Source organism: Mirounga angustirostris, unplaced genomic scaffold, assembly GCF_029215605.1.
Source record: "Mirounga angustirostris isolate CCGP_5_RB_7025 unplaced genomic scaffold, mMirAng1.0.hap1 SCAF_6, whole genome shotgun sequence".
NCBI classification, from domain to species: Eukaryota; Metazoa; Chordata; class Mammalia; order Carnivora; family Phocidae; genus Mirounga; species Mirounga angustirostris.
The window spans coordinates 82,730,533-82,802,061 of record NW_026991714.1 but is presented as its reverse complement, the minus strand read 5'-3'; the positions used below and the strand labels follow the sequence as shown (position 1 = coordinate 82,802,061).

General features: G+C 47.7%; 2 long non-coding RNA genes and 1 other non-coding gene across 4 annotated transcripts; 1 reads left to right on the top strand and 2 right to left on the bottom strand.

The window, feature by feature from the left end:
* The first annotated feature begins 15,848 nt into the window (after positions 1 to 15,848).
* On the top strand, positions 15,849 to 20,782 carry LOC123846410 (uncharacterized). The gene is made up of 3 exons (XR_006791286.2): positions 15,849 to 16,718; positions 17,914 to 18,049; positions 19,794 to 20,782. It is a non-coding gene; the product is annotated as an uncharacterized LOC123846410 (long non-coding RNA).
* An 8,265-nt stretch (positions 20,783 to 29,047) lies between these two features.
* LOC123846409 (uncharacterized) lies at positions 29,048 to 58,325 on the bottom strand. Of its 2 annotated transcripts, XR_006791285.3 has the most exons (5): positions 58,011 to 58,325; positions 57,252 to 57,342; positions 56,193 to 56,498; positions 45,543 to 45,657; positions 29,048 to 31,790 (listed from the first exon to the last, which is right to left on the bottom strand). It is a non-coding gene; the product is annotated as an uncharacterized LOC123846409 (long non-coding RNA). The 2 variants fall into 2 exon arrangements; XR_006791284.2 differs by lacking the exons at positions 29,048 to 31,790; positions 45,543 to 45,657 and adding an exon at positions 52,231 to 53,215.
* On the bottom strand, positions 54,543 to 54,615 carry TRNAV-UAC (transfer RNA valine (anticodon UAC)). Its single transcript has one exon. It is a non-coding gene; the product is annotated as a tRNA-Val (tRNA).
* Positions 58,326 to 71,529: the final 13,204 nt, after the last annotated feature.

Genomic DNA, 71,529 nt, shown 5'->3' with positions numbered 1-71,529 from the left:
TTGAAGATTTTATTTATTCATTTGAGAGAGAGAGAGAGAGAACGAGTGCATGAGTGGAGGGGGGAGGGGTAGAGGGAGAAAGAGAAGCAGACACCCAGCTGAGCAGGGAGCCTGACCGTGGGGCTTGTTCCCAGGACCCCGGGATCATGACCTGAGCTGAAGGCAGATGCCCAACCGACTGAGCCACCCAGGCGCCCCTAAGAATGTGTTTTTTATTTTATTTATTTATTTATTTATTTATTTATTTATTTATTTTTAAAGATTTTATTTATTTATTTGACAGAGACACAGCGAGAGAGGGAACACAAGCAGGGGGAGTAGGAGAGGGAGAAGCAGGCTTCCCACCGAGCAGGGAGCCCGATGTGGGGCTCGATCCCAGGACCCTGAGATCATGACGTGAGCCGAAGGCAGATGCTTAACGACTGAGCCACCCAGGCGCCCCAGAATGTGTTTTTTAATTTGCATAAAGGATAATAGTTTAAAACTCTCTGTCGTCTACAGAGATTAAAACCCTCCCTACACTGCAGCGTGCCGATGCTAACCATTGGTCCTTTTGCGCTTCTTTTATCTCTTTTTCCCACAGTCATGTCCAGTAGTTAGACTGCATGGCAGAACCAGGTCCCATAAGCCAGTAAGGCTAGAATTTGGGGCTCCCTGGCAAGTGCAAGCTGGCTCTAACCCTTTATGTGGGATGTGTGTTGCTATGCAGCTTGGTCAAGGTCAAGGTCTAGGTAACTTGCGTTGTTCCCACCAACCTGTCTCCTTGTCTATAGCTGCCCACCCCCGCCCCCCGCCCCATTCAGCAGGCTGATACACTGATTACCAGTGCATTCCCACCTGATAACGGAGAAGATGTGTGTTTATAAATTGCCTTGAGAATTCTCTCCAAGAGTTCTTGAAGTGATGTGAATAGCATCACGTGAGGCATTCTGATCGCTTTTGTGCTGGTATTCATTAAACTAGTGTTTTGTCCATTTCCCAGATGAGGAAACTGAGCATAAAATCTTGCCCAAGATCGCACAGCTGTCAAGTGGCCAAGCGTGGACTGAAACACAGGAGGTTGGACCCCCCAAAGTCCTCCCTCTGAATCATGGTCACCAAGCTCAGTGCACCATCCCAGCCATGGAGGATGCATGGATTTTGGGGAAAGAGAAGTGAAGGGTGAGGAAATCTTATTCTGGATATGCAAGCCTTATGTGAGGGTTAAAAGTCCTCCTTCCACTTTCTCATATGTATCTGTATGATTTTTTTCCTCCTGGGATCCCAAGGGAAAGGAAGCAAGAGTTTCATTAGATGCTGTCCTCAGCACCGTCCAGGTTCTGTGCCTCTGGCCCCGCAGCTTGCTGCCTGCTGCCTGCTGGGCTCACTCTTGCTGCCAGGGATGGCTTGCCCTGGCTGGTGTAAGTGGAGTGCATACAGGAAAGCTCTCCTGTGGGCCCCCAGCTAAGTGAGGAGAAATAGAGATTGTTCAGGTGACACCCTGCTGGAGTTGAACCCTACTCTTATTGCTCATTTCCACACTGCACGTAGCCTTAATGCACTTCAAGCCTCTAACTCCTCTAACAAACTGGGGAGAAGAGTACCCCAGTCTGCCCCAGGCCAGCCCTGCCCCTGAACAAGAGCTGCTGTGCTAAGAAGGGCAAAGGCCAGTGCAGAAAGACCGGTCCTCCTCCCAGACCTGACACCAACTGGGCCATACCAGCAAACTTTGGATTTCTCATTCTTAAAATGAACGTCGAGCTTTGAGTTTCACTAAATCTCTAAAAATCCCTTTCGATGCAAAAATCCAGTGATCCTAAATCTCTCCCCTTCTGGGCAGCTCTGTTTCCATTCTCCTCCAGTGAACCACAGGGACCCTCTTCAGTGGGGATGATCAAGGGGCTTCCAGGAGGCTGGGGGCTGGGGGCATAGGACTTGCGGAACAGAAACCCGATTGCTACATCAGCTGGCAGAATGAGGAAGCAGGCCTCTCAGGAGACCTAGCCCAGAGGCAGATTCCACGACCACAGAGCTCTCAGGGCTCTTCAAGTGTTTCCAAAAGGACAAGACGTGCACCCGCTGGGTGGCTGGTGGTGAGAGGCGCCCCTCTGACAGTGCGGACTGAGGCTCACACGGGGAAGCAGCTTTTCCCCCAATTATGTACTCCATTAAGTGGATTTAATAACACCCCCACACTAACCCTCCACAAACCAAATGACTTCTTTCCAAATTGAAGTTGCTCAAACTATTGACCGTAATGAACTGTTACAGCAACTGCGTAATGATCTGGAGGGTTACTTGGGCAGGGGGAAGTAACCCAGTTTCAGTGAGCTATGTTTACTTGCAGGGAGAGAGGGAAAGAAGGTACGTGAGTGCGAGGCTTTTCCCCCTCGGATATGGTACTTCTCAGCCGTAAAATTTTCCAAGATGGAAGTGGCGATCGAGTTGCCAGGACAGCAAGAAAAGACATCGGGAAAATGAGGAAATAGATTTCACGTGGGCAATGGTTGACAAATCTTTCTTGTTTGTGGTTCTCGGTACGCAGGGGACAACACTCAAGGTCGCTGCCCACACCTTTTCCTGTCTCTCGGAGGTTCTTAGAGCAAGGTCAGAGAGCAAATCATAAATGGGGGCAAATTCCAGCCGGGTCTTTCAACCAGCTGTTTTGTTCGATGCAATGTCATACTGTAACAGGATAATTGGAGGGTTTGGATAAGCTGGTGAGGGAATAAGGGGTTTCCTAAGGAAGATAAAAGCCAAGCAGCTCTCAGCACTAAGCTGGCTGCCCTGTTTCCTCAAAAATAGGTCCTCTAACATGGAGAAGCAGAAATCTAAACCTTCTTAAATCCCCTCAAATGTTTTGAATAGAACAAACACCTATCTCCTGAAAGAACTACATTTCAAAAGATCGTAGCAATAGGATGCACCAGCTGCTTGGTCACCTAAGTGTTTTTGGAAGAGGAAAAGAGCTCTCCAGCATTAAAGATTCAGGAATGTCTGTTGACATATTAAGGAAACAACCTCAGGGGACAGCCGACAAGGCTCCAAGAAGCATTACCAAGGGAACGGTGACGCAAACACGGTCCGTTTTTTACAGGCTGGCAGGCTGCCAGGCTTCCTCGCCTGACAGCTGATGTAATGCTAATCCCTATCTGGGTTAGCGTTGCTTAGATATCAACTCAAACGACTCAGTCAGCTGCAATCAATAGCGGACTCCATTTATAGAAGATAGTAAAAAGAAAAAAAAATATAGATATACACACATATCTCTCAGAGAGGGAGCGAGCTGCAGATTCTGCTGTGCTGAAAACCTATCCATGGTGCCAAGAGTGGGAAAAGAAAAGGCAGGAGGGTCCAGTGTAAACCCTAGAGGCACCTTAACGCACACAAGTGTCTTTTTCTGAAGGAGGTCCAGTTGTCTACGAAAGATATTGCTCTTTCACAATACCAGTTTTTTTTTTTTCAGTGTAACTAGGGAATATGCCTAATTTCCAACTGAGCTAAATAATGATGGGAGAAAACAGAAGACATTAAGTGGCAATGTGAAAATAATGCTTTTTTTCATTATTGAATAAATGGGCTGGTTCCTTTGGAGCCAATGCATGAAATATTGGGTTTTTTTAATTCTTTCTTCAAGACCACTGCTTTTCGATTATTTTAGAATAAATAATAAGTATAATAAGTATGCAAATTTTAATCAGTCTCGGATTGAATGCATGTGTCAAGTATCCTCTGTAACATGTTGAGAGGCCACTTTCCATTTTCTCTCAGTCATTGTAATTTTAACTGTCCAAGAGTGATAAACAAGAGCCCATTTTAACAACTCACTTTATACATATTCTTATTTATTTACTCAATTATACTTAGATGGAAGAGACCTATTTTATCTTACACACAGGACCAGCAGCAAAGCATTCTTGGTTCCAAGGCCCTTAGAGTGTAAACAATAATCATAAAAAAATCAGGTGCTGGGGGTCAGGGGGAAGGACAAACACCAATAGAGATGGTAGTGTATTTTTAATAATAATGAAATGAGGATAGTGGTGATAACATAGCACATGAGATTCACAAACGAAGTCCATGGGATGGCAGTGACATGATGAAAATGACCCATGATTTATGTTTTACATTTACAACACTTCTCTTTTAAGGCAGGTGTTTGTTTGTTTGTTTCTAACTTAAAGGAAGTTTAAGCTTCAGGGAATCTATGAACCATATGAGTTTATATGCAAGTTGATGGTTATGTACATATTGTTCTGGGTGGAAGGCTCCTAGCTCTTACTGGATTGTCAGAAGGTTCCAAGGGCCCTCCTCCCCAAAGGTTAAAACTGAAGCATTCTAAGGAGCTAAAAATCCTTCAGGAATTTGATCTCAATTATCACTCAACGCCCAGTGAGATCATTTATTTACAGGTAGAGAAAGTGGGAAATTGAGAGGCTAAGTTGCTTCGCCCAAGGTCAAGGAAGCAGTCTGGTCTGTTCTTATCTATGACACTAGATCAGATGGCCTCCTGGCATGAATTTCTGTGGCGTGTCCATGAGTGAGGAAGGTCCCGTTAGAGCGACGCCCACAAGGGAAGGACCAGAGGAGTTCAGGATGCCTGTCAATGACTTCCCCTTCAACTCAACTAACACATCTCCCTCTCCACCATCTCCCATGCCCACCCACCCTTCCCTCCCCATACTCCTGCTACCTAAAGTCTCCTTTTAATGAGGCCAAGGCCAAGCAGAAAACTCAACTGCAGTATTTCAACATTTTAGCAACGTCTCCCATAACAATGTAATCTTAGCATCACCTTTCTTTGATAAGGCACTGTTTGCTTCGGAATCTTGAAACACTCCATAGCTGACCAAAAGGATACAGAACAGGAAACTAGGGCACACAGATATGAGGGAACTTCCCAGCATTGTAGAAAATTGGATGCAAATTCAGTCTTCTAGACTCACAGTCTGGTCTGTTCTACATTGGCTAACACCAGCTCTGCCTGCGAATAGAACCCTGCATTCTCTGAACCCGATTCCTCCTGCCTGGGGGCAGAGGCCAGCAATGAATGGCCCAGCAAGGTCCAGTCCAGCTTCAAGTAGGGAGTGGAGACAAAGGAGTTACCTAGAAGGAACGAGGACGGGGATTTTGTTCCTTGTTTACAGTGATAATATTTAATGTCATTTTATAGTTCTAAAATAATATTTTCTCATTGCAGAAAATTTGGAAAAAAGCACAAGTCAAAAGAAGAGGAAGAAAAAAATGCTTGTAACTCCCTCTCTCCCAGGTAGCATCTTTTTTTTTTTTTTAAGATTTAATTTATTTGAGAGAGAGATACAGAGAGAGAGAGCACAAGTCGGGTGAAGGGCAGAGGGAGAAGCAGACTCCCTGGTGAGCAGGAGCCCAACGCGGAACTCGATTATGGGACTATGGGATCATGACCCCAGATCATGAAATCAAGAGTCAGACGCTTATCCGACTGAGCCACCCAGGTGCCCCCCAGGGGGCATCTTAAACAAACAAATAGCCCTGTTGTTTGGTTTGGCACCTCCTCTTTCTAAGTGTGACCCTGAAGTCACAAACTCTTGGTTTCTTTGTGAGGACATTATGAATGATGAAACCTTTCTTGCAGGCCTCACAGGGCTGTTCCATAGCTTGAATAAGATTATGGATTTGAAGATGAGAAAACTCATTTGTAAATCATAAATGTCTATATCATAAATATAAGGAATTCTTATTACTGTCCTTAGAGGTTGCTTTGCTACCACTTTACTCATAGGTGCTAACACTCTCTCCTTAAAAACACCGCTTCTCAGGGTAAGTCCCTGCTTTAGAACATAGCATGGATCTCTATTCAAATCCAAGAGTCTCTGGTCAGATTTTTCTCAGTTCAGAACCCAGTCTTGTCTTTGATGCCACAAACCATGATCGGCACCAATTCGAGTCCATCTAAGTGAATATTCACGTCACTGGCACACATATTGGTTGTTTTATATCCTGAAATTTTCTATACGTTTTCCCTTATATGTGACATTTTAGCCCACCCTAAAATGCAAATCACGTCTAATGCTTCATTTACTATCATTTCCATCAAAAGGCAGCATGCTGGGGAAAATGGGGTAACCTCTCCAGAACTAGTGTTCTACATGCTAATTACATGACATGTCACTTAAATTTACATCCGTCTTGTTGTTTTTTCTTTTGCAAACTTTTGTTTTCATTCCCTACATCCTTTTCTAAAATGCTTGAAAAATAGATTTTGCAAAACATGGGACACGAATGTCATTTGTTGTGTATGAATTTGCTACGAAATAGGGTGTAGCACAGCTGTTATTTTTCCACATATCCTACTCAATCTGTCATGCGTTTACTGTGTTTTATAAATACGTGTCATATTTGGAAATATATTGTTCACATATCTTGCATGCTTTCCATTCGCAGCATGCTAAAAATACAGTATCAGTTTGTCAACATGGCTTTCAAAAACAACAAGATCCCCTCGTTTGAAAATTCCAACCAAGTCCATAGTCCAGACCAGGCAGTTATTATAAGACATTTTGTTTCCTGTTTCTTACTTGGCCCTCATCTGGCTCCGTTTTTGCGTCCCGTCTAAGTTGTGCTTTAAGCATCTCCGATACGAAAATATCTTAGGTGTGTGACTCACAATCAAGGTGGTGTATTCAAATTGCTTCATGTTCTAGAATGCAAGCTTAAGTTGGTGCAGGAATACAAGAGAAGTCACAATCCGGCTTCCTTCATCACGGGACTGTTCCTTCTGATGAGTCAGGAACAACGCATTGAGATAGCGCCATTGGGGTGTTTCCACTAACTGAAAGCCCTAAGGTGTGCGAATCATAAACCGAGCTGGCTTCCAGATCACGAAAAACGCTTGTTTTCTTTTCATGCAAACGACCACAGCCCTGGGTTGAGGGTGAAGTCACGTAGCTTCCTGGAGAATTTAGAACCTGGGCATAGCAGTGTGGGGAAACTGAGGACAGGGTGGGAGATGTGGAGGGTAGAATCTAAATATCGGTTCTTTCAGAAAACCAAAACTTCCTTGTCCTTTCTAAGCCAAAAGAACAAGGCGACGGCTAAACAAGGAAAATGAGTAGGTGTTCTTCCATTCTTTCCTTTTTAAATTATCTTCCACGTTATAAAGTACATCTGTCAGTTTCTTTTAAATAAGGGCAAAATTAGCCTAGGAAATCCACACTCTGGATCTCATATTTTCAACAGACAGAACCATCACAGTGACAACCACTATTATTACACTATTATTATTACATGTTTATTTCCGACATTAATCTGATCTTAACACATTATCAGCTGACTGTTTCCTTGCAGGAGGGAAGCTTGCTCCGTGGCGGGCGCCGTGCAGAGCGGGCTCCCCAGCCTGGACTGTATCTGTGCTCGTTCTGTGCAGCTACTCCGCTCTGGCCAACTGAGCAGCAATCCTCACGTGACCAGGAATGGCCCCAGACTCCCCACTATCTCACTTCCTTTGTGTGCCTTGTGGAGACGGGGCGGCGGGGGGCGGGGGGGAACTGTGGAGGCCGGCTGTAGATGCTGCACGGGAGGATCTGGACCTAGAACTCAACTTGGGGGTAGAACTCCGGAGGAAGTTTGGACGGGGCTCTTTCTCCCTAGTGTGGGCTCAGAAAATGCATTCCCCAGTTTATGGGAGAGAATTGGCTGCCTCTCAAGAAGGCCCCACTGGTTATCATTGGGAAAAAAAAAAAAAAAAAAACAAGCCCAGCTCCTGGCGATGTGATCACCCGCCCACCTTTTGAGCTAGCAGCATATTATTAACCGCCTGCTCCTCAGCAATCCCGGTCAGGACAATCAGACCTTTGTCCCCGCAGCTTGCTGCTCGCTTTTTGCCTGTTCAGCAGCCCTGCAAGGGAACGCAGGTATGATTCCCCCGCTCCCCAGATAGGGGAAGCTCACACAGCTTTCAGAGGAACAACTGGAATGGACCCTAGATTTCCCAGCTCATGTACTTTCTGAATTGTCACCTGCCCACGCTTCCCTCCACCCCAACACAGTCAGACCTACTGGCGGAAAAAAATGACCTTTTTCAGGGTGTGCTCTGGAGGAAACCTTGTGTCTTCAAAAACATTAATTCATTTCCAATCACTAAATTCTCAGTACCCCTTCATTATTTTTCCATCGTGTGCCTGTTGTTCTGCTAAATATAAATAGATCGAAAAGTATGCAGATAACCTTCCTATCCACAGATTATAAGGTGACCCCCAACATCCCCTGCCCTTGTATAACCTCCTCCCCTTGGGTGTGAGAACGGCCTTAATTTGCTTCTAACCCATAGAACACAGCAAAGGTAATAGGGTATCATTCCTGTGTTTCATTACCTTCATGGCAAAGGTGAAGGGATTTTGCAGATGTAATTAAGATCTCTAATCAGTTTTCTTTAAGTTAATCGAAAGAGAGATTATCCTGGGTGGGTCTGACCTAATCAGATGAGCCCTTTACAAGAAAATCTGGAGGTCAGAGACAAAGCAGCAGATTCTCTCTCTCTCCCTTCCTGGCCCCGAAGAAGCAAACAGCCAGGAGATGTATGGCTCCGAGGAGATGAATTCTGCCCTTTGAGTGAGCCTGGGGGAGGAAGGACCCTGAGCCCAGAGGAGACCCCGGCTCAGTTGACACACTGACTGTAGTCTTGTGACTCTCTGTGCAGAGGACCTAGTTAACTCATGGAAGCTGTGAGATAAAAAAAAATGTGTGTCGTTTGAAGCTGCTGAGTTTGTGGTAATTTGTTACAGGGCAGTAAAAAACTGAGACACTTATGATCTAAGAAGAAGCTAGGACTCAACCCAGTTTAGCGGGTGTCTGTGAAATCTAAGATTTGCCAAAAAAAAAAAATTTTTTTTTAGCTTCTTGGACTATTATATAAACAAGAAGTCACGGTGGTCTGTAGCACTGATAATTATACCCATGGTGATAAAACCAGTCTTGTCATTTAGAAACAATAGTGACAGCTGTATCTGCTCCCTCATTCTCTCCTTGTCTCACACACACGGTTGCTCACTCCACCAGCGGCTGGTAGGAAGGTCCTGTCGGTAGCGTTAGCAATCCCATTGAGAAGCATCAGATAACTGTTCCACGAAGGCATTTTTAATTTGTCTCACATCTAGAGGGATCACCTTGGAGAGGAAGAGTGGGCTCTGCAAAAATCCCAGGAAAACCTCTCTCTGGAACGCTAGGATTTCGAGAGTATGTCCATTGTAAGCACACAGACTCTTCGAGATGGTGCCTGAAACGGTACGTGGACTAGCAGGACGACAGTAAGCACATGGCAGGTACTCGGCAAACACTGACTAGACAAACGTGGAAAATCATCTTCACTTAAAAAAGTGTCAGATAAAATGGCTTGTCTATTAAGCACTCGTCAGTGGATTTGATCTGGAAGCTTAGTGATCCTTTCGAATATTAACTTTATTAGGAAAAGCGTGGGATTTTCTGGCTATCCCGAAGGCTAGCGAGCAGAATGCAGTGGGGGCTGTGATAGGAAGCCTGCCCGGGGAGGCACAACCACCTGGAAGCCGAAGCCAGTGGAACCAGAAAGCACCCACGGAGCTCATGGGTGGGAGGCACAGAGGGTATGTGTTTTGGGGCACAACCCCCTCCCATGGAAAGCCCATTTGGACAAAAATGCAAAAATAATACTAATGACACAGGGTGGGGGGGAGAGGTCAGCGGCCCAAAGCCTTGGGCAGTGGCCGTGTGGTGAGTAATAGGGCACCAAAGAGAGGCCCAGCATTTCCTCCGAGCTGTGTGAACTTGGTCAGGTCACACGACCCACCCAAGCTTTGGTTCTCCCCATTGAACAATAGGGATAACTTTAGTGCCTACGTCACAGCGAAACTGTGCTGAGCTGCCGTGAGAATAAAATAATTCACGGTGACGAGCCGGGAGAGGGAGGGTGCTCCATAAATATTTATGGTTATTATTCACAGCGGTAAAACCTAAAAGGTAAATGGCAGGAGCGGCTGGTTGGATATTACAAGGTCCCGGGAATGCTTCACCATCTATTATTCCAGAAAATTCCACGTTCATCCCGTGAACCCACTCACAGTGGTGCCAACTGGTTTCAGCAGGGAGAGTACACAGACTCCGGAGCGCCCGGCAGGCAAAGCCAGCCCTTGTGCTGTGTGTGAGCTGTTGGCCTGTTGTCCCTGTCCTTGCCCGGGAAGGGAGCAGTGGCAGCCAGGCCTTCTTTGCAGTCATGCCCTCCTGCGCCCTTGTCACTCCGCCCCCAGGCCCCATTCTCTCCCTCTGCAGGGCCCAACAGTGGCCTTCTGTGCTCCTTTTTGTTCACACTTCCGCTGGGCTGGACTCACCCTAGTTCACAAGCTCTAGATCTGTCCTCAGAAGCCCCGGAGCCCCGAGGTCAGAGCGGGACCAGGCTGGCTCACTGATGGGTGTTGTGCTTATGGGGAGTCAGAGGGTGGCTCTGTGGGCAGAGTTGTGGGCAGAAGGGCAGAAGTTGCTTCTCCTGCGCCCAAGACTGCACCCCGCACGAAGGTCCGTCCTACAGACCTGACAAGCTGGGCTGGACTCACCCTCACCCAAAGGAAAAGGCCCTTTGACCAATGTGAATGCAAAGCCCCCCAGCTTGGGCCATCGTGAGGAAAACAATAACACGGTGAGGAGGCCCCCCACACTGGTATCTGAGACAGGACCCGAGACCTTCCCGGGAAGGGGAGAAATCCTTTTTGGCTGACTCCCCTGACTCTGTGTTTCCTACAATTCTACAACAAAGATCCAGGAACATGAGAAAAGGAAACTGAGAAAATGTGTCCTGGGATTCAAACTTAAGCCAAGAACAGGACAATGTGAGCCAAATGGAAATGAGGCCAAGAGTGCTTTCTTGGGGCCCCAGCATTTTTTTTTTCCAAATGCCCAAACCTGTTTAACTGCTTAGTGTGAACTATAGTTCTGGGATACAGTCACTATGGGAAAGGAAATTTAATTAGCTCCGGCAACCTCCCCTCCAATCTTAGGTCGACATAGTCAAATGGCACATTCACAGTGATTGCTGCCAATAGATCTGTGAAAGAAGGAAAAGAAAGGGGAAGGGAGGGGGGAGGAGGAGAGAGGGAGAGGGGAAACAGGTGACATACTTTAATTAAGAGTTATACTGAAAGAGGTCATCCTTTATCAGCTGCAGAAAGCAACGGTCTCTTTTCATTACCAGTCCCAATAAATTCCCAGATTACATTATGCATGTGCATGGACCGCTTTGACTCACACTCTCTACGTCCCATTCACAGGAATTTAAGTGAGCAAAGTTCTATAATTAGGACTTGAAAGGTACTGATAACAACCCACAACTGTATCCAGCTTTATGGTTTGCAAAGCAGTTGCATAGTTATTAGTACATTTGGTTCTTCACAACCGTGCTATAAGGAAGATGTCACTGTCCCTGTTTCACAAGTGAGGACACTATGCTGACATGTGCCCCCAGAAAGAGGTCACAGAGTTACTAGTGTCCCTGCCAGAACCTAATGCTCATCTCATGACCTTTCCCATATCCTGGAAGAATGGTGACAAGCAAACACAGAGAGGGAAACTGAGGCACAGACCAGCATAGCAGCTTGACTAATGACAGAGCTGGGACCATTGGCTCTTAGAAGACCTTAGAGCGTCGACTCACCAGTATTGACATGATTATCTAAGTTCTCATGAGAAAGGCTGTGTATCAAAAAGCATCACCCCTGGTAGGAACTGGAAGGATTTAGCTGTATGACGTTGTCTCACAACGTGCTGGTGTGATTATCTCACATGAGCCATTATATGTGTCCTACGAAGAATGTCATTCCAGAATAGAAGTAGAGCTCCAGGCCCTCTTGGGATGCTGGGCAGAGTCTGAGTAATCTAGCACATCTGAATCACAAGAAAGAGGCAAGTCTCAATTTGGAATCAGAAAATGATGCAAACATTTCTAAGCCCTGGAAAGGGAGGGAAGCCTGGGCAGAACCAGGATCTGCCTAGAAGATCCTGCTTCTCTTCTGCTTGCTTTCCCCTTGACTGGCTGTGGGGTGCCCTCCCAGGCCCATCCTCTACTTCAAAAATTGTTTGTGTGCTTGTCAGGTCTGTAGGACGGACCTTCGTGCGGGGTGCAGTCTTGGGCGCAGGAGAAGCAACTTCTGTCCACAGGTCGGCATCCCATTCTGACTAACCCCAATGCCTAGCCATGCGGTGTGGAGGGTGTATATGTTTTTCTCCTTTTCCAAGTTCTTTTGTTGCACTTTATTGTTTTTCCTACTTAGATATTAGGCTGTCTCCATGATGTGAGACATCCTTCCTTTCTAGAATTTCCAGGAAGCACAGTTCCCTCCCACGTGTTAGAATTGAATGTAATTGAAACCAAAGTTTGAGGCTATTTCTCCTAATTCAGGAAAAGTGCACTTGGCAACCCAAATGGAAAGAGACAAAAAAAAAAAAAAAAAAGAAAAGAAAAAAACACAGTAGTGGATTTTTGTGGTGTTTTTCTCATTTTGGTTGTGTGTGTGTATGTTTCATAAAGCGCGCAGGAGAATTTCACTCAAAACGCAACTGCTGGGAGAGATAGAAACTCTTGTAATTCATGTTGTGCATAATGGATTTGGCAGGCCCAAGCACAGAAATTTCCAGAAGTGTTTGCGTGGCAGCAATTCTTAGCCAATTCACATTTTTTAGCTGTCCTGGCCACCTGCCCAGCCTACAGAAAAAGTCTTGTATCTCCACAAGTTTGGCTGGCCTCTCTGACGAGTTTCCAAACTGCATGGCAACATTGGATGAGCTTATTCTCAAGCGCCAGAAAAACTCCTGCTACTTATATTGTCACTAAATACCAGATGTGCTTAATAAAGAGCAAGCAGAGCCAAACCTAGGGTAATCAAATAACCTATCATTAACATTTTCTAAAAACAAAAAATGCAATTGGAACACCAGATTACTGTTTTTCTTTGTTTGCTTTACGCCCTATTACTGGAACCCCTAGGGTGTTGGGAACAGGACTCGGGCGGGGAGGCCAGCCTGGCAGTGATGAAGACGCTGTTTACAATCACACCCCGCACATCTGAAACATGTGTGAGAAAGTCAAGGCCCCAGCAGATTTCCTCCAGCCCCTCCGCCGCTCACAACCCCCTCCCCATCGCCCCCCGGGGAGGGCTCCGCAAGCTGGGGCTCTCACCACCCTGGAAAGCACTGAAATGTTGAGGTGCGCTGGGATTTGACCTTGAAGGAGAGAAACGTAGAGGGAGATGGGAGGGTAAGGGCTGGGGCTTCGCAAATTAGAGGGGATACAAGGGCTAGAAGCTGCTGCTGCTGGACAAATGCAGGGAGATTCTGGAAGCCTTGAAGGCACGCGGGAATGCTGTATGGCTTTGTCAGAGACGCCGGCTGGGCTTCAGCTGGTAGACCTTAAAATATTTCTTAACACCAAAAGCTCCAATTGCATTTTTGCTCCCTCTCATTGCTATAAATTCCTTTTCTTTCTCCCTCCCTCCCTCCTACCCTTCCTTCTTTCCCCCTTCTTCCTTCCTTCTTTCCTCCCTCTCTTCCTTTCTCTCCTAGTTTTCTGGGAATCCAGTGGGAAGAGAAGTGTGGCTGGCACAGTCCCTTCTTGCTATATTCAAGGTCACACCCGCTATCTCCCTCCTCCAGACCCTGATACCCTAGGGACTTGATTCTCCAAACCTCTGGGCCTTCCGTTTTTCTGGTCCTGCCTTCCCAAGCCCACAGGACTGAAGAGATGACAAGAACAAACATCCTTCTCACCTCGAGATTGGTGACCCCAGTAGGTGGCAAGCAATGAGTGTCAGGGGTGATTAGAGAGAGAGATGGAATCTTGCCATAAGAAATTTGAGAGTCAATAACTTTTCCGAAAATATTTGTGATCTGCATTAAGACAACTGTATAAATAAAGAAATAAGTGACTCAACCCTTGGAGAGTTGTTTCAAGAACCTGTTACTAAAAATGCATTCTAATCCAACTGTGCCTTGAACACCCTCATGCTAAGCCAAACTCAGGGAGAAGATGCACGGCGTTTTCCTGTTGTGTGGCACATCAGGGGGATAAACCATGAACTTGGTCTAATTAGCAATGGAACGCTTTGAAAATATTTGATTTCAGCCGATGTGACTGGTGAAGTAACATGGAGCTGACTTCTATCATACCTTTTGACTTTCCTTCTTAGCTGTACACACATGTGTTTTTATACATCAGTCGTGTTCCTGAAAAGTCGGGTATGAATCTATGGATTAGCCTATGGGCGAAGTGGAATTATGTTTGAAATGTTCTAGGTGTACTCCTGGCGTGGAGAAACCCCTTATCAGAGAAGAAGCCACAGAGAAAGTCTGATTCGTCTCTGCTGGGCTTGGACGCCCCCCTGTGCCCTTGGCCCATGCCGAGCCTTTGAGGACATGCACGAGCAGCGTCTCGTTCTCCTTGCTGGGTCATGGGAGGAAAGGGCTGGTCTTGGAGAAGGGTCAAGGGCAGGCTGTTTTGTTCCCCAGCAGCAGGCGAGAGGAAACCACCCAAGTGACGAGCTCTGCAGAGGGCAAGTGAAGGCTGAGTCTAAACACAAAAGTGGAGGAGCCCATCTCCTTGGAGCTGTTTATATTACATAACTCAAACACAGCAGTGCGAGAACGGTTCCCTTGGCGAGGGCCAGGACCACAGGGCCCAGAAGCAGACAAAGAGCGTCTCCTCCAGCCCTGGTCAGAAGCTTCTTTAAAACAATGACACGGACCACAGCAACACCACTAACACACAGGGATGCACCAGCAGCACGATGTAGGAGGATACCCTGAATAAATTAGAACAAGACTCATTCTAATTAGGACTTGTAAGGTGTCTTTCTTTGCTCTAGCTGAGAAACGGACCCTGATCAGAGCAAGAAGAAGCAGCAAAACTGACCCCGAGTGGTTCTTTTCACTTGCGAAGGAGGGGTGGGTGTGAGGCACCTGCTAGCCAAGCCGCTGGGAAACCAGATTCCCAGACATCGGAGAGGCAGCTGACCTTCTCAGACTTCAGCCCTTCTCAGCCCGGGGCGAAGCAGGGGGACCCCAGCCTTCTGGGAAGCATCGGGCAGTTTCCATGGCGTCAGTGTGAAGAAGAAAAAAAAATAAAAGTTTCCAGCTCAGTAAATGAGCACAGGCCCACAGGCCCCACGTCTGAACGAAATCAGAGAGTCTTGAAATTGAGAGCAGGCGAGAACCTACTGAAACCTTCTTTTTCATCAGTAGCCTGCAGTCTCCTGGGACAGCAACCCCTATCGTATGCCAGGGGACAAGAATAGAACTAAAAATTGAGAGCACAGCCCTTAGCACGGGCTGATGGTACTGGTTGCCAACAGCTGCCCCATTAGTAGGCTATGGGGACAAGCTAGGGAACATTTTCTCTACGAGGCTTGTGTTTAAAAATATATCTTGCTTCAGAGCTGGCCTGGGGCGTGGCTGGGGAGTAAGCCTTCTTTTCTGCACTGAGCAGGTGCTTGTCACTCTGTGATTTACTGCAGATCACTTACCCCTCTGAGCCTGCCCCTTCCGAGCCACGTGACAGCGACCCAGACCTCGACTCGGCCCCTAGCAAGTTAATGTTTTAGACGATTCCTGGATGAAAGCCATGCTCCAGAATCGCCCTCCCCAGTGAGCTTGCTGGATGCATGCGGGACCAGGGCTGAAAGAGGATGGTGACTAAGGTCACGCTTCACTACCAAGGGCTCTGACCCCTTCTCACTCTGTGGATGTGTCCCTGGAGATATTTCTCTCCCCATTTCCTTATTCTCAAAAAGAGGACAACAGCTCCCGCCCACCTCCTGAGGATGCTTAGGAGTAATAGCTAGCAGAAATGGCTGAAAAGCTCTTGGCAGATGCCAAGTTCAGAATCACGTGCTGAGTGATGGCCTCCCTCAGCGACCCTACGTACCGCATTACCTATGTGCCCGGCCCTAACGGCTCCGCTGACAGACTGCCCTGTGGGGCGTGAAGCCGGTCTGCCCAGAAGTCCCAGGTTCCGCTAGAGGAGGTTGCCTTTGCAGGAACCACTGCAATCCCTGCGTGTCCAAACTCATGTTCCGGGTAGGAGACAACAGGTGATGGATGAGCTGCCAAGGCTGGGAGGCTGCCAGCATCCAGCCACGGGCACCCGGGGCTTGGCACCCCTTTCCCAAGGGGAGGTAGACATGAATACATCAACGTGGTGGGGTCAGGTTCAAGTCTGCCTCAATGAAACCCCGGGGACCTCCTCCTTGAAAAACAACTGGGACAGTGTGACAGCTTTTAAGGATGCCAAAGAAGAGGGTCCCCGGGGAAATGTCCCCAGGGAAGGCTCTGCCTGCAGGAGGCTGTGAGTGACAGCCGGCAGGAGCAGGGACAGCTGGCCCGGGTGAACTGTCTGATTTGCCAGTGACCGGAAGCACCGAACACTTGTCAGGGCTGGGGGTCGCAATGACCACGGCAGCAGTACCACCGATTAGTACTGGGGGTGGGGCCTACGGAGCAGTAGATGGCTCTGAAGGACTTGACCGTGAGATGGTCACCACGTTGGGGTCCTTGCAGCCCTTCCAGCGGCTTTGTTTGGGGCCTTGATAAACAAAACCCATGTCGGGCTTTACGGTTGTCAGATAATCTGCGGCTCCTTTAACATCTGGTTCATGATGCGATTGTTTCTCATGACAAATGGGTGGTGGGACAGAAAGATGAGAAGGATGGGGACAGAAATCTCCACCTGGAGAAGCTCCGCACCAAAGGTAAGGGACCTCACGACATTCCCCATGTGCCCGGGTGCCACCACCTCTGAAGCAGGCTGGGAGAATTCCTTCGATGGAAGCCGCTGGACTTAGATCCCAAACCCTTGGATCTGACTCCTGGATCTACCACTTCCTAGCCATGGGAACTGTGGTGCATTAGCTTACCTTTCTGAGACTCTGTGGTCTCCTCTATACACTGGAGCGAATGATGCCTACCCCAGGGAGGTTAGGGGAGATCAAAGGAATGAAGACAGGCATGACATCTTACCTTCGAGGGCGACAACCCCCACATGTCACCTGGCAGGTGGGGTGTCTGGAGGCCTCCGCCTCAGCCTGGGGAGCAGGCCTGAAGCCCTGGCAGTCAGCTGCTCACCTCCCCCCGAGAACTGGCAACAGAGCAGGGAGGATCTGCCTGTCTCCTGTCATCCAGAGCGCTTGCTACCAGGCTGTGGTGGCCTCTCCCATAGCTTACCAGATGACAGAGTTGCCTTCATTTTCTCCTGGGCCCCTCTCGCTCTGGGCTGCCGAGGGGGCCCTCCCTCGTCTGGGCCCCTAGGGCACCACCCTGGGGGAACTAAAGGCCCAGAAAGGGTACAAAGGGGAGTAACCAGGGCACCAGGGAGAAGGAGGCTCGTTATATTCTTTCTAGATGAATCTCCCGGCCTGCAGCAGCCCAGGGCGAGTTCCAGGCCTGCAGTAAACCTGTCTGCTGTGGGGCTGTCTCAACATGCTGTTTGGAAAGTCAAGGTTTTCAATGTAAACTTTGTTCTCCCTTCCTTTTCTTCAGGGTTTCACAAATGCAGGGTCTCGCAGCGCTTCCTCTCCAGCATCTCTGGGGCTGAAATCTGAGGTCATGAGTCATCTCTGTCAGAACAAGTCCATGCCGTGGCCGGCCTATCGGAGAGGGCAGGGCCGCGACGGCCTTGGCTCCCGGGTCTGCCCCAGTGTAGGGTTCTCAGTGGCACTATTTTTGGCCGATTTTTTTTTTTTTATCCTTGCTCTTTATCACAAGCCTGTCGGGCAAATGACAGAGGAATTGCAAGCTTGAATGGGCTTGTCTGACAGGCCAACTTTCATCCTGGCCACTGCTGCCTGACTTTTAAAAAGGCACTCTGAGCCGAGGAGAGTAATTTCACACTGATTCCTGGCTGTAATTTGCTTTTGGGTTTAAAATGTCGCGTTTCAATCATCCTAGCTCCGTGCTGGAGGGGAGGAGATGGACCGCGCGTGCGGCTCATGTATTTGTAAGAGACACACACAAAGGCGACTGCTTTCTCTGAAACAACAGTGCTAAGACACGCTGGCGAGCACACCAAGGAACTCTCCACCAGGTACAAACAAGTGCATTCAAAGGAAGCCGTAATCAATGACCAGTTCTAGCAGACGGAGAGAGCGAGCTGCGGATGACACGAAGCCTACTATTGGCCGTCCCCATCACCAAGCATGGATTAGAGTATCTTTCTCCCCCCCCCGGCTGCAGGAAGTAGAGGAGATGGGGGGCTTTAGGCAAACCTCAGAAGTAGAAGGGTCTGAAATCCTGGGGAGGGGGGACCTGAATGCACCGAGGATGAGGTGAGATCCAGAGGAGGCTGAGAAATTCAGCTTGGACAAGCGGGAGCTGAGAGGTCCAGGAGGGAAGGGGAAAGCGGCCTCCAGGCTCATGAGAGCTGGTGAGCTTGTGAGCGGAGCATCGTTTAAGAACAAGGACGGAGGCTCGTGGAAAGGTCAGGGGACATGGTTGTATGCATGTCAGCAGCAGGAAGCAACGATTTCTGCTGGCTTATAAATCATCCCATCCTTCACCGCCTCTCCCCACCCTTACGTAGAGGCCACACTGCCTGACGTGTCATTCTCTTTTCTGGGATGGCTTCTAATGTTTCCAGTCCTTGATTGTGCTCCTCACCTGGGTTATAAATTCTTTGAGGTCGGGAACCAGTACCTAGCCCTCTCTGTCCGCTCCAGGCGACCCTCCCCTGCAGCCCTTGGGAAGAGCTGATGATGCCTCGCTCTGTGGATCCAGTGTGCTTTCTGGAAGCCAGACTGGCCGCATTGCCGGTGGGCTGGTGCTGTCTGGTTGATAGGTCTGTCTCTTCTGGCAGGCTGTGCCCTGGGGGCAGGATCCACCTTCTTTGTCTCCCAGCTCTTGGCTCTCAGCACAGTGCCTGGCACTCAGTAAAGGGTTATTGAATGAGTGTGTTTCCCACATTGGGCACATCATGGGGGACGGCACTATCAGGGCCCAGTATGTTATGTGGGGAGACAAGATGAATGCTTCGGAGGAAACCAAGGCCCTGGGGCCGCTCCTGATAAGCTGGGCCACCTGGGGCGAACCCTAGATAAGATGTTTTGGGAAGTGATGCTTGCTTTCTGGAGCCCCAGCCTCACCTTGAGACCTTGTTCCACTTTGCGGGGTTTTTCCAAAATTTTCTGTCACATTTTTCTTACGGCCTCCAGTAACACTGCAGGACAAGGCAATTCTTCCTGGTCTCCAGAGAGGAACTGTCAGGTGTGGATGTGCAGCAGCAGGGTGTCGGGTGGGGAACCGGGCGGAGAGGGTGCTGAGGATCATGGACTCCAGCCTGGCCGAGACGCAGCCCCCCACGCTCACCCCGCCGTGTGAGGTGGCAGGAGGGCCTCAGTTTCCCTTCCCATAGACAGGTGGAACTTAGAAGGGGCGGAGCGCCTCCCCATGGAGTCATTCAGGAAGTTAGGCAAACTAATGCGGGCAAGCGTTGCAGGAGATGCCCTGCACATGGTAATTGCTCATTAAAAGCCAGCTCCTATGGACGCGTGGGTGGCTCAGTCATTAAGCGTCTGCCTTCGGCTCAGGACATGATCCCAGGGTCCTGGGATCCAGCCCCACGTCGGGCTCCCTGCTCCGCGGGGAGTCTGCTTCTCCCTCTCCCTCTGCTGCTCCCCCTGCTTGTTCTCTCTCTCTTTCTGTCAAATAAATACATTAAAATAAATAAATAAATAAATAAATAAATAAATAAATAAATAAATAAATAAATAAATGCCAGCTCCTGCCATTTGAAACCAGAAGATGAAATTGAGTCTGACTTTCTCCCCTTGCAGGCTGTCTGACCTGAGTGGGTCAAGGCGCCTCCCTGCCACAGTCTCTGGTTTCTGAGATGCTCTCCTCGTTGGTGTTGTGAAAAGCAAGGAGAAAAAGGGAGCAACTGTGCTCTGTAAGCCAGGAGGTGTTTTCCTGAGGTAGTTGTGAAGTTACCTGAGCGAAGGCATTGAGAGGTGAGGAGCCGTGGAGATCCTGCCAAGTGAGAGCTACCCCTTAATGGGGACAATGACTGCGTATTAACCAAACTCATAATTTCTGTGAAGTACATGCTTTAACAGCCACGAAGGGGGCTATTAGCAACCCCTAAGCAAATTATGACTCTCCCAACGTGAAGGTCAAGCCTGTGTGTCAACTTCGCTGAGCCACGGTGCCCAGATATATGGTCAAACATTATTCTGGATGTTTCTATGAGGGTGTAGCAGGATGAAAGGAACATTTAAGTCATTGGACTTTCCGTAAAGCACATTGTCTTCCAGAATGTGGGTGGGCCTTATCTAATCAGTTGAAGGCCAGGATTGAACAAAAGATTGACCTCCCCTGAGCAAGAGGACATTCTGCCAGAAGACTGTCTCTGGACTTGAACTGCAGTGCTGGCTCTTCCCGGTCTCCAGCTTCCTGGCCTACTTGGCAGATTTTGGACCTGACAGCCTCCATAGTCACCATAAAGACATGAGCTAATTCTTTAAAATAAATCTCTCTCCTTCTCTCTCTCTCTCTCTCTCTCTCTCTCTCTCTCTCTCACACACACACACACACACACATACACACACATTCTATTGGTTCTGTTTCTTTGGAGAACCCTGACTAATATGCCCATAGACATCCGGAGTCCTCAGATAGCTTTCTACTATAGACTCTTAACAGTCCCAGTGAACATGAATTTCACAGGGGACCCGGGTTCAAACTTAGCTAGCCAATCCTAAGCCTGATTGTCCTGCTTCGCCTGATCCTTCCCATAGAAACCATGGTGAAGGTTCTTGCCCACAGAGCCTCCCCTACCTCTGCCTCCTGACCGACCCTGGTGCTTCCCGGTGTGGCCCTGCCATACCTCTGGTCTCCCCATCCCTCACCCAAGGCAATACGATAAAACGGACAGTGACTGCAGCCCAGCCCCGAGGATGCCCTGGGCCAGCCTCGAGAGACAGGCGAGGGGGTTATTTGCCCCTGTCAGGTGGCGCTCTGCTAGATGCCACAGGACTGTTGTATGTGAGATCTAGGGCTGATGGAAAGGCAGGCAGCTTCTCAAGTGGCTTGGGCCAAAAGAATCATTCCTTGCCTAAAACAGAAATCATCATTGTTATCAACGAGATGTGGCCCTACAGAGAGCCCACGTGAGCCGTGGTCTCAGCGAGAGCAAATGTGCATCCAGAGACTCTTTCTGGGCCCTTTCAGGCCCCATGGCATGCCCAGTGCCCAGGTGGGGAGCGTTCCTGAATCATCTGTGTTTGAGAGTTTATCCACTTCACCCGGGGGGAGGGGGTGAGGAGGGCCATGACCTCCCAGGAAAGAGTTCAATCACCCTGGGTGACTCATAAAATCACAGACCCATACAGTTATAGAACCTGAGAATTCCAGAGCCTGGGAGGGAGCTACCAGGTCAGCTGGGTCCAACACCCCTCATTTGGAGAAGGAAGAAAGAACTCCAACCGAAACAAAGACGTGCACTCACCAGCAGTCCTGGTCACAGAGCCCCAAATGAATGCTAATCTGAAGATGGTTGCTCTCACGCGCTCCTCTTCCCCGTTTGTTCTCCTGTCCTGCCCAGGGTGAAGATGGGTGCTACAGGGGGCTCAGCACCGGGGTGGCCGTGGGGGAAAGGCCAGCCCCAGCCCGTGTCACTGTGGCAGGTTTGAACCTCTCCAAGTCCCTCATCCTCCTGTGATTGGTATCACTCGGGCAGGACTGCTTGGCAGACTTAGAAGGGAACTTAATGAACATACCCCAAATAATAAGGGGCTGAAAACAAACGCATCACTTGTCTTCACCATATCTTACGATGCCAGGACAGGGGGCCAGTGGATGGCACTGAGGACAAAAAAACATGAATGAACCACCTTGGGTGCCACTGCTTCCCTGTCCCCTGCGGCCAGGAAGACTGCCACCAGGCTCCTGCCCAGGGGGGTCACTGAGTTAAATGCTACAGCTGATTCTGAAAGGGGCCAAGCGAATGCACGAGATCAGTAATGACGCTGCTCTTTGCCAGAGCTAAGAGAAGGGCAATTAAATCTTGTGCTTCGGGCCATATAAACTGATCTCCACAGGAGGGAAGAATTAATGTCATTCCCAACACAGGACCCCGCCCAAGCCCTCCAGCAGTCTTTTGTAATGGACCCAGCACAGGACGGGGAAGACAGAGGGAAAGCAGCAAGATTTGCTCCAAGCATCAGGTATTAACCAGCACAAAATCAGGAGCTTGAACTTGATGGGCCTCAAGGCTGATCCAGTGTGGCAAATCCGGGGCTTCTTACAGCTTCTCTCTGTACTTGGTTTATTACACCCAATCTGTACGGGGCCTGTTTTCACACTTAATGGCAATCCTGAATCACTATCTATTTCCCATCTCCGCCTGCAAAACAGCAACCCGGAGCTAGTGCTGTGTGTGCCATAAATACTGGGCCCCATAAAGCCACTGCTGTATAGATTTGCCTTTTTGTGCGTGTGTGTCTGATTCGCTAGCGCCTTGGCAGCCTTCCAGGCTCTAGGAGAGGAAAAAACCATCCTGAGCATCCCAACAGCCTCATTTTGATCTGTGATATTGAGCAACTCATTTCCACTTCACAGGCTCTGCTGAGCTGTGCCACAGAAAGACAAATCCCAGACGTGGAAGGGGCGGGAGGAGGAGGGGGGGGAGGGACCGGCTGGGAGGAAGGATGGTGGAGGAGAGGGAGGGAGGGAGGGGAGAGAAGATGAAAGCAGAAAAGGACCGCATTTATTAAGCTGTTTTTCTTTTGGTGAAAAGAAGCATTTATCAGTGATTTCATATATCATGTGAGAGGTGGCTTCCTGCCAATTTCCAAGAATCCAAACAACCCACTGACATCATATGCTAAATATAGCTCAGCCTTTGCTGTAGGTGAATAAATAATGCTGCTGGAAAGGAATAGGTTCTCTTCAGTTACATGTTTATTATGATCAGACTGTCAGGCTTGTGTAATCAAAAGAATAATGCCCAGTTCCAAGGAGGCATTGCAGGCAAAGGACTACTCAAACAATTTCAGGAGGTGACCGATAAAGCCCTGTTCTGATTGCCTTTCCAGGGGGCCGGCTGAGCCTGGCCCTGAGAGGGGTGGTGGGTGATTCAGGTGTTGCGGGTCTTCCAAGCCCTGATAAGTGTGTGTGTGTGTGTGTGCACGTGCACGCGTGTGTGTTTGTGTGTGTGAGCGTGCATGCATGTTTCTACGTCTGCCCTGCCCTCCACACCAGTAAGGAAAGCTGACTGACCTCTCTGAGGGAAATGCACAGAATGATATGGTCATGAGCCTTCCGTGAGGCTGGGGCGGAGGAGAGTACACACTCGGGAGAAAGGACAGGGTGCGGTCAGTGGTCAAGAGGGCCAAGGCAGGCCCTCCATGCGCTCCTCAGGCCTTCAGGACGGGCCCACCTCTAATGGCGACTAAAGATCCTACCCCGCTGCTCTCGGGCCTTGGGCCTTTGATTCTACCCCCTTGAGCTTCCGTGTGTCGGAGCCACCTGAAGAATTCAGGTTTAGAATGAGACCTAGGGATGTTGGCCTTCTCCCAGCTCACCTGGGCACAGGCCCGGGGACAGAGGCAGCAATGCTGAAGGGCTCATGGGCACTTGGGGGGAAGAGGGGAGAAAGGGGACAGCGGTAGGGAGAAGAAAGGACAAGAAAATTAGCGCAGGGAGATAAGGAGACTGAATCAAAATAGCTACTGGAAGGTGTTGGATCCCTACTAACATCTGCAAGATTTCTCTTCACAGTCAGGGATACAATAGAGGTGGTTACTATGGAAACGTGAAAAGCAGCACGGGAAGGGAGAGCGCTGGATATAAAGAGGAAAGAGGAAAAGGCACATAACACTTTTAAATCATCAAAGAGGAATACTACGGCCCTTTCCATCTCCGTGAGGAGAATGGAAGTGATTGAGCCCAGAAAGCGGTGAATACTATGATCATGGGTGGGGTCAGGGACTCTCAGACACTATAATCCCTTCCCACCCCCCCACCCCCACCCCCTGCAAGCCAGGCATTGAACCTGCTTTCCTGCAGTTAAGATCATCCACTGGAAAAGCATTTCCAGGCTGTTCGGGGCGGTCAACTCTGCGGTAGACTGCGCACTCCGCTGGGTTTGGCCATGACCTTCCAGAACGACCTTGGGGAGATCAGGTCATTTTCCTGTGTCATGGTCTCATCACCTCGCTGCCTCCCAGAGAGGAATGACGAAGCTCCTTGTTCAAGAAAGAAGTGATAGTGCACTTTAAGGCAGAAGCATCACACCGTGTCAGGAGCTCTGGGTGCGCTGGGGGAAGAGTGAGCTCCCGCAGCCAGAGCCCCGAGCGCGGCCTCGAGGGGCCGGGACAGATGCACAGGCTCAAACCCCATTTATGGTTAACCAACTTCGCTTCCTTAAATCTTCCTAGTAGCCATATTAAAAAAGGCAAAAAGAAACAAATAACCTAAGTTCTAATACAACTCCAATGTATCTAAAATACAATCACTTCAATATAATCAATACAGAAATGATCAATGAGGTATTTTATATTCTTTTTTTCATACTAAATCTTTGAAATCTGGTGTGTTTTACACTTGCAATACATCTCAATGAGCCACGTTTCAAGGGCTCAATAGCCCACGTGGCTAATGGTTATTGTACTGGATACTGCCACTCTGGAATTTTCTATTCTAGCTATGAGGAATACAAAATAGGCCTATTTTGCTCAGGCACTAATTCTAACCACTTGCCTTGTACCATATTGGAGCAATAATTACACACACACACACATACACACTTTGAGCAGGTGGTCAATCTCTCAATACTTCTTTTGCCCTTGAACAGTGACCATCCCGTGATTAAGATAAATTTCCATTTTACACCCTCAGTTCATGGGTCTGTGAAATCACACAAACTCAGTTCGAGTCATGTCTCTGTCACTTCCTGAGTGTTACTTTCAGAATTTTCCTCAGTTGTAAAATGGGAATTAGGCCACACAATTGCTTTTAGGAGCATATAAGATAATGCCCCACACTAGGCCTAGTAATAGGTATTGTTAGGGTAGCTCCCTTCCTAACCCTTGCTTCAGCTCTGGTTGACCAGTCTGCCCTGGATTGGCTAATCTCTCCAGGCTTCTGTGAATGAAGAAAGTAGGATTGTACATGTCCTCACGTGTAGGAAACCACTAGAGCAGAAAAAACACTTTAAGGGCTAGGATTGGCTTATTTCACTCATTCAGTGCAAGGAGGAGCTGGGTGATTTTGCAGCAGAGAAAGATACTAAGACTAGCCATCCTGAGTCCTTCCTTTGATGGCCGTGAACTATGTGGTGAGACACTTAGAAAAGATCATTTTTTTTTAAAGATTTATTTATTTATTTGAGAGAGCGAGAATGAGAGAGAGAGAGTACATGAGAGGGGGGAGGGTTAGAGGGAGAAGCAGGCTCCTCGCCATCAGGGAGCCCAATGCGGGACTCGATCCAGGGACTCCAGGACCATGACCTGAGCCGAAGGCAGTCGCTTAACCAACTGAGCCACCCAGGCGCCCAAAGATCATTTTTTAAAAAGATTTTATTTATTTGATAGAGAGAGCGAGCACATAAGCAGGGTGAGCAACAGAGGGAGAGGGAGAAGCAGACTCCCCACTGAGCACGAAGCCCGATATGGGGCTCGATCCCAGGACCCTGGGATCATGACCTGACCCGAAGGCAGACGCTTAACCGACTGAGCCACCCAGGCGCCCCAGGAAAGATCATTAAAACATGTCCTTTACCTTCTGGAGCCCTGCTTTCCAATACAGTAGCTATTAGCCACATGTGGCTATTTACATTTACATTAGTTAAAATTTAAAAATTTATTTTCTCAGGCACCCTAGCCACATTTCAGGAGCTCGGGAGCCAGCCGAGGAGAGCGGCTGCCGATTGGACAGTGTGGCCACAGAACATTCCATCATCACAGCAGTGCCCCTCTGGAGCGTTTAGCCATTCATTCTGTATGTAACCAATATAAAAGAGAGAGAGCAGGGCATGATGAGTAAGCCAGTCTAAAGTCACGCTGGATGGGTTTGATCCTGACTTCACCACTTTCGAGAAAAGTCAACCTAAGTAAGGTTCTTAATCTCTCGACGCCTCAGTTTTATTATCTGGAAAGTGGGGATGATGTCAACAGAATTTAATTCAGTGGGTTCTGTGAGAATCAAAGGAAGGGAATGCATGTGAAGTGCTTACCACAGAGCCAGGCATGTTGTAAGTGCTTAATCGATATTCGATACCGGATTAATGATGCCATAGTCACTATTTCCAAAAATAAGAGAGGGTTGGGATCTTACTGAAAGGTAGAGGTGCCCTTGGTTAACCCAAAAAAACCTCGTGGGAGAGGTAATCCCTTGAGCTGTGATTCAGAGGACAATTGGGAGTCCTCCAAGCATTCAAAGCACTCAGTAGGTGTTTATTGAGTGCTTACTGTGTACCAGGCACTACTTTCGATACAAAGATGATAAGACAGGTCCCTTCCATCCAGAAGTCCTAGAGGAAGAGAAAAATAGACTGTGCTGATATGAGTAGGGGCCATGAAAGATTGATGCATGGAGTGCTAGGTGAGCCTGGAGAAGGAGCCCCTGACTCAGGTGTGGAGTCTAAGGAGGACACGGCAGAAGGATGGTCCCTGAGCACCCTCAGAATGATGGGAACTGGCAGGCAGATGGGGAGGAAGACAAAGCAGATGAGCAGTCAGACCTCTGAATCTCCAGGGACAGTGAATCAGCCTCTTGCCGGTTGACAATTCAGGCTCCAGCCTGTGCATGAGCACCCCTCCTATGAAGGCAGAGCCCCCCAGGAGGGAGGAGCACCACCCAGCACCTACCACCAGACCAGCAGCCCTGGGGCCCACCTGACTCTCCAGCCTGCCGCAGAGGTGGGAAAACGGGGAGATCATCAAACATGGCTCGATTCTAAAGACAAGTTTGAGCAGGACGAGTGGGAGACTCGCCCCATTATTATTGTGGTCACTGTTCATTCTTTCAAAGCTGGAAGTTTAGCATCTACCCCAATGTCTCCTCTAAAAAGGGCCAGCATGTCCTTATGAAGGCTTCCTCGGGGGGTGAGGACGGGCCTGTTTGTCTAGGAGTGACAGTGATGTGCCAGCTTGCTGCCCCTAAGGGCCCGATCGGTATGCCAGTCAGGCACTGAGAGCCACGTTGGAAAGGAACACCCGAAGAGCATGTTTGTGGGGACAGTGGAACTTTGAGAGGACTGACAGCCCCAGAATATCGATGAGCCTGCGCAGGTCTAACAGCCAGGAGGCAGGAGGCCACACCAGCCTCCCTACAGGCCTCTACCCGTGCCTGGGGCTCACGCCTTCCTAAAGCCCTGGAGATTAGGCCATTGGGGTCCTCAATGGGTGACAGACTGAGCTCCAGACCTCTCATTTATGTGCAAGGATGGAAACACTGCATTTCTCCTTGGGACTTCTGGTTTTTTCCTGCTTTGTTCTGTTCTTTCTAGCTGTTTCCAGAAGACAAAGAGGCCTTTCCAAAGATCTGCCCCTCCCGATCTCATCCAGTGTCCAGCCTCCCAGAGAGAAATGATTGGAGACGCCCTGAGGGGACCTAGGGGATCTAGGGTTGTCAGGGACCACCCTTGGGTTTTAGTAGCGGAGGCCCTCAGTCCTGGGCCAACTGGGACAGCTGGTGCCTTGCCTCCTGTCCAGCTTCCTGCTTGGCCCTCAGAGCCCAGGTGGAGATGCTGCCTGAGCAGCAACTCTTATCTCCCAACAAAGAGCTCTTTATGTTCTAGTCAGCAAAGGAAAAGCCTGCCATGGCCATTTACCCCAGGCCTCAGCTGCCTGACCGGGAATAGAAGGTGGTCAGGAGACACAGACGCGATGGGAGTAAGCTTCACCTGCCACACTGCACAGAGCTGCCTGAGGCCAAGGTGAGCCCTCAGCGCCCTGGCCTACTGGTGACTGCAGGGCGTTTGTGTCCCTCCCACGGAGCTTTGGGTGGTCAGTGGCCCCAGTAGCGCAGGGGCATAGGAGGAGATGGCTGAGCGTTCTGTCCTGATCCCTCCTCGTGAGCTCAGTGATGTGCCACTGAATGTTTACCAACTGGGGTGGGGGCCAGGTGGAGCCCTGACTTGTAACATTTGCCCTTTTCTTTGGTGTAAATGTTCCACGGCTGATTCCCAGCTGCTAATGTGATCCCACAGAACACAGGACGGGAAGAGATGCACACCTTTGGCTCTCACGAGCAGTGCAAGCTGCATCCTTGTGCTATGCGTACGTCTGGCTGTGCCCACTGAGCCACACAGCCAAGCCCCTGCGCCGGAAACCTGAGAGGAGGTGGCCACCGCATGCTAAGGGGAGCTTGGGAGTGCCACCCAGCAGCCCCAGAGACCTATCTTACTCCCTGTAATTGTAAGCATGCACCCAGGAACAGGCGTTATCTGATGGGACCGATTCTGAGGCAATGAGTGGATCTAATCGTGGCTGGGGGAGGACCTATTCTATAGCAAGCTAAGGCAGAAGCAGATCTGTGTTCTCCTCTGCAAACAGTAGGAAATGTGGGAGGTTGTGTGATACTCAAAAAAAAAAAAAGGAAAAGGAAAGGAAAGCAATTATTTTTCTTCCTCACTAGAAAACATTGTTTTTGTGGGTATAACCTAGAATCAATTATTAAAGTCCCCCCTTTTGTATAAAGCATAACTTGCAGTAAACTGCAAGGAGTATTGTTCATTTCACTTAATGATAAATAAAATGATGTTTGACCAATTTGATGAAGACAGTAAGTCAAACTTAAATGCTCTGGCATTTGATGTCGCTGAAACCACAAATCTTATTAAAAAGCTTTTTACATTTAAAATATGCAAAATGCAAACAAAATTTAGGAGTAAAAGTAAAATTAAATATTTAATGACATAATTAAGTCTTATTAATGGTATGTTCTTTATTTTGCAGATTAAATATTCACAACGATTATCATCTCTTTCATCTTTATTACTTAAGCAATGTGTTTTTCATAATTATTTGTTAGGTATTTTCATTAACATTTGATGAATATTAATAGTTAAGATAAAAAACAGTTTTTATTTCTGTTGTAATGACTTTACAGGGATCATAATATATAACTAAGTGTTTATAATGCGTTCCACTTGTTAATATTTAGATCACTGGTTTTGTTGCCACCATGTAGAAACATGGAGCTCTGGGGGGTGACAAATGACAATAGTCACAGTCTGCCATTACTCTTTATTTATTTAATCTACTATTCTTTTTTTTTTTTTTAAGATTTTATTTATTTATTTGAGAGAGAGAATGAGATAGAGAGAGCATGAGAGGGGGGAGGGTCAGAGGGAGAAGCAGGCTCCCCGCCGAGCAGGGAGCCCAATGCGGGACTCGATCCGGGGACTCCAGGATCATGACCTGAGCCGAAGGCAGTCGCTTAACCAACTGAGCCACCCAGGCACCCTAATCTACTATTCTTAATGTAGCATTGCTGTGGGAGAAATATGACTTGCAAACTTACAAATAAAACTAATAAGTCATGTTTTAGGTTTAATCCTACTCTTGTGTGAATGATGGCGTGCCTATTCCTTTCTGATTTTTACCCCATTTTCCTCACTGTTTGGGTCCATCAGTGTGGACACCGCTCTGGCACACTCTCTCCATGACATTTAAGGTGTAGACCGATGGCCTCCTAGACACTTTCCTTCTGGCACAAAGGATCAGGGTTTTCCACCCTGGATGATAGGAAGCAAATGCATATGGCTCTCCTAATTTTCCATTCAGGGGGTGATTGCGGAGAGCAAACGGGAGCGGGTCTAATCAACGTGCCGGCGCAAAAGGCATATGGTGACCATCCCTCCCTGCAACAAGCATGGTGGCTATGTGGCGCGAGCAGTTTCTGGGCAGCCCAGGAACCGCATGCTTCTCCACCGCCCCCCCCACCTGGGGCTCCCACATCCCGGATGATGACGGGCCGGGAAAGGACGGTGATGGAGCCCGGCCTCACGGCTGGGCCTGCCCCTGCCCCGCAGAGCAGCCCCGCTCCGGCTCCCTGCTCAGCATTCTGGGCCCAGCAGCACAGCCATCAGAGTGCAGACAGAGTCGTGCCAGTCGAACGCGGTGCCCTTTGGCTTTCCTCGAGAAGTCTTCTCTCTCTTCTGCCCAAGGCATCTGCGTTTCCAAAGCCACAACCCGTTCTCGAGAGCTCGGAACCGCAAAGCTGCCGGCAGGAGGGAGGAGGGGCTCTAGCCAATATCAGCCTACAGGTGGTTCATCGTTTCAGTTTAGGAGAACCATATCCGCTCTATTTCCTGGGAGCCTACCACGCTGGGCCCTTTCGGAGGGCTATTTCTGACTCTCCCGAAAACCCCGCAGAGAGGGAGAGATTGCCCCATTTTGTGGGGAGCGAGTTGAACACCCTAAGGTCTCACAGCGGGTGATGGGCACAGCTGGGATTCTAAGACACAAAGCCAGGTCTTTCTGGCTCAAAATCCTGTGCTCTTTTCACCACGACGTGACGCTACCTCCCTTGTCAGCTCTTCTCTGTAGTTGCATATATAGGACACGCGCTGCAGAGAAATCTCATTGTTAAGAAGGCCCAAATGCAGACAGGCACGGGGAAAGGGACAGGTCCCACCTCATTCAGAGGCCAGTGCCTGAACCTGATGCGCAGGAGGAAGATGCAGGAGGCATCCTGGCCCCGCCAGCCCTCCCGCACGCCACCAGTTCGGCTCTGCTCTCAGATCTGAATGTGTGAGGGCCTGTCTCCAGCCAGCCTGTCACCCAGCGCTGTAAGGAGAGGCCAGCCTTCGGGCTCTGTGCGTTCCCCAGTCCCCTACAAACAGCTGTCCTGGGGTGTCGAAAACTCACATTTTAATAATGTGCTTCAACCACTTCTACTAGAAAATGTCCCAGTTCTGGCTCTTTCCAGCCATGACATCTACTGCTGTTGCCCCTAAGAGCCCAGCTGTGTGTGGTCAATGCTGCCAAAAGCAAGTCAAGACATGACCCGGGCTCAGCTCATACCACACCCCGGGGGACCCGTCTCCGAAGTGACGCGTGGGCCTCAGTTTCCCCTTCCTGCTTTGAGCGCATCAAGAAGAAAGCACGTGTGGGCTCAACAAGGACAAATAAGGAATTCCTGCCCATGGTGGGGAGCGGCCACATGCGGTGACGTCAGGCTGGCCCTGGCTCTCATCTGTAATGCCTCTCCTTGTCAAGCCGGCAACGTGACCATTGTTTATTACTTATTGAGCCCCAGCACCATATTTGGCTCTGCACACAAGACTGATAGATTCTTCGTGTCACCAGCCTCACTCAGGCGGCAGGGCTCCGGGCCTCCTCCTCACCCCTCCCCTCCCCTCCTCCTCCTCCCACCTTCCAACAGCCCCAGAGGCTCTGAACCGGCCTCCCCACTGCAGCCGCTGCTGCAGACCCTTTTGAAGAAGCTGTTTCCGGGACAGGAGGGAGCTGATGACAGACACCCAGTCGGCCTCCAAGCCCAGGACCCAGCTGGCCCGGTGAATCCTCTCTGCCATGGAAGCTGCTGACGGTCGTGGGGCCTTGCTGGAATCTCCCCTCTCCCCACCTGCCCTCAGAGCCTGCATCTTCAGAGGACAGAGGCCTTGAGGCTGATGGGTTTATGATTCACAACATCTGGCGGGTGGGGAAAGCGGACACTCAAGGGCCAGTCACCACCTGATGGAAAATTGTCCAATTTGGAGTGCGGAGTGGAGGTGAGAGAGCTGGAAACCACGGTCATGTTGTGTCCCGCAGTGAGTCACGACAGCTTCATGGTGACTCCATTCTGCATTGGTCCCATCAGAACTGTGGCAACAAATAAGGAAGGGTACTTTGGAAAGATAAAAGATGGTGAGGTAGAGGGACGGAGTCCTGGTCACAAGACTGGGACACCCAGTCCTTGCTCTGCTACTAAGGACCAGTGTGACCCTAGGCGTCGTGTACTAAAACTTACCACCACTCGTCACTCACTGTAACCAACCCAGTGAGTATCTGTCCCATCAGCCAAAGGTGAAGAGAGGTTCCAGATGGCACACCTCAAGGTTAAGAGTCTGCAGTTTGCAGATTGGAGGGTGAACAATGCTGAGCCCGTGTGGCGCTCCACAGACTGTGCCCCCCACTCCAACGTCCTTTAACCAGCAACTCCAGTCCCTCCCCAGACCTGCAAAGCTAGCTGGTTGGTGGGGTGGGGTGGTGGTTTTTCCAACCACAACCAGCTGACACTAGCTGGGTGGTGACCTACAATTCAAACCAATTCTGACACCAACTGCCCAGAGTTAGCATAGACCCCATGGGGCTGCCCCCGCATGGGACACCAGCTATAAACTGTATCCCCAGTCCTTCCACCCACCTGACTATAAGTTCAGGGCTTCCCATCTCCTGCCCTCAGGCTCAATAATCCATTGGAAGGACTCACAGTAACCGAGAAGCCCTTTACTTAGATTACACTTTATTACAGAGTATAGAAATGAATAGCCAGATGCAGAGGTAGGGTGAGGTCTGGAAAGGTCCCCCACACAGGAGCCTCTTTCTCCATGGAACTAGGGGTGCACCACCCTCCCTGCACATGAATGTGTTCACCAACTCAGACACTCCTCAACCCCCCTCCTTTAGGGTTTTTAATGGAGGTTTCATTAAGTAGGCATGACTGATTAAATCCTTGGCCATTGGTGATTGAACTCAATCCCTAGTCCCTCCTCCCCTTCTGGAGGTTAAGGATGAGGCGGGGTGGGGCTGAAAGGTCCCCCTCTAATCATGTGTCTGGTTCCTCTGGGAGTCCTCATGAGTCGCCTCATCAGCATAAAAACTCAGCTAAACATCAGCATATAAACTCCCCGCTGAGCAGGGAGCCTGACACGGGGCTCGATCCCAGGGCCCCAGGATCATGACCTGGGCCAAAGGCAGATGCTTAACCGACTGAGCCACCCAAGCGTCCCAATCAAAGGTCCCGTATAAATAACATTCCCATCACTCAGGAAATGCTAAGGGTTTTAAGACCTCTGTGCCAGGAACCAGGGACAAAGACCAAAGATACATGTTTTTTACTCTACCACAGGTAGACAGAAATATAAATGCACGTGGGGGTGCTGCAGAGAGCTAACTGCGAGCCCCCGTCTGCTGATGGGAGGCTGGGAAGCGGAAGTGGTCCATGAACCAGGTTGCACCTGGAGGGAATCCTATATGCAGACGTTCACCACGGTGACAGCATGGTGTGTGCTTTGAATCCTAACATCTGTCTGACCTGGGACAGGTGACTTGCACCTCTAAGGCTCAACACCCCATCCATAAAAGGGGTTGATCACTGCAACACTTCAGGGTTATTATGGGATATAATGAGACTCTTTAAGGAGAACACTTAAGACCATGCCCTGCACATATTAAGCACTCAATACATTGAAGCTATTCACAGTCAGTGATGATGATGATGAAGGAAAATTTCATGGAGAGAGTGAGAAATTGTGTGTGGCTGAAGCACTAGATTCACTAGTGGCCCCGATCACCTTGTGATCCTTGAGACATCTGCTTACTCGGGCAACCATTCCTAGACCACCAGACGACTGGCTCCCAGACAATTGCTTAATGGTCCGTGGGGTGACCTGTCCTCCTTCACGCTGCAGAAGCCACAGGGCTCCCCTCCCTGTAACAGCTTCCTCAAGGCTTAGAAATTTTTGCCTAGTTTGGCTGGCACGGGATCCAAATGTGATGATGCCCCTAATTAGAAAGAACTAATTTTTGAAACAACAGCCATAAAATATTTGTTAAACAAAGCAAATGCACGAATCAAAACAGGAGGGAGAGGGCCAAGTTTTTGTGAGGCAGTCTTCCAGCTTCTGGTAGATAGGCCTCAAAATAGGCCCAGGAGAAGCTGGTGTCAGGGTGCCCCAGATGCCTTGAGGGAGGGCGATGGGGAGACCCAAGGGCTGGAGGTGGCCTGCTTGTTGCAGGGCTCATGGATCTAGGAAGCCCTGAGGCGGTCTTGAGAGTATAGCCGGCTGAGACCTCTGGGCCGAGCTGAGGTGAGCCCAGCATGGGAGACAGGCAGGCAGCTCCTGAGCTGCACCCACCACTCCCTATGTCCACCAGAGAAGCTGGGAGTGAATGACAGCGGGAAATTTCAGGCTGTTGTTGTTTCTTTGTACACCGTCCCCACCCCCCCCAACCAGGCACCTCTTCCACTCCCTTCAAGAAAACACCCAGTATCTTGCCTCAGGGCTGGAGTGGTCTGTCATCCACATCTTTCCAGTATCTGGGTGCTGCTCTGCAAGCTCAGGCTTGAGGGACAGGGATGGGAGCTCTCTCAGGCCTTGGGCACAGCTCCCTGGACTTCTGGAATCAACCTCTCCACACCTGGGCCGGGACTGGGGCAAACACATTCACAGCCAAGCTCACTGCTGCCTCGTGTAATGTTAGCGGTGTGGGGCCTTGTGGTGCCATTTGCAATCTCCTTGGCCTGCAGCCTGCCTGGGGGTCTCACATGAGGGCTCTCAACCACAGAGAAAATGAGATTCTCTCTCACGTGCACATCTGCGGAGAGAGCATCATCTCTCTGTCTCCTTCTGGAGCTCCTCAGGAAGGGATGGCACATGCTTGGGGTATCCCTGTGGGGTTCAGAATAATGGAAGCCAAGGATTGACCATAACACACCAGCTGGCAGCTCCATGGGGAAAGGGCCAACCCCACGGGTCACTCCTAGGCCCAGGGCCAGCCAAAGAGGCCATGTGGAGATGCTTTCACTCTGAAAGAAATAGGGAGGAGGCCGCAAGGACCCAGGAGTCGGCGAGAAGCACAAGTGGCAAGAAGGCAGAGCTAAAGTTGGGAGAATTAGCTCAATCCAGCAAATGAGCATCAACATGTATGGAGTGCCAGGCGCGGTGCTAGGTGTTAAGGAAACAGAGGAGCTGAACACAGGCTTGATTGACAAGGACACTAGGCAGGGGGCATTAGTTCTCAAACTTCAGTGTGCGAGCACGTCTGTTCTGGAGCTTTCAAAGGGCAGAGGCCTAGGCTCCATGCCCTGAGACTCAGATTCATTTTCACAAACCACTCCAGGTGTTTATACAGTAGGGAGTTGGCGGCTCAGCCTTTGGGACTCACTGGTCTAAAAGGCACTCAGAGGAGGAATACCCACCCCAGTTGGTAACGGGGTTGTAGGAGGGATGTTTGGGGAGACTTCTTGGCAAAGACACCCAAGCTAAGTGAATCTTAAAGAACAAGGAAGAGAGAGAATGATAGAAGCAGAAAATAGGACATTCCAGACCAAGTACCATCGGAGCAAGGAAATTGAGGTGAAAACATGTTGCAGGTCAGGGTAGCTTCCTATGGGCATGTGACCCAAACTATCACACAGGCCCCAGGCTTGGAGCTTCATGCGCTGTGGTCGCCATATTGAAATTCTTCATTTTATCCTTGAATTTTTGTTTTGAACGAGGGGCCTGATATTTCACTGCACTCTGGGTCCTGCTATTCATGGGCCCAGCCCTGCTGGGGTCTAGGGCAAGACAGAAAGTTTGAGTTTGAAGCGGGAGTAGTAGAGGTGGCTAAAGAAATAAGCAGTAGTTAATGCCCAAAGGCCACATTGAGGAGCTCAGGCTTTGTCCCAGAGAGGAGCGGGTTTTAAGAGGGAATGGTGGTTAGGTTTGCATTCCACAAGGACACTCTGGAAGCTGGGTGAGGTGGGTCTGCACATGGACACGGTTGGGGGGGAGGGGCAGTGGCCAGGAGCAGAGATGGTGGAGAGAAACCCACGGTGAGAGTTTGGAAGTGGAGGTGGGGTGAGGCAGGCACAGAAGTCAAGGAGGACTTCCAGATCTCTGGCCTGAGCCACCGAGTTGCGTGTGGTGCCACATTGAAGGAAACACGTTGCAAGTTTTTTCGTTTTTCATTTCCTTATCTGGGACGGTATTTACCCTAAGCACATGTCAGCATTGTTCATATTTGTCAATAAGAGTTGTGTTGCAATATAAAAATAACTTTTACCCTTTAAGCAGAGGAAAAAAGATGGGGGAAAAAATGTACTCTGGTCCCAAATGCATCCACCTATGCCCAGGGTGAGATCCAGTTTGTGGGTGGGCCTTGCGGAGTGGCCCATGACAGTCGTCCCTAAAATCGCGTGCTGAAGAGAGGCTTTTACAATAGGCCTGCAACTGTATTTGCTTTTTTTTACCCTGAATACCAATTATTTTTTTTCTTTTGCTAGAAACCCAGCATTGACCTTGAAAATATCATTCGTGTTGGTAAACACATGCTGATTGTTTTACCAGACATGGAAATCTGTGCTTTAGCTGTGACCTCAAGACACCCTTGCTCCAAAAACAGCTGCCTATAGGTCTCAGCCCAGATGGGCAAGCGTCCAGTGGATCTGAGGCTTGGAGAGAAGTAGTCTAAAGGTAATGCATTTATTTGAGCCCCTTTGATCTAGAATCAGGCTGACAATCCTGGGAGGCTAGACTCGCCTGGAGATTTTCAGGCTTTTCCTCGGATTCAGCCGGCTGTGCTTGAGAACGGTCTACCCTCTGGCATCTTAGGCCTTGGGCTTTGAATAACTTGATATTATAAATTAAAATCACCCTGAAATATGAATGAAAGGTTTTAAAAAGAAAAGAAATTAGATTTTGTTCCAATTAGACCTCTTGAAACTGACAAACAGGGGCTGTCTCTGAGCTGGCTTATTTACTTGCAAGATAAACTAAATTCAGCGAAGAAAAAAAGCCCAAATCAAGCAGAAATCACAGAAGGCGTTGAGAAAATATTACTCTTAGTAAATAATAATTATTCAGTTTTTCAGATATTCTAATAGCATTTTTCCTGTTCATAAAAGTGTACATGTATACTATAGAAATTTTGAAAATATAAATAATAAAACTACCCATAAACCACTACACAGAGATAATATTGGACACATTTTGAGGTGTCTCCTCTCAGCCTTGTTTCTATGCACATATTTATAAATTCTTTCAAAGTCACTCTGAAGCTTTTTTTTTTTTTTTTTTAGAGAGAGAGAGAGAGAGTGGGGAGGTTGGGAGGAACAGAGTGAGAGAGAGAATCTTAAGCAGGCTCCACGCCCAACACAGAGCCTGACGTGGGGCTTGATCTCACAACGCTGAGATATGACCTGAGCTGAAATCAAGAGTTGGACGTTTAACTGACTGAGCCACCCAGGCACCCCCGCTCTGAAGCATTTTAAAGGTAGAGATCGTGGATTAAACTATAACTAACTCATTTGAAAACCAGATGAGTTAAGTGGCCATATTTTAAAATCATTTTTTTCCTAATTAAAGAAATAAAGTATACCCAGTAAAAGAAATGTGTCAAATACAGAAAAGCACAAAGGAAGACAACAAAAATCACTTGAATTCCAACCAAAGAAAACTATGATTAATGTTTTGATATGTACCTTTCAGTATTTTTTCCTTGTGTATATGTGCCTTTCTTATTTATTAAAAATAGCAAACAGTGTACCCCAGTTTACTGTTTGCATTTTTCATTTAGTGATACAGAAATGAATATTTCCCTTAAGAATAAATGTTCTTCTACCTGATTTTTAATGGCTATCTAGACCCTATTCCTCGACATAGGTGTACAATAATTTACCTAACCAATCTCCTATGTGGAATTTATAGGTTGCCTGTAAATTTTCATATTATAAACAATGTCATTGTTAACGTACTTATGAATAACATCTGACTACTTTCTCATAATAAATTCTTAGAGAGTAAAATTGTATTAAAGGATATATATATTTATTCGATAGATAATTCTAAATTGCTTCCAGAAAGGTTCTACTAATTTATACTTCACTAGTCCAAGCTTCTGAAAACATGACTTAGTGGCAATGTAATTATCTCTGTTTTGCCAGTTGAAACAATTAAGGCCAAAACCAGTATCATGGTGAGCGTGACCCAGCGAGTCCTTGAGAAGAGTCACCATCACGTCAATCCGGGATATAGTTTCACGTGTGCTTAGTGTGTGAATGGTGTGGACTGTCATTTAATTCTTACAACAACACCCCCAAGAATTATTTTTTAATCCCCACTTTTAGATATGGAAAGCAAGGCTCAGAAACCTTAAATCCTTGCATTTTGTATCCATGACACCATGCTGTCTCCATGACCACAGACTTCCGCATGATGATGGAGTCAGAGAATCCTAGCCCGGAACCCCAGTTCTACAAACACCAGGCACCTCAAACCTCACAGAAACACATGCTTCACTTTAAATAAGTCAACGAGATAAGCATTCTCCTTTTTGATACACGTAACATCAATGCTCCTAGATTTTTTTTTTTTTTCAGGTAAAAAGAGCTTCAAGGTTTTGTCCTCCTCTCCTGGGGGCTAGGAATGAGGGAAGGGAGGGAGGCCACTGAGAGGACCAAGCAAGGTGAAGGAGCCTGTCTTCCAGGTCTGCATTGGCAGACCTCCTGTTTTGAATCAGAAGTAGGGAATTTGCTTTGGTTTCCTGACTGGGTTGCCTTGTTTATCAGCCACAGGGCAAGAAACATGACACAGCCATGAAGTAAAGTTGACATGTCATCCTGGGGAAAAGGGAGTGATTCCAGAGGCTGAGTCACTGCTCTGCTGCAGGTACGGAATGAGGCACCCTACAGAAATGCTGAGCCGGTTGCCAGACTGCGGCTTGAGTAACAAAGAGAGACAGGTCTATGGATGACCTAACACACCCTGGTTATTTTGAAATTCCTGAGTTGTAAAAATGGAGAATGACAAAGTTTCAAGTAGATCTACATTCACTCTTCCTTTGCAACAGAAATCAATCTCACGGTTGCATAAAAGTCGGACATTTCATGAACAATAGTGGCAGCCATTCAGGTGATTTATCTGGGGAAGTGTATCCATATATCTGCAAATTCCCCCACACGTGCTGGCGCCTGAGTTCTTTCTACTTTTTTTCTGCTTTCTTCTCCATCAACTGTCGTTGTTGACATGCACCCGTGTGTTTTCTGAAAAGACGGAGGGCGAGCCGCGAGCCCCATAACACACACTAGGCAAGCGCCATGAAGAGAGAAGACATCAGAGCCCGTCCTGTCTAGCCAGAGACCTAAGAAAACCTGCTTGTGATTCTGTCAGTACACCAGCAATGCCCCTAAAGGAGCCTCTACCACCCAGCTGGAAGGTCATCATTCTATGCCTCAGTTTCCTCTTCTATAAAATAGGGGCAAGAATAGGTAAAAAAAAAAAGGGGGGGGGGGCTCCTGGATGGCACAGTCAGTTAAGCATCCAACTCTTGGTCGTCTCAGTGCCGTGAGATCGAGCCCCATGTCGGGCTCCGCGCTGGGCGTGGAGTCTGCTTAGGATTCTCTCTCTGTCCATTTCCCCCTGCCTCTCTCGCTCTCAAATAAATAATTTTTTTTTAAAGAACAGGTTAAAAAAGGAGGGGACATTGGCCACTGGCGTGTGACAAGGATTCAGAAATGCCAGTGTTGTAATGCTGCTCACTCAACCCCAGCTGCTTCATCTCCCACCTCCCAATGTTCCCAATGTTTAGTTGCCCTTCATCCATGGGATGCTGGGAAGAGCTCTAGGTCAGGCATTAGAAGGCATCACTTTAGCTCAGAATCCGTTATTTATCACGTATCTGTTGTAGGCTCTTAATACTAGTAGTCGTAGCAGTGGTAGTAATAGACAACCTGACGTTGTGCTTGGCATTTTATACCAACTTAATCCTCACAATAACTTGTTGACAGAGGTAATATTATTCTCCTAATTTTACAGTGAAGCTTAAAGAGAATATATAATTTGGTCAAGGTCCCACAGCTTGTAAATGTGAATTTCCTGGAATTCATCCAGGAAAACTGTTTCCAGAGCCCGTGATCCTAACCATTATTCTACCTTAACTTTCCCAAGTTGTTTTTTTGCCCACCAGGACCTTATTATTTGATCAGTGGGTGTAAAGAATATTTTGGAGGCCTGTTCAGCATCTTTTGGGGAGGAAGAGCTGCTCTTCTATTCCACAAGGTTCCATTAGAGCTATAGATCAAAGGGTCTTTGGCTACAATCATCCTGTACCCCAACCACAGAGCCTGAGGGAGGACAGTCAGACTCTTCCCCTTCAATTATTGTATATACAACATGAGAAAGAATTTTTCTACTGAAGTTGCTTATCTGGGATGGCCAGGGGCCATATTTCCCATGGTGTGGACAGGGCCTTCCTTTGCTGGAAAAGAAAAAGATCTAGGGATAATCAGAAATAAAATACGGATGGCTACTTAGAATTCCTAGCTCAGTGACCCTGGGTCTCTTCGTTACTGCTTCAACTCCATGATCAACCCGGTACTTCAACTGTATAAACCAATAGCCTCATGTTTGTGTGACTGCGAGCTCTGCATTTTTTGCTTGCAATCAAGGAAGCAGGTAAGGGGCATGAGGGGGAGCTGTAGACAAAAGGTGCACAGAGGTGAAGTAAATTACTTTTAGTGAATAAAATAGCATTAGAGACAAAATTTTGAAAAGTCAAGTTAGAAGGAAATCATGTTAGAACCAGAGCACACTTGAAAAAGCATTTCGTGCGAACTCCTCATTTTACAGATGTGGAAACTGACTTGCAAATGGACAAGGTAAACTGCATGGTGTTAGGGCAACTGGCTGGGGGTGAGCTCGGGACTTGGCTGAATTCAAGTGGCCTCCCACTTTCCCTGGACTCTTCCTGGCACCTGCCCTACCTTCCCATTTAGGTAGGTGGATAGGAGATGAGTGCATTGCAGATGAATGTATAAACAATGGGTAGATGAATGGACAGATAAATTGGTAGATGGACAAATAGAGGCTAATAGATGGAGAGATAGAAACAGATTTAGCAGATTTAATTATATAATAAAAGCCATTGGAAAATTGAGATTAAGCTAAGAGATGGCGTAGTCGAAAAAACACCACACTAAGAAAACATTCCAGATTTTACATATGGTCCTGTGCTCACTAGCTGTGTTAACTTGGACAAGTCCTTGAGCTTCTGTGAATCTCAGTTACATGCATAAGGTGGTCATAAATACATTGTGAAAAAGCACACATGTGAATCCTTTGCTAACTGTGAATTTTTTTTAGGATTTATTTATTTTAGAGAGAAAGAGAGAGAGCACGTGAGCAGGGGGAGGAGGAGAGGGAAAGGAAGAGAGAGAATCTCAAGCAGACTCCCTGCTGAGCGAGGAGCCCAGTGCGGGGCTCAATATCATGACCTTGAGATCATGACCTGAGCCAAAGCCAAGAGCTGGATGCCTAGTGCCTCTAACCCAGTTCTGCTTGGTGTTTTTCTTTCTTGTAACACATTCACGTTTCCTGCCATCTTGGAAGTGTCCTCTACTTTAAAAAAAAAAAAAAACACGCTTACAAAGAAGAAAGACATTAGATCCCTACTTCACACAATCAAAGAAGTTGATTCAAGTTATATTTCAGATCCAAATGTCAAAAAATAAATAAAAAATAAAAAACCAAAAAATAAAAACCTTTCAAACTTTCTGACCATGGAGCAGGGAGAGATTTTTTAAAACTAGACCAACCAGAAAAAAAGTGCATGACTCATAAAAGAACGATTGATAAATTAAAATTCATTAAGCTTTGAAATGTCTGTTCATCAGAAGGTCCCACTCTCCAACTCCAATTTAATTAAGTTAAACATGTGTTGGTGTGCGTCCCATTTGGGCATCACCACCCTGATGTGAGGTGCTCAGCCAGAGGTTGTCACCACACTCAGGACTGCAATAATTTAGGATGTCATCGCCCTGGAAGGATCTTACTGTTCCCATCAGGGCTTTAGCTAGATGATTTAGGGACTGGGAGATGGAGTTTGGGGGAATGTGTGCAAATCCTTTGCTACCAATGGAAAAAGAATTTAATACACATGACCAAACAGGTGTCATGAACACCTTGAGGGAATGGAGTTCCTCTTCTTTCTTTCTAGATCTTAAGAGCCTTGGACAGGATCTGACACAAAAAAGGCCCTTCATATGTGAAGGGACAAAGGATAACATTGTCCTCACTCAGAGAAGAGAGCTATTGCTTAGCTCAATTTCACCAGGGATTTCTTACACTTTCATGTTCATTACCCTGTGGCTGTCTTCTCCAGGCTCTATTGGTTATGAACATTATATCCTCCCTCCCCCAAAAAAGCAATCAGCAGAACACCCCAACCACAGTGACATCTACAGTGTGTCTTACAGTTTGCAAATTATTTCCAACCTTACAGGAACATACCTCTCGCTTCTGTTTTTGGTCTGACCTCCCTAACGCTTAGACCTCGTGGATGAGGACTCTGGCTCCCAATATTTGTCTCAGTCCTCTCTCCAAGTTCGAGAAATGATTCGCAGCCATGAGGCCTCCACCCGCCACCGTCCACAGAGCCCTGCTTATGATGGGCCAGCACGACACACTTCACAGGCATTGTCTCATTTAGTCTCAGCAACTGATGAGGTAAGCACTATTTTTGTCCCTATTTGACAACTGAAGAAACTGAGGGACAAAGAGGTGAAGTCATGTGCCCAAGGTCACACTGCTGAAGACCAAGTTGTCTGACTCCAGAGTCAGGCGCTTACCACTACCCTCAACTACCTCTCTTTAGGCTGTGCCCCTTTGCTTGTGCCTCTTGGATGCTCTATGTCCCTCACCCGCAGGCTTTCATCCCCTCTTAGCTTTGATGAGCCCAGAGCTCTAGGTGATAGCGTTCCCTCTACCAGCCTGCACCCCAAAAGTCTCAAAACAGACAAGACGAATCCTCAGAAAGCAGATGATGCTGGGGCGTGCCTCTGAGATCTCTCCTTCAGGACAGAGGCTCTCATTCCCCCCAGGTGCTGGAAGAGTTGGCTGCTGACGGCTCACAACTGAGACTCTTTCCAGGAACTGCTCCTGCCTGATGGGAGTCACTAAGATCCCCCACCCCACGCACCCGCCCCACGCACCCCCCTTTCCAGAAGCAGGCAGCCAGTGATTGGTGGATACAGCATGCAAGCCCAGCCTTCTAGCCTCAGCTGGGGCCAACTTCAAAGGGCCATCCTGACTCCAGAACGATTGCAACTACTTTAGAGTTTCAGTCCTCCCTGTCCCTAGGTCAGCTTCCTCCACTCCTCAGCAGGCCTTAGTCCCAAGAACACTCTCCAATAAATGTCCTGCATGCTCCTTGCAGCCTCAGACCCAGATTCCCAGGAATCCCTCCAAACACAGAAGTTAATCAAACATCTCTGAGCAATGCTTTATCTCCTGATGGCAGAGGGAGGCCTCATGCAGGCTGTGGTCTCAAACCTCTCCCAGTGTTCCAGTTTTCCCGCCCACCTGGTCTTGGGCAGTGCTGTGTGCATACTGGCTCTTTTATTCTTTCAGTTCACTAGAATTTTCTGGTGTTTATTACTGTGTCTATGGGATTCACCTACACCTACAGCCAACAACAGGGCTGTGCTCTTCCTACATTTCCCCTATCCCTGACAATGCCTGGAGTGTCCCAACCTGGGACCCAAGTCACGATGATCATGCTCTCAACAGAGCCCGCACCTGTGGGCAATGGACATGCTTGCAATTTACATGCATAAAACATAAACAGACATGGACAGGTGTAGGAGGATCGCTGGGTCTTGAAGATGGAGTGTATCCCTACAGGTAAACCCAGAACTCTTTGGCTAGTGTCCCATCTTCTCTCTTAGCTTGGACCCTCGTTTCTTCCATATCAAGATGCCATCGTACATTCTGAGAAGCCTCTTTGTCTCCTACTCCTTTCACTTGAATCTGTTGTGCACTCCACTGCCAGATCTATGTTCCTAAAGGATGCTCTCACCATACTCCTCCCTGCTTAACCACCTTTGTGCTGCCCACTCCCTACCTAAGGAAGCCACGCATGTCATCCTAGCATCCCAAACCCTATCCGACACAGCTGAGATCCCGAGGCAGCCAGCATTTCGCTTTGTGATGTTGCTCATTCTCTTTTGTTCAAACGCTCATCAGGAAACCTCAGGATCCATACAAAGAGCTGCCAACAGTTTGGACTATACTTCTCTAATAACTTCGGCTCAGTCTCCCTTAATTTATGGTCATTTGTATACTTGGCTTCTCTTCCCTTCAAGATTATGAGCAGCTCGGGAGAAGATATACTACCAATCTTAGTGCTAGGACAGTATCAGACACATAGTGGGCTCTCAAGAGAGATTCACTGAAGTGACTTATCATCTCCCAGGGGAAACAGATTTATTCTCTTCCCTTTCTCCCTGCCTTTCTGCCAGTCTTTATATTCCTGAAGCCCATCTATATCGACGTTATAGGATATAATGATTTAGTCATATTAAACAGAAAACAACACATGGCATATTGAGACGCTGCCCTGAAACACGCCTTGGGAGAAGGATGATTTGAACGCTAAGGAAGAGCGGAGGGAAAGGAGGTCACTGCTTTAACCTAAAGCGAGAGAATTTATAATTTCGAAACAAAGATATTCAAACAGTGGATTAAGCCGAGGGTTGGGAGGAGTCCTATAAAGTAGGCTAGAAATCAAAGATACAGGTGCTAAATGTATTAATTTCAAAAAAAAAAAAGGTGACTATTTTTCTAAAGGAATTCAAAGCCTAGTGCACTGCCTTTTGTCCTTTCCTAGACAATTGGACACTGGGCCACTCCTCTGGCTCTGGGGGCCCTGACCATCTCTCCTGGCCAGTTCAGGTTGCTATTCTATCCTGCCCCAGGCTCCTGAGTCCCAGCTCCGTGGACAGTGACATCATTCTATCACAGCACAGCCTACAAACATCCCTGCCTCCCATTCAAACACATCCCCTTTTTCCATGGAGTCTTGTTCCCTTGACAAATGTCTGGAAGCTTCTGGTGGGAAGTCAAGCTCAACTGACCTTCAGAGATAATGAAAAAAGGGTGAGACACAAAGAGTTTCTTAATGAACACAGTGGTGACTCTGAGTTGCATTTGGACCTGCTGACCTATTCTTCCTCCTCCGAGCTTTGGCCCTCTGCTCTAGGTCATGGGTATTTCCCTCCAAGGGCAGCTCTGTTCCTGCTGGCTGCCAAATTCTGGAATTGGCCCGGGTGGTGAGAAAGGAGGGAGCTTCTCTCCCCTACTTTTCTAACAAATTGTCAAAACGGACAGAGACCTGGTGTTTAAACCTCAAGCCATCTAGGGTGGGTAAGGTATTGAGAAATGCTCTAGAATAGATTCAAAGTCAATGAGGGGACAAATGTGGATAATGGGAGTTGCAAGAAGGATTTGCGCATTGCAGAAAATTTATCCCAGTACATATCTGTCTATAACATCCCTTGTTTCTTTATTGCAGTTGCCTTTACAAGAGAGTCTCTGATGCCAGACTCAGACACGTATCAGTGGAGACCCAGTGGTCACTGTAGGCACAACAACCTGCAATCCCAAACATCCACTCTTGTGCCCAACACTGCTCAGGCCCCAGGGCCACCTCCTTCATCTCTGTCCTTGAAGGAAAAGGCACTGCATCTGAGTACCGAGTACTGAGAAGGTGTGTTTGCACCACTGCTGACTTTGGAGATGACCATGACTGTGGAGTGTACAGAGGACTAGGGCAGCAGAAATGCTGAGAAAAGAAAAAAGACAAATTCTTTACCTTGTTAATTCTTCCCTCCCATAGCAAGGATGTAATAAATTCTTGCATAATGAAGAATTACTTCCCAATAGTGACAAAAGTCCACTCTTTTCTCTTCACATTCCAATTCAGGGTTCTGGGGGTACACGAAAAAATTACACAGTACGCCTAACAGTTGCACATGCATTTTGGCTAACATTTTGCAATATCACATAACTTCTATTTCTTTAATTTTGTACACAAATACAGTTCTAGACAGAATATATCTGCTGTGCAAAAGCAGTTCTTGACATTAGCAGCTAAATGAACTTGCTAGAATTGCATAGTTTTATTTTTATAAAAATACACATGGAGGTGAAATTAAATCTTTAATAAATATCTTTTAAAAATGTTCAGATCTATTTAAATAATTTTAACTTTTGATATTCACTAAGTAATTTATATTTTGCATTTCGGTCGCAATGGATAATTTTGACTATTTTGGAAAAAATAAGTTTTTTGAAAACATAGCTAAAATAATTAAATTTCTAGCTTCTCACATTAACGTTAATCTACATATTGATTAAAATATATTCAAATTTTGTACATTTTAATATAATTACATTTATTTTTAATCTGTTAGATTATTGCTATCAAAGGAACACAGATTGTGACAATCTTGATTATAAGAATATAATTAATGATTTTGCCGAAACGAAGGCAAGAAAATGAATCTTTAAAAATAAATATATAATCATTTGTAAATTCATGTCTTTATTCTTATTACTCATCCAAACATTGCTTGCCAAACAACATCCCAGACAGACTTGCAAAGGATCAGATTCCTCCCCCTTTGATATTTTGCTAATATTTAGTCATAGAAAAAATATAGCTCTACAAATACTTTTCTATTTTGTGTTGTGAAGGCATATCAAGGAGGAGGACAGAACAATTTTTAAATGGTTTATTGGCTTGACTTATAACTTTAAAATAACTAGACATACGGTACAAGAGCACCAGGCCTGGGAAGGATGGGAGTAGGCAGCTCTCCGACTTCTATGGCTGCTGACTCAACAGTGTTTTCTAACTTTATTGAGTAGCTACACCTGGACGGGCACCCTACTAAGTGCCTTCATGTATGTCCTTCATCCTCACCACAGGCCTTTGGAGGTAGGCACCGTTCTGATTTAGATGGGGAGGCTGGGATGCAGGGAGGGAAGTTACTGGCTCATGGCCACAGTGATGACCAGATGAGCGGTCCCTCACCCTGGCCTCTGGGACTCCAAATCTCTCTGCAACCATCCCTGCCACTTCCCGCTTCCCCGCCTTCCCTCCCCCTCTCCATGGCAAAGGCTCACAGGCCACGTCTGTTCCTTGTTTACTTCCTAGAGATCCTCTGATAAATGCTTTAATTGTGTCACCTGTTACATACCTCTTTAAAACTACCTGTGCATCAATACATCTGTTATGGATTTCAAGCTCATTAAATAATCTAAACACGCCGTATGCCATGTGCAGACACTTGATAAATTACATTTTTGCCACCACTGTATTTGTAAAACTTTTGAAACAGCTGAAATGCTTAATACATTTCGCTGCATTAAGAACTGAATTAATAAACACTGCTATAAGCATTCGATGGACTATCATACAGGAAGTGAGAATATTGGTAATGAAGGTTACCAAAACATGGAAAACACTTAAAACAGATACAAAGGTAAGTGAAAAAAATAAGACGCATATAAAATTACACATACCATATGTCAGAATTAGGTAAAAATTAGTATACGCATGAAAACAGACACACAGGAAAAGAAAAAGACAGAAACTTACCACTAAATGCTAATGGTGGTTGTATTTAATGGTGGTTATTAATGTACTAGAGTGTTTTTTTCTTTTATTTTCTTTTATCCTATTTTTAAAATGGTTTGGGATTAGGTTAGTTTCATACTGAAAACGTATTATTTGTTTAGAATGCATTTTTTTTTTCCTGCAAATAATGACGAGGGATTTTGGCCCAATTTCGTATGATCTGTGCTACCACCTAATCATTTGCATGACATGCCTATCTCCCTGGCTCTGTGCATTCTTCAAGATGAAAGCTACCCTGGCGGAGGAGGCTCTCCGTAAGTCTGCCTGCTGTTGGCAAGATGCATTTTACAGATCAAGTACTTTAGGCTTTGTCTTATAAATTAGGAGGAGCAGAGATGAAAAGGACCGAGGGTCTTGAGGTTTTAATACAAACTCTGCCAACAGAAAAGTTCTATCACTTTCTAAAGGCAATGCTGTCCATCAAATGCTCCCCAGGGACATGGAACCGCACCACTTGGTCAGCGAGCTCCAGATAAAAGCAGCTTGTGATCAGAACGCCTCCTCTCTCTAGTGACCAGTGCCTCTGGGCACGTCATAGCTCCCAGGCCTTTGAGGGAATTCTGGCATCCTCATAGGGATGTGCCAGATTGGGAGCGAGCCTTGAGGGCCATAAAAACATCTGTGAGTAGCTAGGAAGAACCCCTCAGAAGCTGGGATGAAGCTCTCTTTAAAAAGCCCCGCCGTGAGGGGCACCTGGGTGGCTCAGTCATTAAGCGTCTGCCTTTGGCTCGGGTCATGGTCCCAGGGTCCTGGGATCGAGCCCTGCATCAGGTTCCCTGCTCGGCGGGAAGCCTGCTTCTCCCTCTCCCACTCCCCCTGCTTGTATTCCCTCTCTCGCTGTGTCTCTCTCTGTCAAATAAATAAAATCTTAAAAAAAAAAAACAAAAAACAAAGAAAAGCTCCGCCGCAAGCCTGCGTTACACATCTGCTTCACCTGAGCTGTCTTGGGTTTTAAGATCAAGAGCCCCCACCCAGTGGTGTCAAGAACAGGAAAGACTTAGTCAATGGAAAAATCAAAATCTCTGCTGTCTCTTCCCATTCTTCCCCCTTTCCTTCCTTCCATCCAAAAACCCACTGTGTGCCAGCTACTGTCCCCAACACCGAGGACCCAGAGTCACATTAGACATGGCGGTGGCCTGGAGGAGCTTGAGGTCCACCCCTTCCCACTGAGAGCGTGGTCCTGGGATCGCCCGGAAGCTTGTGGGAAATGCAGATTCCCCCCACCCTTGCCCCACCACAGACCTGCTGACTCAGAATCTGGATTTTTAACAGGTTCCCCAGGTGACAGACAGGCACACAGAAGGTTGAAAAGCTCTGGCCAACAGAGCTCTGGGAAGGCAAGCCCAGTGTTTTTCTGAGTAAGGTTAAGAGTGGACCGTGTTACTTAGCTGGTTTTGCACACATCATCCAGAATTACATGTGAGTGTTGCAGGTGCATCGCTGTCCTCAGTCACGAGGACAGTGATCATCTGTGGGAGCGGAGAGTCCCGGTGGGAGGCTTTGTGGAGGGGACAGGCAGACAGGGAGGCGGAGGAGAGAGGAGTAGGTAGGCATGGGCTTCTGTGGAGGAGCGGCCAGGGGACCGGGAGTGGTGGCCGAGCACGTGCACACAACCATGGAGGTCCTGGGCCTGAGCAAACAAGTTTGAAGGGATGCCTTCCTGGTAGCCTCATCTGAGCAGGATGTACCTTCGCTTTCGGGCTGAGAAAACCAAATCGCTTCCCGTCCTTTGCCTCCTGAGCCTGCAGATGGCCTCTCAACAGAGGAAGGCCTTCAAGGGCCCTGGACTCTGCCAGGGGCACGAGGGGCAGGAAATCCAGTCCCCTCTAGTCCTGCTGAGAGAAGGATCCTTGGGGGCGGCAGAGACTTGCATTTTTTGTGTGGGGTTGTTTTGTTGTTGTTGCTTGTTTTGTTTTGTTTTGAGAGAAGGAAGTTTTCTTTGTGCTCAGGTCAGCCTCCCCTCTACCTACATAATTAAACTTGAGACAATACACACATTTCAGAAAGGAATAAAAACGATGTCGGAGTTTTGACCAAGCCTACACAGCTCTTGCGTGCCTCCGGCCCTTTTTGGTGACAAGAAGTGGCAGAAGTACCCAAGTTGGGAGTCTCACCTGGGTCTCCAGAATGCCCAGACACTGTCCTGGGCATTCCTCATCACACAGGTGTTATAAAGAATGCCTGTGATCTTTCCTTCCTTTTGGCCCTCTGACTTTCTATTACCTTGGGTGGAAACCAACGCTTGGCATTGTAAGTTATTAGGCAAGAGAGGCACAGATGAAGATTTATAAGTCTGCCTTCCGTCGGAAATTATATATACGGACAACATATTTCATATAACCTTTCATAGAACATACTCTATTTTTTTGGCACGTGCAGGAAGAATTCAAGTACATTTGTTCTAGATGGAAATAAAAACAGTGAGTTTCTTCTTCCCATAGTCTTTGAAGAAACAATTTATAAGGTGCCAATCTCTTGTATATGAGAGCTGTACTCTCCAAACTAAACACAGAGCGTCAAGAATCAGCTGAAAGAGGGGCGCCTGGGTGGCTCAGTCGGTTAAGCGTCTGCCTTCGGCTCAGGTCATGATCCCAGTTTCCTGGGATCAAGCCCCGCATCCAGCTCCCTGCTCAGCAGGGAGCCTGCTTCTCCCTCTCCCACTCCCCCTGCTTGTGTTCCTTCTCTCGCTGTGTCTCTGTCAAATAAATAAATAAAATCTTTAAAAAAAAAAAAGTCAAGGTGCCGGCAGATTCGGTTCGGGGTGAGAGCCTAATTCCTGACTTGCAGATGGCTGCCCTCGTAGTGCGTCTTCATGTGGCACGGAGAGCGAGCGAGAGCGAGAGAATTCGAGCGAGCTCTGGTCTCGCTCAGTCTTCTTATGAGGACACTAATCCCGCCTCACCCTTGGCAAGGCCTCACCCTCAAGATGTCATCTGAACCTAATCCCTTCCAAGGAGCCCACCTCCAAATACCATCACGTTGGGGGCTAGGGAATCAACATATGAATTTGGCGGGGGGACGCACATTCAGACCACACCAACTTCCAGATGTTAAAGACAGGGCATGAATTAACACTGCCACAGAGGTTTTCAGAGCCCTGCACAACAGTTACTCGATAAATACTCGTTTAGGCACCCACAAACACTTCCCGGACGTTAGTTACATCACTTGGACACAAGCAACATCGACTCACCCTTATACATAAAATCACAGCTTCCCATTGTCTCTCCATTCAAGAAAAACCTCTTCATGTGGCTGACAAGAACATCTGAAATTCAAGTTTGTGGCTTTTCCAACCCAGCTCTCACCACCCCTCTTGTTTTCTCTCTCCGCAACCTCACGCACTCTGGAATGTGGGACGCTGCCTCTGGCTTGTGTTGGCACCTGTCTTTACGATGGGGCAAGTGGAAAGTTGTGCGGAGAAGGCGGGATTTGAGTTGGGTGAAAGGACAAGTAGAATTTCCATAGGAAGGGCCGGTGGGCGCACACACACACAGGACGCGTGTGGCCCGGGAGCAGTCTCGGAGGCGCGAAAACCTAACGCTTGGGCCGAGAATGGACAATCTTCTATTTTACAGGGTTCCTGGGCAGCTAAACATCGACTTCCTTACAAAGAGGAATCGAGTCTAAACATTTTAAAGACCTTTTCCTCGAAGGTAACTCTGAGGGCACGTGACTAATGCAAAGCCTAGAGGTTAGGCTTCCTGTCTCTTCCTCCAGTGTGTGCTCCGGAAAGTTTACTTGATATTTTTCTGCATTGTTTTTGCAGAAGAGGAGCCCATACATCTCCCCCAGGCTCCGCCGGAGTAATTTTCCAAAATGTGTACAAAACGTCCGTGACACAGCAGGTAACCATCTGGTCTCTGAGCCAGATGTGTGCGTGCTTGCGTGGCTGCGCGCGCGTGTGCGCATGCGCATGCGTATGCGTATGCGCATGCGTGTGTGTGTGCGCGCGCGCGCGCGCGCGCGCACACGCACGCGCACACGCGGATCATGCTGAGTCGGAAGGGAGATGCAGCGGTACAGGCCGAGTGAGCTGCGTTCCCAAACATGGGCAGTGCCTCAGTTCTGAGGTTGACACAGCACAGTGGGGTGCATTCCCGGGGAGTGGCTAAAGCCAGGGTTCCCTTTCACCCACTGCAGACAGAGCGTAAAAATACCTCCAGCGGGCACGTTTCCCAAACGGGCTGGTGGGGAGAGGAAATTCCCTTTCAGGAGAAATACTGCCTATTTAAATAAAACGAAGTCCCCTGGAGAAGGGGTGGGGCGTCAGACTTAACTGGGGTTCATTTCCTAGCGTGTTGAGGAGGAAAAGAGTGCCTGGTTGCCTTTGGGAGAGCTAGGGGGAAGGTTGAGGTCTGACTCCGCTCTGCAGGGGAGGGAGGTCGACCCAGGGAAGGTGAAGTTCTCCTCTGGCCAAGTTGCCAATTCCTCTTGTGAGGCCTGGGGCCAGCCCCCCGGCAGCTGGCTGTCCCCGCCCCACATGGGGACAGCTCTGGACAGAGCCCTGGGCCCACCCTAGCTCCTGCTTCCTGCGACAGCCACTCGGGTGCCCACGCCTCAACCAGCCTTATTTTCAAGCCACCCCAAAATAACAACATTTGATATGAGACCTCTGAAGGCTTTGGCTAGGGTCATGTTTCCAAATTCTTGACTCAAGTATTGTAAATGAGAACTGCCTTTTTTTTTTTTTTTTTTTCCAGTCAGGCTATTTTTTCCCTCTTTCTTTTTTTTTTTTTTTCTTGAGATGTTGGGAGAACCCCAACCAAGGAATCAGTGCTTAATGGGTCACAGGGTATAAATAGTAGTGTTGAGACCATAACACAAGGCTCTTTGTACTATCATGCAACTAAACCAAAAAAAAAAAAAAAAAGAAGAAGAAAGAAAAAAAGCTTCCAAACAGACCAGTTAACATACCAGCATGGGGCTCTGTGGGGTTGTGCGGCATTGCTGAGCACAAGCTACATTCTATATTTGTCCACTCCAGCCTTTCACTACTGACATCTATTTACAGCCTCGCAGTATACACAGGATACCCTATTCACGAAATAGGTACTCACACACACACACACAAATCATTCTGTATGTATTTTTGTGCTGCTGATCGTCCATAAACATAAATTAAAACAAAGTCAACCCCGAAGGGGGAAACCCAAGCTTTGGGCTCACCTCCCCAGCCCCTAGCTCTGTAAAGGTCAGTGGGCAGGAAGCTCTTCTCATCCGTAAAATGGGGACAAACATACCTGTTCACTGAAAGTTGGCTCTAAGTGATATGTGCTGTAGCTTTGAAAATTAAGAGATGGAATCTGGGGGCTTCTTTGCTTTGAGGCACTCTTTAAATATGAGATATTATCCTAATTAAGCTAAATTTTCATCATGGGGTCAGTGCCTTGATGAAGTTAAATGGGATGATCCAAAGTATTTATTAATTTGCTACCAGTCATTGTATTTGGAGACCCTGAGGGATCCTGAAAATTGATTAATTATGACAGGCCTGACGGTGTATTTCTGGGTGATTATGGCAAGCCTTGGGTGGTATTATAAGGGATGCCAATTTTCATGTGACAGTGAAATTCATGGCTCTAACATGAGTACTATTATACCAGTAGAAGGGACCAGGCTGAGGGACATGTGACCTAGCAGCTGACAAGTGCAATAATTCTCAGAACTCCGTGGCTCAGAATGTGTGCTGGCTACTAAGAACTGGGATTTTAGAAATAGAAAGTTCAGATTACAAGCCTACTGGGCAGAAACTTGAACTCCTGGTGCTGGCCACATGCCCTGGGTACTCGGGGGTGGGCCAAGGTTCTGGCCATTCAGCATCCTCTGTTTGAATTCTGAGCCTGTAAGCAAAAAGGTAAATAAATAAAAATAAAAAATCTTCTTTGGCAAAGAGACTCTTTCTTTTGTGGGCTCTCCTATAGGGCTCCTTGGACAGGATTTACCTCTGGGCTGCCATGATCCCAACTCCCCATCTTTTGGTGGGTGGTACGTGGGGTGGAGAGGTGGGGGGGAACGGGGTGGGAGGGAACACTTTTGTTCAAGTTGTTGGATTAACCAGAAAATGAGCCAGAGAACAAAGCAGTGGGGGGCTGAGTGGGGTTCACGCTACACTGTGGAGGTAACTCAGAGGTGACTCCACCTGTTAATGAGGTTTAGTGTTTCCGTGGCTGGTATTTGAGTCAGTGCAGTGGCCAGGGGAGAGAAGCAGAGAAGGATACAGGCAGCATTGCTTAGTCCTAGCGCTCCCGCAGAACCTGGATACAGCTGCACTCCGATACCAGGGACCAAGGAGCACATGTTGAGTGCCTACTAGGTAGTGGACACGGTGCCAACAAGCACCTTCCACAGATCATCTCATTCAATGTGCACAGACTTCCTATGGGACTGTGCTATTCTTATGCCCAGTCCACACACGGGAACAGAAGCTTAGAAGAGAGCCTGTCCAAGATCACACAGCTAGTGACATTGTGGAGGCGGAATTGGAACCCAGACTTCTTGATATCAAAACCTAGGCTATTCCTGACTTGGCTAAACTTCTTCCTTTCCCATACCTCTCAAGCACAGCACAATGCAGCCAGGACTCATGCTATCTTAGGGGTGAAGTCAGGGGAGCCTCCGAGAAAAAAGGTCACAGTACCGTACAGACCCCAGGACTGGCCCTGGAGGAGAGGGCTCCTGGACTCCTGCTCTGCTCCGTGCTCTCAGTGCCCTGCAGCCCTGCTGGACAGAAATCAGGAATATCTGGGCCTGGACCTGGGGACCTTCGGTGTGAGATTTCAGCTTATTCTCTGTGCCATAAATTGATAAAAAGAATACCTGCATTTCAGGACGTTTGTAGACACCCAGGAAATAGTATTTAAAAGGATTCTGGGGGCATCTGGGTGGCTCAATCGGTTGAGCGTCTGACTTCGGCTCGGGTCATGGTCTCAGGGTCCTGGTCTTGGGCCGGAGTGGGGCTCCCCTGCTGGTGGGGAAGCTGCTTGTCCCTCTCCCTCTACCCCTCTCCCCGCTCGTGCTCTCTCTCTCTCTCAAATGAATAAATAAAATCTTTAAAAATAAATAAATAAAAGTAAGTAAAAGGATCCTGATTGGTAAAGATAGAAAATAAGCCTGTTTTCTTTTGCTCAATTTCACCCTCCCACTTAAATGGGAACTAAGGCAACTTTGTGGTTCCCTTGGGAATCAAACCCAGGAGCTTCTGCATGTAAGGCAGATGTGCTAACCACTACACCACAGAACCTGAACAGTCAGCCTTGGCTTTAAAAAGCATGTACAACAAACAGTCCCCCTTATCCATGGTTTCACTTTCCCTAGTTTATTACCTGCATGCGGCCAGTTGGTGGGGAAGTAAATGATCTTCCTGACACAACGTCAGTGGCCTGATGCCGGGTCACAAGCCCACGTCACTCATGTCACTTCATCTCATCTCATAGGCATCTTATCATCTCCCGTCATCACAAGAAGTACAATAAAATGTTTCGAGAAAGGGATCACATTCACCTAACTTTTATTACAGTATATGCTTATAGTTGTCCTATTTTATTATTATTGTTGTTCATCTCTTACAGTGCCTGATTTATAAATGAAGTATGTATTTATCATAAGTATGTATGGATAGGAAAAAAACATAGCATACATAGGGTTGGGTATTATCCCCGGTTTCAGGCATCCCCTGCGGGTGTTGGAAGCATCCCCCTGGATAAGGGGGACTGCTGCACTCTGCAGCCTAGCCTCCCAGGGGCTACCCTGGTTAACTTCCTCAAGCTGCTGTGACCACAGCCCTAGACTCTTATATGTCGAACTTTGAGACACAAACTTCTCACCCTAAATCATTCCACCTTCTGCTCCTGCCAAGAATTTCTGAAGACAGATCAGTGCCCTGAAATCTTTACTGCCCCTTCATCGATGCCAATTCAACACAGCATCCCCCAGTAAACACCCAAAGAGGCTATCTCTGATGCTTTCCTTGGATTGATTGCTCCTATTTTAGATGCCCCAGTCTGCTCATCTCTGCCTTCCCATACTGAGAGCCTCCCCAGAGCCCGGAGCCAGCACAGCGAGTGAGCGGGTCGCGCTCCTTGAATGGGGGCCACGGCGGCGGAGCCAGACAAGCAGCAGGGTCTGTGCCACACAGGTGCAAACATGGATCCTCAGCCCTACCCGGTACCTCAGCAGCCTGGCCCGCTTCTGGCCAGAGGTGCTTTTGCATCATCTCCTCGAATCCCTGTCTAACGCCCGGGGATTGGGGAGGACGAGACAGCTCTGATTTTTGCCCCAAGGTGTGTCCCAGTCTCACATCAAGTCATTCTTATTCTCTTATCTAGGCATTTGTCATCTGCCAAGACAAACCCTGCTCCAGTTTGCAGAATTGAGACATATTCGCAGCCGTGGAGTCATCTTCCACGCCCTCTTCTTACCCCTGCCCGAAATCAGATCTGTCTCCAAAGCTTACCAACAAATCTCTTTGAAATTCTCTCCTAGCTCCTTCTCCTTCCTAGAAGCCATCCTGGTCCAGTTCCGCAGAAGGGGAGTAATGTGACAGCCTGTCCATGGCCTTAACTCCCAGGCCCCTGGTTCTGTTCTCCATCAGTACCCGGGCCAGGGCTGGCTTCCTTACGGCCACCCCTGGACTCCAGGTGCCTCCCTATGCTTGAGTCTCTGGGCCCTTGGAAGTCCTACCTTCCCCCATTTAGTCAAGTTTGATTCCCCATTACCCCCCAATAATTAACCTGCAGTGACAGAAGTCACAGATTTTTCTTCTTGATCCCAAAACACTTGATGCTAATTTCTGCTCTGCCTGAGGTCCTCTTGCCTCACCTCTGCTGTGCCTCCTCTTAGGCCTCGCTGGTGTCCATCTTCGGCATGAAACCCTCCTAGTCCTCTTCACCCTTGTGTGGCCCATTCTCTTCTTGGAACTGCACACCCAGAGTGTGGACCAGGCCCCTCTGCACCTGCTTGAATGCTGTCTTAGAGCAGATCCATAATTCAGGGTGCATTGCTTGAAATTTCCAAATAGATTCTAAGTTCTTTGAGAATAGGGTCTGAATCTTATTTATCTTGTGTTCCTCACAGTACCTTGGGAGGGAGGAACTTACGGAAGCTGGTGCTCAGGATTGATCTGTGCTGAGAAAAAATAGGAATGTGTTAATTAAGAAGTGGGCGACGTGTCTTCTTTGGGGAAGAAAGGGCTTGCCCTGGGGATTTTGTTGGTACTAGCTGCTGCTACATATTTTCATTTCTGCTTGTTCTCTCTCCTTCTCCATCCTCTTTTCCTTCACGGTCATCCGCTCTCTCTCTCGTGGGCCAGTCCTTTTACGGTAGGCTACGAGACTGCTAGATCTTAAAAAAATTATAACAATCTAAAATCCTCAGTGCCTTCATGTATCGTTTGTCAAACGAATTCATTCATGAAGCTTCTGGTACCTAGAATCCACAAAAATCCCACGCCACTGAAGCCACAGACCTCCTTCTTTGTTCTTCACGCCTGAACAATGGCCTTGCAAGGTTTTAGTCTTAAAGCACTTGATCTATTGCTATTTCTTCTCTGTTTTCTCCTCTTCCTTCCACCTCTATTCTGTCCTATTCCATTTTCTTGTGTCCTCTTAAAAGTGATTATCTGGCTTTTAAAACACCCTCTTATGAAATAAAGTTCCATAATTATTCATTATATTCATTGGGCATGATCATATTTGCTCTAGCAAGAGGCAATCCACGGAGATGGATCAGTGGGAAATAGGCGATTTAGGAAATGACCTCTATCGCCTATGAAAAAAATTCAACATATTAATAGGAGCTGAGATTGTTGGTGCATTTGTTATTAGAATCGCCAAAGGTGATTATATATATACATATATATATTTCTAAAAATCACCTTACCTTCTGGATTGAAGTTGCAGAGTCAAGATGTGCGTGGGTACTGATCTCCCCCCTACAGCACTCTGCATTGCCTTTGAACACCACCGGCCACCTACAAGGGATGATCAGTGGAAGCTAAATAATAATGTTGCACCTTGTTGGCTCGTGCTGCTCTAAGCCACAGTAGAGCCAAGGAACCTATGGGAGAGCCCCCTGAGAAACCCAGGTGGAATTCTGGGAGAGGAAATGAGAAATAGACCATAGGATACATAGTTCCATGCAGAGACACTATGTGTTTTAAAACTAATAATTTATGTTTTCTTTGTGATAGCAATTCCATATTTTATTCAGCATAGCAATCACCACAATTGATTCATAAAAGCAAAATTGCCTAATCAATGGACTAGAAATACAGTCACTGTGAATATAAATTCTTTCCTCTTCTAATGATCCCCAGCTAATCATTTCAGCTCTTCTGGCTCGTTTTCCTGATTAAACCGGGAGAATAAAGACAACAGGAACATGTGACTCCTACATTAGCAAACTAAGCATGAAGAATGAGAATGAACCCGTGGGTAAGCAAAGGGTTTGGTGGGATTTGTTTAATCCTTTCCATGGCACATCTTAACTAATATTCCCTGCACTGGCAGGGCCCCCAAAAGTGTTACCCTGAAACGCTGAGCACCAGTGGTAAAAGAAGATGGGATTTAGGGTTAGAGGGTCTGGATTTCAATGGGGGCTTCACCGAGTAACTTTCGGCAAGGTGCGACTTTTCCTTACCTCAGTTTTCTGTTCTGCAAAAGGGTTTCTGATGCTTTTGTTTCAAAGACCTGAGAGAAGCAAAAGGCCTTGTAAATCACACAGCATTACTGCGTGAGTGTTCAGCAGCTTGTTTTTGTGGCACAACTTAGAAAGCTGTGCCTGTTTCTGTAGGCAGCACCCTCGTCTGATTCCAGCGACGTTTTGCCCCCAGGGTGTCTCTCCCTAGCCCGGGATGATATCCAGGCACAACTCTGCTGATTTTTTTCTCCTGAAGTCTCAGGTCCCACTGGTGGTATGCCGCTTCCTTCAGCTGCTCAAGCAGGGGAAGATTCTCGTCGCCCAGTGGCTGATGGGAGGGCCAAGTGCACATGGCCAAGCTGGGCTGGCCAACAGGCACGCCCCGTACACCCGTATGAGGAGAACACTGCACAGGAAGGATGGGTGGACTTCTCGGCAAGGGTGCAGCCGATCCCTCCCCTGGCATGCTGTGTGACATGCCTGTGCGAGTAATTACAGTGGCATCTTGGTAGAGAGGGAAGTGGTACAGACAGAGGGAGGAACGAAAGAGGCATTTCATAGTTTGTGAAGATATAAGTCCTGCCACTTCAGGTTTTGTTTTGTTTCGTTTTATAAAAACAAATTACAGGGGCACCTGGGTGGTTCAGTTGGTTGCATCTGACCCTTGATCTCAGCTCAGGTCTTGATCTCAGGGTCGTGAGTTCAAGCCCCGTGTTGGGCTCCAAGCTGGGTGTGGAGCCTACTTAAAAAAAAAAATTACAGATCAAAATCTCAGAGGCAGCCCCCTCACCTGGGCTGTCCCAACATGTCTTCAAGCCACCTTCTTCCTGCATTCTCTGTGTGGGCCATGCCATCCCTGTCAGCAGGGCGTGAGTCACTCTCCTCAGCAGCTGGTGGCTCCCAGGGACATCCCACAGTTCTGCCCATGTCCTAACAGTTGTATAGCTGACTGCTATGAGTTCAGTTCTGGTCATCGCTCCCTCAATGGCAGACAGGCAGACCTATTCGGAGCAAAGAAGTCTGAAGACACGCACATTGGCCAGTCTCCACCGCGCCCCTCCATGCTGGACCAGCTCTGCCCCGACGCCAAGGCAGGGAGACCCCTCCTTCCCAGAAGCTATCCTCTCCTGGGATGAGGGCTGGTTCCTGTGGCCCTGCAGGGTGCTCCCAGCATCCCACCCCTCAGCCACTGGTTTTGCTGGGATTGATTCTACCCCAGGCTCCAGGAAAGGTCCCTAACTAGATGGCAGGTAGGGCAAACCCCCTCCCTCGGCCCTGGGATTGGATAGAGCGAGGTAGACCTAAGCCAATCAGAACAGAATATTCCCTTGGCCCCATGATGACGTCAGGACTGAGCCAACCAGAGAGAAGCTTGGTGCTCTTTCCACCCCACCCCCACCCCGGTTCTGGGAGGAATGTCCCGCTCTCTTTCCTCTTGGATGTGAATAAAGAAGTGTGTCAACCATGTTACAATCTCAAGGGAAGCCTGCCTGAAGATTACATCAACACAGGGAAGGTAGAGCCAAGAGACCCAGAGAGACGTGGTCTCAAACCTGAAGTGAGTCAAACTCAGAGCTGGCCTGCCTGTGGATTTTTCAGTTCCAAGAGCCAATGAGTTCCCTTTGTAGTTTGGGCCTATTTGAATAGGCTTCCTTGTGACTTTGCATTTGAAAGCATCATAACTGATAGAAGCATCATGGTCTGGGGAGGCCCGGGGAGAAGGAGAGGGAACTTAGAAGTCGGCTAGGCCATCCTACCCAGTTGTTTGGACAAATACTGGTCTAGATGCTGCCCTAAAGGTATGTTTTAGATGTGACTAACATTCAAATCAGTAGACTTTGAGTTGATTGCCCTCTGTCATGTGGGTGGGCCTCGTCCAATCAGTTGCAGGCCTTAAGAGCCAATACTGAGGTTATACTCTAATACTCTAATACTTAGAAGTCGGCTAGGCCATCCTACCCAATTGTTTGGAAAAACACTGGTCTAGATGCTGCCCTAAAGGTATGTTTTAGATGTGACTAACATTCAAACCAGTAGACTTTGAGTTGATTGCCCTCTGTCATGTGGGTGGGCCTCGTCCAATCAGTTGAAGGCCTTAAGAGCCACTACTGAGGTTTCCTGAAGAAGAGGGAATTCTCCTCAGGACTGCAATGTAGACACCCTGCCTGATTTTCCAGCCTATGGATTTCAGACTCCAGACTGCAACATCAGCCCTTCCGGGGAATTCCACCCTGCCACACAACCTGCTTGAGCCAATTTATTAAAATCTCTCTAACTCTCGGTCTATATCTATCTATATAAAATATATATCATAGAACTAACAGGAGAGATACACATACACATGTATGTACAGGTGTGCGTGTATGTATATATTCTGTTTCTCTGAAGAACCCTGACCAATACGATGGCATAAGGCTTGTCCACTAAGATAGGACAAGCATGAGTTCAACTGATTTGGTGGCAAAGTCTGCTTTGGGAGATGATGATGGGAAGCCCTTAATCTCTGAAAGTCTCAAGCACCACCTCGCAAGAGGTCATCACCATGGAGCCCAGAGTCTCAGCAGGTGAACACGGCATGACGACAGGGAACTTGGGGCAGAGAGCCATCCCCTAGGATATGTTGGGAAAGAAACCAAAAGTAAGGAGCAGAAAACTTACCATGCACTGGGGCTTAAGGTAGATCTCCAGCCCTAGAGGAGGCCTAGGCTGGAGGGCAGGACAACTGAGTAGCACGTGAGGGTAGGACCAAGGGAGAGCCCAGGCTGTGGACTTGGGCAGCATGGGCCAAGAAAGGGAGGAAATATCTGGAAGCCATGACTGAGGGGCCGTGGAGCCATCTAGAAGCCTTCTCCAGGGGCAGTGGTTTCAGGACAGGGCAGGGAAGGAGACTCAGGGAGTCACATGGGACCTCAGTGGCACAAGGTGATCCTGGGATGAGAGAGGCGCTCACAAGTCCTTCGTCATGCCTGCGTTGGCCTGGGGACTGGGGCAGACATGAGCCTTCCTGGTGGGACATAGGAGCATAGGACAGAGGAGTTTCAGTATCTCCTCCTCTGTGCAGTGTCCCTTGCTCCCCCCCTCCCTGTAGAGTGACCATGTCTTCCCAAACCTACATGGTGACCTAGAAATACATTCATCGTGGCTCAGGGAGAACAAAACAGCTCCCATATTAGCAATCCCACATGAAATCATTAGCCCACATTGAAATAAGACCCTCTTGGTTTTACACACTCCCTTTACCACACCTTACAGAGTAGCAAGGGTACCTCCAGGCTCTTGTCAGATGTGCCAAAGGAAGAAGCCTCTTCGGGGATCTGTTTTCAGACTTCTTTGTTTCTTGTGGCCTTCCTATGGGGACTGGCGTGCCAGGCAGCCTACCCCCAGCTTCTCCCAGCCTTGTGGAGAGGAAGTCTGCAGTTTATCCTGGTGCCTGTGGCCTCCTGCCCCGCACTGTGGAGCCCGTGACAAACCCAAGCATAACATTTCCATGAGGCCGAGTCGAAATGTGACCCCGTGGCTTGTAACTGCACCAAAGCCATGAGCACCAACTCCCAGGAAAGGCTGTGTCCTTAGGATGAACTGATTTGGGGGAACAGTATTGGGTCAATACTTTACAGATGACCAGAGAAAGGTTATCTAGAAGCTGGTCTCTATCTTGATATTTTTGTAAATTATCTGTAAGGGGAAGTGAGTCCCTAACTTCATGTAAGGCAAAGCTTCTATAGGTGGAGAAATCCCAGGGTGAGCAGTAAAAGTCCATCTTTTTACATTACCCTAGAGCCTACAGTGTATTTTCATGTTCTTGATTTTAGACCTAATGCGTAGAGATTCACATTCCCTCCCTGCCTGTGGTGTGCTGAGTGACACGTACATTTATTTAATTTAGATACAACTGGCCTTGGCCCTTGCTGCCAGAGACAGAGCAGACCTGGAGCACCCTCAGGCCTCTCTGTGCCAGCTTCTCCCCAGCCCCTCGAACCTGGTGGCCTTCCTTTGTCCTCTCCCCCAAGGCCAAGGATGGGCCACAGATCCCCACGTTGGAGCTGGGCAGAGAAGAGCCATACAGACTTGCAACTGAAGCTGGAAGGGACAAATGGCTGGAAATCCATTCCCACCGCGGGTGGTGGGGGAAGGTTCCGAGCAGTGGCAGTTTGGATCGAGAACTCTAGAGGTGGAGGGGGTGCAATTTAAATGGGCATTTCAAGAAGGCCGATCAGAGAGATCCTGTCCACAAAGGGCCCCTGGGGAAGCCCTGAGTGTTGCGATCTCAGGTGTTGGGTGAGGGAAGAGAAGATGATTGGTTGGTCACCCCCCACCCCACTCTCTGATGCATCCCATTCCGGGATAAAGAACTAGACTCCAGGTTTATTGTGTGACTGCCCCAAAGAGACTTGACCTACGTCTTCACTTAGCCCTCACAATCGACTTAAGAAGTAGGTACTGTTCTTATCCCCATTCTACAGAGGAGGAGGCTGAGGAGGTTTAGAGACAGCACAGAACTTACCCAGGCTCTTCATGAAGGCAGTCGTGCCTTCGACCACTTCACGCTGTTCTGAGCAAAATCTTTCGCTGAAGGAACCACTGCAACCAGCTTCGAAGGCCACCCGGGGAACCGTTAGGGAGCCATGCTGCTGTGCATCCTTCCTGCCACCCCCTCCTTCCCTCTCTCCTCCCATGCCAGGAGAATGTGGGGGGCCAGAGCTGGCACAGCCAACACCCACTCTGGGTTTGGCCATCAGAACCCATTCCCGCCATTGCTGGGGGCCACCTTGAGGAAGGCTGTCACCACCTAACCCAAGGAGAACCTGCTTCCTGCCTGCTTCCTCCTGCTTTACCTACACCCCCAGCTCCTACCCTTGTAAAAGCATCTCGGGATACGTCACCATTCTGACTCAGACTCTGGTGTGGTTTGTGGGCATATGCCCCTGACCTTTTCTTCCTGGTTTTGCTGATCTGAAGACTCAGAAGGTCTGCCTGGACCCTCTTGCCTGGCTAAACCATTTCTGTAGGATCCCTGGGCTTGCTTAACCATCCCAAGATCTGTCCCACCAAGCTGAGCTCTGTTCCTTCTCCCGGTCCCTTCTGGCAAGCCCTGCCCTGTGGCTGGTCCTGCTCAGTTTCCTCCTCCATGCAGCCCTCTTGGTGCTCCCTCTCTGGCAGAATGACTGTGTTTCCACTGAATCTTCCAAATACATTTTTATGACTCTTATCTTATTGTTTACTATTTTGCACCACACTTCCCTCGTAAGATAAGAGGCTAAATTTATTGCTTTAACAAATATTTACTGAGAACATTCACACGCCATACACTATGATGCCACGGGGGATGCTTTGCTCTGCCTCATGGGGTTTACACTCTAAGGCATGCAGGGATTGGGGTGTGGGGGAGACAAAAAGTTATAAACCAACAGATAATATTCATTGTCTGATGGGGAACAGTGCCAAGGGGAAGAATCGAAGAGGGACGGGGGGGGGGTAAGTTGGGATGGTTATTTTATATAAGGTATGTGGTAAGCTGAATAATGACCCCCCAAAGATGTCTGTGTCCTAACACCTTGAACCTGCGTATATGGGATGTTACTGGGTAATGAGACTTTGCACTTTTGATTAAGTTAAGCATTTTGAGATGACCAGAGTATCCTGAACTACTCAGCTGAGCCCAGTGTAATTCTAAGAGTCTTTTTTTTTTTTAATTTTATTTATTTATTTGAGAGAGAGCACATGAGAGGGGGGAGGGTCAGAGGGAGAAGCAGACTCCCTGCTGAGCAGGGAGCCTGATGCAGGACTCGATCCCGGGACTCCAGGATCATGACCTGAGCCGAAGGCAGTCGCTTAACCAACTGAGCCACCCAGGCGCCCTCTAAGAGTCTTTATAAGAGGGAGGCAGGAGGCAATGTGAGGACAGAAGCAAGAGGGTGGAGTGGTGGCAGGAAAGGGTCACGAGCCAAGGAATGTGGGTGGCCTCTAGGAGCTGAAAAGGGCAAGAAGACGGGTTCTCTCCCAAAGTCTCCAGAAGGAACCAGCCCTGTCAACATCTTCAATTTAGTTTTCCGACATCCAGAACTCCAAGATAGTAACTTTGTGTTGTTGTTGCTGTTGTTGTTTTTAAAGATTTTATTTATTTATTTGACAGAGAGAGGCACAGCGAGACAGGGAACCCAGGCAGGGGGAGTGGGAGACGGAGAAGCAGGCTTCCCGCGGAGCAGGGAGCCCGATGCGGGGCTCGATCCCAGGACCCTGGGACCATGACCTGAGCCTAAGGCAGATGCTTAATGACTGAGCCACCCAGGTGCCCCAATTTTGTGTTGTTTTAAGGCACCACATTTGTGGTAATTTGTTACAGCAGCAATAGGAACAGTGGGGTGGAGACCTGAAGGGAGTGAAGGAGTGAGCTATGACTACATCTTGGAAGACCATTCCAAACGGAGGAGAGCAGATGCAAAGGCCCTGAGGCAGGAAGCAGTGAAGATGGGGTTGTGTGGCTGAAGGGGAGTGAGCAAGGATCCGAGCCAGGTCTGAGGCAGCACGGCCTCACAGGCCAGCAGAAGACCACGCATTTGACTCTAAATGAGATAGAAAAGTATCGCAGGGGTTTGAGTGAAGGAGAAGCAAGAGCAGGCCAATATTTAAGGTTTATTCTGGGTGCTGAATTGAAAATAAACTGCAGAGAGGAAGGGCAGAAGCTGGAAGAACAGTTCAGAAACTTCTGCATTGCTTCAGACGAGAGATGATGACGGTTTCGACGAGGTGGCAGGAGGTGATCAGATTCATGATTACATTTTTTTGAAGGTAGAGCCAAGAGGATTTGCTGAAAGATTGGATGAAACGTGTGTGAGAAAAACTAAAGTAAATAGCCCTGCAAGGTCTGTGGCCCAAGCAACTGCAAGAACTGCCGTTGAGTAAGACAAGAAAGCCTGGGAGCAGGGGATTCAGGGGCTGGATGAGCAGGACTCGGGGCAGGATATCAAGGGCAGAGGTCTTTGGAGTCAGCACATAAATATTATTTTGAAACCATGATTCTGGACGAGATTACCGAGAGTAAGTGGACAGAGAGAAAAACCGTCTGAGGACTGAGCCCAGGGCATTCCATCCAGCGAGGTGAGTCAGTGAGCTGGGGGAATGAAGAAAGGGGTTTCTGGAAGCCAACTTGAAGACATCAGTTTAAAATAACTCTCGAACTCCAGCCCCAAGCCCAGCACCGTGGGGTGATTGGCCCAAATTCATCAAGCACTTCATACGTGCTGGTTCCCACGGTATGCGTGTTATAGACCCCTGTCATTCGATCCCCTCAACAACTCCATGAGGTAAGTAATATCCTTAACCCATTTCACAGATAATTAAATTGAGGTCAGAGGGTTAAATGCTAAGGTTAGGAAGAGGTGGAGCTGGGGCTGAAGGTCAAGAGCCTGCATTTGCCCCATGAGCTAGATCTGCGGGGTGACGGGGGGTGGGGTAGGCGGGAGCCAGTGAGTGAATGCACACATGACTACGCCCAGGTAGATGGTGGTTCTCCTCGTGTGGCTTTTCCTCTTCAATCTCTCAACGTTTGCCCATGCCCCTATCTCCTTTCCTTCTTAACTGCTTGCGCTTGGCCTCATCCATGAAGAGCTCCAACCGGACTCATTCCATCGAAGCCCCCAACCTCTCAGCAAACACACAGATGAACGACCCCGGCTTAGTTTGGTCACGGCTGACACCCCACTCAGGCAATGTGTATCGTCGAGAGTCGAGTGAGTTCCTTCCAGGGCCACAAATGTGTGGTGGTCATGAGCTCCAAAGGCTTACTTATGGAGATAAAGACCCACGTGCAGAGAAGTGTGATTTACAAGAAAATGAAACGCTTTTTTACACATCCAACGTTTCTACCGAGGTCAAAATTCAGTGAAGGTGTGTTTTTCTTTTTCATCAGACATCGTTTGTATTGGTTGATTATTTTAAAAAGCATGATAGGCTCAAACGTATCTTCACCCCACCCCCCACCTGCCACCAGGTGGCAAATACCACCCCTGCCTATGGAGCCATCCGTGGACTTGGGTTAGCCATTTTGGTGGTTTATGGGGAAGCTGGCCATTCAGTAAATGAGTCTGAGCATAGAAACTTTTAAGAAAAGTATTCATTTCCTTCATCTGTGGTCTGTATTTTTATTTTATTTCCAATAGAACTGTACATCCCCCAAGGGGATGACACCTTCAGGAATCATCTGCTGCTACGCTTTACACTGGGTGGGTGTCCTAGGTACCCGACTCTAGCCAGAAAGACGATGCATCTTCTATGATGACAGCAGGGGGAGCCCCTTGTCTCCAGTGTTTCAAGGCTGTTTGCTATTTCCCCCTTTGACAAAATAACCAAGAATCTATATTTTTAGTGGTACACAATCACTGCGCCCAAGTACCTAATGGGTATCACGTACACCCAGTGCCTTCTCATGTCTGGCTGACAGATGAAAAACCGAAAAGCTGTCATCGAGATAGTCCAGTCTGATCCCTTTGCCCCTACTAAGTACATGGTAATTAAAAAAATAATAATAATAATTGCAAATAGAAGCACAAAACTTCATTGAATTGCCTGGAAATGGCCACACAAAGCCCAAGAACATCTGGAGATTTCCTGACCTCCATTCCAACGTTGTGTATCTGGTACAGAATTGGACAGACCTGAGGCGGGTTCTCATAAAGCCTCTCTCAGCATAATTCCCTCTCAAAGATCTTTGTGAAGGAGCTGAGCAGGTGACTCAAGAGTCGCCGTGTCAAGAACAATAGTCACAGGAAAAGGGCAAGAATAGCTTCCTAGGAACGGACCTGCAACCTGAGAAGCCTTCTGAGTTCCTCGATAAAATATAGAAGGAGTGGGCTGTTTTGTAGGAATTCATCTCAAGCTTCTCAAATGTTTTTGTGCCTGCTGTCTGGAAAGAAATATACGTTGGTGAAGGAAGTCTTTTGCCAGACTTGTGTCTAGGTATTCTCAAGCCTGGAGCACGGCTTTATTTATTTATTTATTTATTTATTTATTTATTTTATTTATTTAATTTATTTATTTTTAGCTTCCCATCCATCTTCCGCACTTTTAAGCAATGACAAAAATTACTATACAACACTTAGTCCACAGTGAGGTTCCTCGGCCCCCACTGCAAGGCTGGTAACAAATGGCATTTCAGGGTCATTTTTTAAAAGGATGAGGACCCTCCTTATTATATATATATTTTTTGAGATGCTACTGCAGAGTATTAGATTTAATAATTAACAAAAATGAGAAGTTAATGAATGGCGGGGCACCTCAAGCGCCCAATGGCACCACGAGGAGAGAAAAATTTCTTTGCTGTTGTTCTAATTGAAAGAAAGGTTTCTCTATAAAAAGGCAACTCCCTTTTAGGTAGTCAGTTGTTACAGTACTTTATTTGACTTTGTAGTACCCATATGGGCATGTCCTGAGGTCTGCTTAATAAACACATTTTTATGGACATGCACCGGGCCTCGGTGTGCTTTCCCCGAAGACAGATGTCCCTTAACTATGAGTGTTTACTCCACCAGCACGGAACATTTGCCTTATTATAGCCACAGTCGTAGGGAAAGAAAAAAAAAAAAAAAAAAAAAAAAAGGCTAGCATCATGATTTCCAAAAAGGGAGTGACATTTGGGGCAGCTCTTGTCATGCGGCCTCCCCAACTTAGAAAATCCACCCAGGACAGCCGGCAGCGCGTCAGGGACCCTCGCAGCAGCAGCCAAGGCTCTTGCTGACGCGCGGCGGATCTTTTCTGGGCAACCGAGGGCTCGCCACACCCCTGAGCTGGCGGGCACGCCACTCGCTCGCCTCGGCCGGCCGGAGCCAGACCTTTACTTTATTTGGTTCACGACGCGGTAACCGGTCCAGGGCGCGCGGCCGGGGACGCACGCGCGCGCGCGCGCGCACGGGCCTCGCGGGCACGCGGGCGGGCGCGCGCGGCCGAGGCTCCTCGCTAATTATAGCCGCGCAGCTGGCGGGCTGGCGGGGCGGGACCCGGCGCCACCGCCCCCGTGGGGTCCCGCCGCCCGGCTCCACGTGCGCAGAGCGGGGCGCGGGGAGAAGGCACTGCGCCGGCGGCCCCGGCAGAAGTTCTGGAATAAATAAACACGGGCGCGGCGTGAGTCAGGGTGCCGCGCTGGAAACCGCAGCGAGGTCTCCTCGTGGGCGCAGGCCGTGACGCAGGCTGCTGGAGAGTCAGGGAGCCTCCTCCCCTTTCCTTCCCCTCCAGGAAACAGGGCTGGGCAGCGCTGGCGGCTCTTTTCCTCCTTTTCAAAAACGCCACTGTGAGCAACAATAAGAAGGTGAAAAAAAAAGAAAAAGCTACAATTTGACGATTTTGACCCGGCCCCGATGATTTCAAAGGGCCTCTTGGTTTGTAGGAAGATACTGAGGTCCGGCGGCCCCTTTCATGCAAGACGGTTGCATGCTGGGCGTGGTGAGTTTCTTGTGTGCAAGCACTTTGGACTTCGGACTGCGTCCCCGTGTCAGAGTTCTACCGAGATTCCAGATAGGCGTTCTAGAAAGAGACCCAATCCTCCACGTAAGAATTTTGCCCTAACTATAGTTTCCAAACTCGTGCAAGGAAACCGACGCGTGATTAACTTTCCTCCATATGGGCTCTTCATCAAGCAAACTGACATGCCCTCCCTATCCGTGGAATAGTCTTTAAGCTCCAAGAAAGCTGGGGCCTAGACTCTCAGCTGTTCAAAGCCTAGAATGATGTGCCTACTTACTAGGTGTCAGATACTAAGGGCGACAGCCCATATGGTGCTTATTAACAGAATAGTATTCCAAAACTTCTCTAATGACTGTGACCCTCTTGTGAAATTCTGATTTCAGTTGTATATGGGGTACAATAAATCTTTATCTTTTATCACCAAAAAAAAGTTAATGGAACGGCTGTTTGGAGGCAGAAATAACAAAAACGGAGGTAAGAGGCTTTTAGCCTGGGTTAAGGCACGCAGCGCCTGTTTCTGTTTCGCAGCGCACGCATAGTCTTCTCAGGCTCTGGAGAACACGGGAGGCCCCAAGCCACTGCTGTGTGCAACATACTGATTTATTCAGACCCAGGCCATCCCTACTCCTACATTTCACTTCTCTGCAGAAGAACTCTTACTGGTGTGGTTAATATTTTAAAATCAAACAGTAAAAGAAGGTAAAAGCTCAATAATCTGAGGCTCTTTTAATAAACTCTCATTATATATTAAAATAAATTTAAGGCCCTGAGTTCTGATGAAGCGATTCTGGACTTATTTTCCCTGGCAATATAAATAGCCACATTTACAGTTCAAATTATTCGATTGGAACTGTCATGGGAAAGAGGTTTTCCAAAAGGCAGAGAAATATGCAATGACCCAAATATTTATCTGCTAAAGTGGCTACCCGAGTACCTATGCAACCAAAAGTGACTCTGGTTGTGACGCCTGTCCCCTCGTGGGCATCTGAATGTTAACTGGTAGTAGTGATACAGAGAATGAAATAGTCACTGCTAAGTAAAAGTGTTTAAGTGGTGGGATCTACAGATTATATAACACAATTCATTTTCCCCAAAATGCAAAGTATATTTAGAAATATTCAAATGGGACATTATTACTCTGTATAGGATGTCTTATCTCAGCATCAAGGGCTTCTACTGAATTGCTAGAGGAGGCTCTTCGATTATGCAATCCAGCTTCTAAAGTCCATTCAAAAGACGAGATCAACAGTGCACTGATGCTTCCAATTTAAACTAGGAATCCTGTATAGTCTCTTATCCAGACCTTGTCTGACCTAAAAGAAAATCACCTCCTAGTGGATTTCCATGGCTGACTTTGTGACAAATTTGATGTGTACTGAAGATGACCCAATGTCTACATGATTCCAAAAATGATTTTGCCCTTAGCGAAATTTTTTTTGCCCTAAAATACCTTTTCTGTAGCTTGTATGGGTTGGTTTATGCTGCTTAGTGCCATACAGAATATGTATGCACACAATATTCTGTGATAAAGATCAGTGCCGATGTAGATTTCATATTCTGTAATTTTAAAAAAATAAATGATACTCAAATTTAAAAAGGAAAGCTTTTGTAAAACAACCATTTGAAATTGTATTGACATAGTGAAGGGGCAGGTAACAACAGGCTAATGGGTTAAAAAAAAGTTCAGTTAAATTAGGTACGAATTAGTTAATGGTAAATAGGGATAGTGTGGATATCCTAATTATGGATTTATCTGGGGATTAATAGAGAAATCCACAGATAATCCATAAATCCAGTCACTTTCTACCTTCCAACCTCTGAATTGACGAATTGACTTTTTGTATATTTGTGTGCCTTTTAAATTACTGCTAGGGGTTCATAACTGGAGGAAAATGCAGGCTGTCAACAGGAACAGCAACAAAGGCCCTAGATTATTAATAATCTGGGAAGTTATGCCATAATTTTTATTTGATCATAATCAATACCGTTGCTGTTGGAGGCCTAGCCGTTGGCACTGAAGGAGTTAAACAGCATCCCCCACCCAGCCTCTCATTTCTAGGACCCTGGATGATGAAGTAGGTAAATATGTATTCCATTCATTGGTGCCTCTGACCTTGGTCTGTGACAGAGGAAAGGCGTGTCTTCTCATAGTGTTCCCTACAAAGAAAAGGCAAGCAAATGAGGGTGACTCAGGACTTCTAGTGGCCTACACACGACTGAACATTTTTCTGAATGATTCCACGTATACACTTTGGAATCAGGAAGAGAAACATTTTACTCTTCACTAACCAAATAAAACCATCTATAAATCATATGCAAAACAACTTTGAGTAACGAGGGACTTAAATCTAGGAATTAAAAGGAGTTCTGTATTTTCCCTTCAACTTTTTTCCCCTCCTTTGGGGAATAAACAAAGACATCTGCCACATCAAGAGTCTGGTTTGTTTGTTTTTTTTTTTAACTGGAAACTGAATGCAATCATTAAAGTTTACTTTGGGAGGAGTTTTTGAAATTTTAAAAATTACTTCTGCAAGCTGCAGTCTTTTAAATTTTACTAAAAATAAAATTTAGCATTTTTAAGTTAAAAAAATAGTTCAACATTTCTTTTAATCTGATTACTAAATGAAACATTGTGTTGTGTATTATAAGCTGTAATTAACTTATTAAGAATATGGTTTCTTGAAAACTGCCTTAAGCAGGCTAATAAAAAAAATTATTGACATACACATAGTGATGGGTCCCCCAAGTTACCGGACCACCCCTACTGAAAATATATTCAGTTACACATTAACTGTTGCTGTTTAATTTAAAACACATAGTCAGTGTGTGTGTACCCCCTATCCTCAAACTCTTTGTCAGGCTCACAACTTCCTTTTGTAGGAGTCTGCCAAGCCATTGATCAATAAAATGAGTAAAGGCTGCAAACATCTAGGAACTGTCCTACGATGTCTTGCAAATGTGTCCTGGTGCTTCCCACCTCTTATCTCTTATTTATAAATTCAGATTTCAGGACGTCAATAAACCTCACACCTGGCTTTCGCTCTGATTTTATTCCACAGCTTTC